Below are 72,089 nucleotides of genomic sequence, written 5' to 3'. Positions count from 1 at the left end.
TTAAGATAAAAACCTTTTGACTTTACAATCCCTTTAATAAATAAACTTTTTTATCTTTATAATAATAATTGGTGTGTATATATATATATATATATATATATATATATATATATATATATATATATATATGTTTTATCTTAACCATGGGGACTACCATTTTAAAGCTCATTTTCTACAATATTTTTTTCGTTCTAATATATATCGGGCTGGTGCCCCCTAGGTGTGGAGTGTGTGGAATAGGGATTTCCCTCGTCATTAGGCCCTCATTCTAACAAACTCCTATCATTCTACACTGCTGAGAATTTGTATTGTACACCAAAGAGAGGGAGACAGTATGCCACGTTTAACCCCCATAGACATGAATAAACACACGTTTCTTCTATTTGTTATGGATTATCAATTATCCACAGTGTTAATATGTTATGTTCATAATTTTGCTTTATTTTTATTTTTCTGCTCAGTGTATGTTTTCAAGGAGTTAATCATCCTCTTTGTTCGTTGGCATCCATGTGTAAATTGCACAAATGATGAGGATTTAAAGTACAGGCTATTCTTTGTGAATGGGCTTCTGTACTTTACTTTGTGTTACTGTAGGAGAAGCTAGTATTTCCTATGACTGAATGTCAGTGAATAGATCCGCTTTTTTTTATTTAATCAAGTGCTCTCAAATACCATGCAAACTCAGAGAGGTTTAGGTAGAAAGTATAATCTAATAATCCTTCATCTGCTTTAGAGGGCTTATTCATGCAATAGATTAATATATGCTATACATGTATGTAGGTAGGAATTTTCAGAAAATATGCCACTACAGTGTCTTTTGATTCCAGATAGTTGGTGAAAAGACACAGAACTCTGATTTTCCTTACAATTTTGTCATGTGCTGGCTCTATTGACTGGCAGCTAGGTAAATCTTAAAGGTATTTTTCATTTTTTTTTGTAAATTTTTTTTATCTAAGATGATCATAATTTAAAAAATGAATAACACTTTCTTTTTTTTCAAGTAAACATGAAATATTGGATTTTAAAGCATAACTAAGGTTCCAAAGTTCCACTGTAGGAAACAGTGAGCAAGTGGACATGTAATGCAGAAGAGACCTGCAATGTCTCAACTGCAAATAAAATGCCCCTACATTCCTGCTTGCTGTCTTCTTCGGTGTTGTAAGCTGAGCTGTGCATGCGCCACTACACATATTGTATATTTGATCACCTGCCCGTGCGGGAAACAATATGTAGGTCGCACTATCAGGGCATTCTCAATACGGGTAGGTGAGCATGTCACCAAGATTATTGGGGGTGATACAAAACATACGGTACCACGTCACTACAGACAATATCATAATTGTGACCCTATTGGTACCCAGTTTTTGATCATAGATAAATTTGTTGACCCTTGGAGGGGTGGAGCCAAGACCAGAGGGGTGTCAAGGCTCGAAACATTCTGGATATACGAATTACAAACGTATATACCACATGGACTTAACGTTGAGTGGGATATTAATTCTTTTATCAACCAGTCTTAGTATTCCACTTTTATTGGTGCTAGGTTATTTTTGGTACAACTAACATTTAGGTACACATGTTGTGATAGAATTTTTTTGTATGTTCTGACGCACAATATTCATATAATTATCAATTTTATCTAAGGGCTGACGCTCCTTTCTATTTTTATTTAGACTATCAATTCACTGCGCCTTTAATGCTTATATGCATATATGATCGTTTTTTATACCGGATCTATTGTCATACTTATTATGTGAATTAGGTTGGTATTTGGTGTAATTATGTTTTTTTACCACTAGATGTCCCCATCCTTTATTTCACAGATTTCGCTCTTCAGTGTGACATTCATGGGTTTCTATTGGTAGTTTTGGTACTGCTAATGATGACGTCACTCCCCCTTGGAGCGCAAGGTGTCCGCGCTGCGTTTCACATGGATTCACAGCGTGTGATTGGTCCTTTTAAATGCGAATCATGTCGCACTCTTTCTACGCTGTGAACCAGCGTGCACGCATTTGGTTTTCCGTCGTGGTCTGCGCGGTTTACGCAGCGTGTGCTCCATCTCACTCCAGGCCTCGTTTTCAAACCGAGGCTTGGAAAGCACGCCATCGACTCCATATTGTGCGAACCCGGAAGTGGCGATTCGTCTATGTGTGGTGCGGCGTGTCCCCAAACGGAACACCAATTAAGGTAGGGGACATCAGTGTTTATATATTTGGTATAGTGTGGCAGCAGGTCAGTGCCCCAGGACAATGTTCTATTGAACGAAACGCGTCGGGAGAAGACACTGACCTTTCTGCCAGTTTTATGTTCAAGCGCTTTTTTAACTCCAGTCACATGTGAGTGCAATCTTTCCCCTTGTTTTAATAAATTATTGATTCATATGCAGTATCACGCTATGTGTGTTTCAATTTTTCCCTGGTAACCATTCCCATCTTGAACTTCTATCAGCACTGCTTCAATCGGCTCTACATAGAAGCAAGGATCTGTACAGCATATGGTTCTTTCCTTCAACGGATGATACAGGATTCCCTGACACCCCACAAGCCTGCATGACTTGATAGGTATACACCTAATCGGGTCTCATCATCTGGTAAGCAGATCTTCATTCCATTGCCATTGTCAAGGATTTTGCATTGCTCATTGACCTTTCGTTCCTTCATAGGTTAGGATTGTATCGTGGACTTTGGTCTATTTCATCAATTGAAGCTGCCTTACTACATGGACTTTTGTTATTAGACATTTTATTTTAGCGCCACACTTTTACTTTGTTCCGTTTATTTCTTACAAGATTGATCTAATTTTGTGGTGTTGGCTGCTTAGTTTCAGTTTTTAGGCAGCGCATTGACCGTATAGACACATTGAGCCAAATCTTCAAAAGAGATAAGCAGGCGGAACTGCTGTTCAGCCTGCGTATCTCTGTGCCTAACTTTGAAAACGATCCTCAAAAGGATTTTTCCAAAGTTAGGCAGAAGATCTGACATCTGTAAGACACTTAGGCCCCGTACACACCATAGAATCCATCCGCAGATAAATCCCAGCAAATGGGTTTCAGCGGATAGATCCAATGGTGTGTACACGCCAGCGGATCTTTTTCCGCGGATATATCCCCCCTGGGATGGATTCCAGCAGATCGGATATTTGCTGAAATGCCGAACATATCCATCTGCTGGAGTCCATCCCAACAGATGGATCCGCTGGTCTGTACAGACTCACCGGATCCATCCGTGTGTGTATGGGGCCTGACACTGTCAGATCTTAGGATGCAGTACCGCATCCGCCGCTGGGGGCATTTCTCATTGAAATGCCGCTTTGCGTATGCAAATGAGGACTTAAGCAGATCCACAAAGCTTTTAAGCATTGTGGTTTCTGCGTAAGTTCCGATTTGCTTGCGCAAAATTAGGGCTGGTTTTACAATGTGGAAAGTTAGTCCACCATGTAAAACCAGACTTTTTTTTCGATCGCCGCGTTTTTTTTTTAAATTTGAATTTTTTTTCCCGGCGCGTATTTTTTTTTTTCCCAACGCAACTTTATTGTCCCGTCACGATCCACAAAGCCCGGCGTAAATTACGTTCGCGCGCTGCCCGTCGGGAAAAATGACGTCACACGCATGCGCAGTACGTCCGGCGCGGGAGCGCGCCTAATTTTAATGGGAATCGCCCATTTAAACTAGGAACGCCTTGCGACGGACGGAGTTAAGTTGCGCTGCCGCAATTTTCCGGGTAAGTGCTTTGAGAATCGGTACTTAATTTCGGAAAATTGCGGCAGTGTAACTTAACTCCCTAAAGTTAAGTTAAGCAAGATTTTTGAGAATTTGGCCCATTGTGTTTATATATTTTTACATGCGCAGTCTATTGCATTAGGGTGTGCACCCTGAAGCTCAAATACACGTGCGTGCGTGCATGTGTAATATATATACACACACACTCATTATAAATGCATGTAAACTGTGTTAGTAGAGCAGTGGACATGTCAGTAGGGCAGAGGTTGGTGTCAGTAGTTTTTTATTTTTATTATTTTATTTTTGTATTATTTTTTGCAATTTTTTTTAGAAATCCCATTGGGTGGTTTGGTGAAATATCAGCAGGGGAAATCTGCGCCGCACAGGGTGATTAGGGTGTGCCTGGACACACATGGCACACCCCCTTCGAACGCCTATGCATACCGGTCTCTTAGTGCTGGGATAATTGGCACCTGCGCATGTGCATATAACATCATCCCATGCTAGCCAATATAGAGGCCTGAAGACCAGCACTCAAAAGAAAGTGCTGGTGTTGGACTGCTGGATAGGTAAGTATTCACCCTTTAGTCCTGCTTTAATATTTAGCATTTTTGACCTGAAGGTGGAGCTCTCAGCTTCTTACATTTATCTCACAAAGCCTGTTGTTCATAATTAAAGGGGCTGCTGACTTTTAAAAAATGGACACTTACCTGTCCAGGTCGTCCGCGACGTCGGCAGCATAAGCCGATCGGTAACTAGGCTTTCGGCTTCCCCCGCCTCCATCCTCGGTGAGAGAATCAGGAAGTGAAGTGCTGCGGCTTCACTGCCTGGTTCCCTACTGCGCTGCACCGTTCCCACTGGTCCCCGGTGTGTTCTGGGAGCCGAGTGTTTCCCAGAACACAACAGGGGGGTGACGCGGAGGAGCCAGACTCCCGCTGGAATCTCTACCAGGAAGTGGTGCAAATACCTGTTTTATACAGGTATCTGCACCCCCTCCCCCCTGAAAGGTGTCAAATGTGACACCGGAGGGGGGGAGGTTTTCGAAAAGCGGAGGTTCACTTTTGGGTGAACCTCCGCTTTAAGCTAGAAACATATATCATGTACTGTATTAGATGCTTATTTGCAAAATAAAGATACTATGGGGGTTTTTTATGGAAGGCAAATCCACTTTGCACTACAAGTGCAAACTACAAGTGCAAAGTGCACTTGAAATTGCACTGAAAGTTCACTTGGAAGTGCAGTCGCTGTAAATCTGAGGGGTAGATCTGAAATGAGGAGAAGCTCTGCTGATTTTATTATCCAATCATGTGCCAGCTAAAATGCTGTTTTTTATCTCCCTTGCATGCCCCCCTCGGATCTACAGCGACTGCACTTCCAAGTGCACTTTCAGTGCCTTTAGTAAATAACCCCCTAGGCCGGGTTCACACTGTCGCCGCATGCGGCCCTTAGCAGGGGTCCGGTGCGTGATGGTTCACTGGTTCAGGTCTGATTTTAGCCTGAATTTTGGGCTGAAATCGAACCTGAAACGCACGAAAAAGGCACACGTTTTTCCGGCACACCACACCGGAACCGCTGCGGAGATATGTGAATCGGCTCCATAAAGAGCCAGTCACATTCTCCTGCTATGCGAATTGAATGTGGGGAATCCGGTCTTAAGAAACTCAAAACTTTAAAACAAACAGTTAAAATCTAATGGATCCAAAACCATTATATTTTCAGTTTAAAACTGAGTGGACAAATTTTAACTGAGCCCTGGCAAGACCCCCTGGAAAATTTTAATTTTTAAGCTAATTTCCTACAAAAAAAAACAAAACATACTTAAATAATAATAAAGGGTGGAAAACATGTTAATAAGGACTATGCTTACTAAGAATATCGCACAGATAACATCTTTAAAGCGCCAAGCCATTTGACAATGATCAACCTTTCTGGTGGCTCCTAGCTCCCAGGTGAATGCACCTGTCTTTTAACCGCTTTCCTCCCGCTGCAATGCAGATATACGTCTGCAGCTAGGCACGGGCAGACAAAAGGACGTAATCTATACGTCCCCTTTAAGATAGCGGCATTATGGACGTGCGTGTCCCGCCACAAGCTCAGTGACTCCGATCGCGGGTCATCGTGTCCGCGGGCATACCCGCGATCGTGTCACGGTGAGGAAGAAGGAGGAAATGCTGATGTAAACAAGCATTTCCCCAGGCTTCCTAGTGACAGGACAGTGATAACAGCTTCCTGTAATCAAGAGCGGTGATCACTATCGTGTTACACACAGCCCATCCCTCCTACAGTTAGAAGCACTCCCCAGGGCACACTTAACCCCTTCGGCGCCACCTCGTGGTTAACCCCTTCTATGCCAGTGTCATTTTCAAAGCAATCAGTGCATTTTTATAGCACTGATCGCTGTAAAAGTGACAATGGTCCCAAAAATGTGTGAAAAGTGTCCAATGTGTCCGCCATAATGTAGCAGTCATGATAAAAATTGCAGATCGCCGCCATTACTAGTAAAAAAAAAAATAATAATAAAAATTCTATAATTCTATCCCCTATTTTGTAGACGCTATAGCCCGGATTCACGTAGCACTTACGCCGACGTATCTCGAGATACGCCGCGTAAGTGCACATATGCGCCGTCGTATCTATGCGCCTGACTCTGAAAGCAAGATACACCTGTATGTTGGCTTCATCCGACCGACGTAAGTTTCCTACACCGTCGTATTGTGGGCGCATATTTACGCTGGCCGCAAGGCGGCGCTCCCATTGATTTACAATTTGAATAAGCAAATGAGCGAGATACGCCGATTCACGAACGTACTTGCGCCCGGCGCATTAATATACGCGGTTTACGTAAGTCGTACATCTGGCGTAAAGTTACGACTCATATAGCAGGTGTAAGTCAGCAGCCTCAATGCAAATGGTTGCACAAGGGAACACAGCCATCATCTTTTACGTCGTTTAGGGCTGGGCGTAGGTTACGTTCACGTCGTAGGCAGTGATTCGACGTATCTTAGGCATTCGTTCCGACGTAATTCTGAGCATGCACACTGGGATACGTCCATGAGCCGGCGCATGTGCCGTTCGTTATTCGTATCTTGATGGCGCTCGGCCCATCATTTACATGGGGTCACGCCTCATTAGCATGGCTCACGCCCACTGCCACTTACGATGAGTTACGCCGATGGAACCCAGCGTAGGTTTGGGAGCAAGTGCTTTGTGAATACTGTGCTCGCCGCTCTGCGCTACGTCGGCTTGGCCTATATTCGATACGCTACGCCGGCATAACTATGCGCCGCTGTATGTGAATCTGGGCCTATAACTTTTGTGCAAACCAATCAATATACGCTTATTGTGATTTTTTTTTACCAAAAATAGGTAGAAGAATACGTATTGGCCTAAACTGAGGGAATTTTTTTTTTTTATATATATATATTTTTAGGGGATATTTATTATAGCAAAAAAGTAAAAAATATTGAATTTGTTTCAAAATTGTTGCTCTATTTTTGTTCATAGCGCAAAAAAATTAAAACCGCAGCGGTGATCAAATACCACCAAAATAAAGCTCTACTTGTGAGAAAAAAAAGGACGTCAATTTTGTTTGGTAACCACGTCGCACGACCGCGCAATTGTCAGTTAAACAACGCAGTGCTAAATCGTAAAAAGTGGGCTCGTCTTTGGCCAGCAAAATGGTTTGGGGGTGAAGTGGTTAAATATGCACCACTTTTATTGCCAGGTGTCTTTATGCAGAACTCCTTCTGGGTATACATATTTTATAACTGTATTAGTCATTCCATAAATTAACTACCGATTTTACACTTGACCGTGACAATACATTTATTGAAGCAAAATTTATGTTTTACAAGATCCATGCCTCCATGGCATGGAAGCTATCAGCCTGTGGCACTGCTGAGGTGTTACGGAAGACCAGGATGCTTCAATCGCGGCCTTCAGCTCTTCTGCATTGTTCGGTCTACTGTCTATTATCTTTCTCTTGGCAATGCCTCATAGAGAATCAGGTCAGGCGAATTTGCTGGCTAATCAAGCACATTAACCCCACGGTCATTGAACCAGGTTTTGGTGCTTTGGCAATGTGGGCAGGTGCCAAGTCCTGCTGTAAAATGAAGTCAGCATCCCCATAGAGCTTGTCTGCGGAAGGAAGCATGAAGTGCTCCAAAATCTCCTGGTAGACAGCTGTGTTGATCCTGGATTTAATGAAGCGCAGTGGACCAACACCAGCAGATGACATGGCTCCCCAAATCAACACAGACTGTGGAAACTTCACACTGGACTTCAAGCATCTTGCAGTGTGTTCCTCTCCATTCTTCCTCCATACTCTGGGTCCTTGGTTTCCAAATGAGATGCAAAATTTGCTCTCATCAGAAAAGAAGAATTTTGACCACTGAGCAACAAACCAGGTCTGTTTTTCCTTAGCCCATGTAAGATGCTTCTGATATTTGTTGTTCAGGAGTGGCTTGACAAGAGGAATACGACATTTGAAGCCCATGTCCAGGATCCGTCTCTGTGTGGTGGCTCTTGATGCTCTGACTCCAGCCTTAGTCCACTCCTTGTGAAAGTCCCTAACACTTTTGAATGGCCTTTTCCTGAAAATCCTCTCAAGGCTTCGGTCATCCCTGCTGCTTGTGCGCCTTTTTCTTCCACACTTTTCCCTTCCACATAACTTTCTATTAATGTGCTTTGATACAGCACTTTGGGAACATCCAATTTCTTTTGCAAATACCCTTTGAGGCTTTCCCTCCTTATGGAGGGTGTCAATGATGGTTTTATGCACATCTGTCAGGTCATCAGTCTTCCCCATGATTGTGATTCCTACTGAACCAGACTGAGAGACCATTTAAAGGCTCAGGAACCCTTTGCAGGTGTTATGGCTTAATGAGCTGATTAGAGTGGGACACGTTGAGCCTAGAATATTGCACCTTTTCACAATATTCAAATTTTCTGAGATTGTGGATTTAGGGTTTTCATGAGCTGTAACAATTCACGGCTTGAACTTTCTTGCTTTGCATGTAATGAGTCTCTCTCATATATTAGTTTCACCTTTCAAGTTGCATTAGTGAAATAAATGAACTTTTGCACGATATTCTAATTGTTCGAGCTTCACCTGTTTATACAAAAACAGAAGTGCGCAATCCTAGTAAATTAGAAAAACATTCTTATATTAATATAGTCCACATCAAATGAACAAATTGAATTAAATAAATATTTAGTGACTGTCCACATATATTTTCAATGCAAAGCATGGATATCCATGGTGCTCAGTGATAGAGGAATATGCTTTGTTTATATTTCATGTCAGAGGCCCACAACCACTTTAAGATTTGTGAATGCCTGCTTTTTTGCCATCCATTTAAGGTCAGTTTTTTTTGCCTGTGAGTTACTTTTTTTTAACATAAAGTTTATTTAGATTTCAAGACAAACAACCAGAAGCAGTGGTCAATCTCATCAGCCATACACAAAGTATCTATAGAGGGCAGATTAAAATCAATACCTACAAATCATAGTGTCATACAAGTGAGCTGAAAGGTAATCTAGTGTCGGAATGCACTAAAGCAGGACCAGGAATACAAAGAAAATTTGAAAAAAAGGGGAAAGGGGAGATGACACATTAAACCTAGGTGGGGAGGGGTGGCTCCTCCTCCACACCACTGGAGGTGACAATCGCTTGGCATTAATGTATTCATATATATCTTATACCATCAATAGCTTTTATTTACAACATAAAAAAACGTACCATTATTATTTATAAAAATGGTACTACAGCGCTAATTAAATATTTAAAAAATTATGACATTAACAAAATTACCAAATAATAAACGCAGCAATAGGTGATGTATGTCAAATGAATAGTGCAAAAATATATATAGTATATTGCGCTGAATATTAACTAAGATAATGTGAAAACCAAATTAAGTGATTCAAAAACCAATAGGTATATACACAGATCCACAAACAATTAGTCCAATTGCATGGATGCACCAGTGCTTCTTCCGTGAACAACACCCTGTGAAATGATTGAGAGATGTGGAATCTAATCACACTATGTAGACATCTGTTTCATATATGCAGCGCTTCCTCCACACTGATACAGCTCATAGAAAACAAGAGAAGAGATCTCATAGCGCAAATAGCATGAACAAACCAATTGGGATAAATGATTTCTGACAAAGGTCTCACTCACGAATCCACCGAGTTTAAAACAGCATTTAGGACAATAAAGCACCAATCCTACAAATGAAGCCGCTCAGCGTGTCTGATGCACTCTCCTCATTCGGATCTGCGATGCGTCCCGCTTGTAACTCCTCCCCCACGCGTTACGTCACTAGACACGTGACTTAGTCATGGGTAACTGCTTGCCAGGTCTCAGCTGATGTTATTTATAGTCAGCGAGATCCTCAGGCACAAACGGGATTTGCAGTAAGGGAGTATTTCATCTTACATCATCGCAGGCTGATAAGGATTGGTAACATATTCATATGTACGATTTATAATTTTAATACAGGTACAATTTTAAAATATATTATTAAAAACAATCATTTATATTTGACAACTGGGGATAGGTATATATACATAGCAGCCTCCAGTGGTCACAAGTGGTACAACACTTTAACCTCCAACACATCATCAGTTTATAATGGACAACTGTGGGTATACATATACACATAACAGCCTCCGACGGTCATTAGTGGTACAACACTTAAAAATGTGAAAAAAGAACTCCAGCAACTTATCAATACCCATATCTGCCGGACATGATAAAAAATTAATATAAAATTAATATAAAATTGAATATGCATAAAGTTTGTATAAAAATACCTATTAAAATACCTATTAAAATTACCTCATTAAAATCCAGAGAGGAATATATCTCAACATTAAACACATAGGTAAAAATGTGAAAATGTATAAAAAATATATATAGAGAAATATAAAAATCAGTAATCAGAGATGAAACAATTGAGGTCAAATTCAATATTTAACCCATTCGGTGATAATGATCTCATTTCATGTATCCATCTTGATTCAGTCTGACTTAATTGCCGTACCATATGACTCCCCCTCCAGTGTGGATTATACTTAGCAATAGCGATTCAGGCATCAAAATGGGCATTGAATAAATTTGGGTCACTTGTGTCTAAACAAAACAGGTTTGTGTTGAGATGTCTGGCATTCGGCCTACAACACAATTATTTCTGGCATAGACAGAAATATTATCGTCAATTGAATGGCATAGGCATGGGGGCAAAATATGCACCAGGTGTTGCCAATGTGTTTATGGCTGAGTGGGAGGAAACTGCTATCTATGAAGACCCACCTGAACAATTAGTTCTCTATAAAAGGTTCATTGATGATTGCATTCTCATATGGAGTGGTGATGAAGGTTCCTTGATTCAATTTTTTCAAAAACTCAATATGAACCAGAAAAACATTATACTCACCCACATGATTAATGAGAAAACTATACAATTTCTGGACCTAGAAATCACACTTGAAGCTCAACGAATTACCACTAAAACTTATTTCAAACCGGTTGAGCGAAATAGCTACATACCGGTGGATAGCTGCCACCATGACCCCTGGTTAATAAATATCCCGAAGGGGCAACTGGTCAGGATTCGTAGAAACTGTACTGACCCACAAATATTCTTGGACCAGGCTAATATGATTGGTGAAAAGTTTGTGAACAAAGGATATGACACTGGTTTTATACAGACACAGATCCAAAAAGTGTTGGAAATACCCAGAGAGACACTAATAGAAGATAGGATTAAAAGAACAGTTTTGGATGATCAAGTACCAATTATTTTGAATTACAACGTCCAACACAAACAATTGGAGACTATCTTTAAAAGGCACTGGTCTATATTACAGGCGGATAAACAATTACAATGTATATTGCCAAGTATGCCAAGAATAATCTACAGACGGGCACCCACTTTAAGGGATTTAGTGGCAAAGAATGTACCTGATCCCCCTACTAAATCCAACAGACTAACTTTCTTCCAAGGAAAAGGTTTTTTCCCTTGTAAAAGATGTTTTGCCTGCAGAAAGACTAATTTTAATGGACAAAAATGCTCCAGTTTTGTATCTAGCGTTACTCAAAAGGAATATCAAATTAAAGATTTAATAACGTGCAGAACTGAGGGAGTAGTCTATGCCTTACAATGTCCATGCTCCCTTCAGTACATTGGCCGTACTAAAAGGCCCTTGTGGAAACGTCTGAGGGAGCATGTTCAAAATATCGAAAAGGGCTTCCCTGACCATAATGTGTCACGCCATTTTTCCATGTGTCATCAAAATAACCCCAAAGATCTCAAATTTTGGGCTATTGCTAAGTATAATCCACACTGGAGGGGGAGTCATATGGTACGGCAATTAAGTCAGACTGAATCAAGATGGATACATGAAATGAGATCATTATCACCGAATGGGTTAAATATTGAATTTGACCTCAATTGTTTCATCTCTGATTACTGATTTTTATATTTCTCTATATATATTTTTTATACATTTTCACATTTTTACCTATGTGTTTAATGTTGAGATATATTCCTCTCTGGATTTTAATGAGGTAATTTTAATAGGTATTTTAATAGGTATTTTTATACAAACTTTATGCATATTCAATTTTATATTAATTTTATATTAATTTTTTATCATGTCCGGCAGATATGGGTATTGATAAGTTGCTGGAGTTCTTTTTTCACATTTTTAAGTGTTGTACCACTAATGACCGTCGGAGGCTGTTATGTGTATATGTATACCCACAGTTGTCCATTATAAACTGATGATGTGTTGGAGGTTATAGTGTTGTACCACTTGTGACCACTGGAGGCTGCTATGTATATATACATATCCCCAGTTGTCAAATATAAATGATTGTTTTTAATAATATATTTTAAAATTGTACCTGTATTAAAATTATAAATCGTACATATGAATATGTTACCAATCCTTATCAGCCTGCGATGATGTAAGATGAAATACTCCCTTACTGCAAATCCCGTTTGTGCCTGAGGATCTCGCTGACTATAAATAACATCAGCTGAGACCTGGCAAGCAGTTACCCATGACTAAGTCACGTGTCTAGTGACGTAACGCGCGGGGGAGGAGTTACGAGCGGGACGGATCGCAGATCCGAATGAGGAGAGTACATCAGACACGCTGAGCGGCTTCATTTGTAGGATTGGTGCTTTATTGTCCTAAATGCTGTTTTAAAATCGGTGGATTCGTGAGTGAGACCTTTGTCAGAAATCATTTATCCCAATTGGTTTGTTCATGCTATTTGCGCTATGAGATCTCTTCTCTTGTTTTCTATGAGCTGTATCAGTGTGGAGGAAGCGCTGCATATATGAAACAGGCGTCTACATAGTGTGATTAGATTCCACATCTCTCAATCATTTCACAGGGTGTTGTTCACGGAAGAAGCACTGGTGCATCCATGCAATTGGACTAATTGTTTGTGGATCTGTGTATATACATATTGGTTTTTGAATCACTTAATTTGGTTTTCACATTATCTTAGTTAGTACCATTATTATTACTGAATTTCGAACCCTAATCCAGAAGCAGCCGCCGCACTCGGACCTAAGCCGCCCAGAGTTTATCAAACTTTTTCAGGCAGTTACATCCCACATATGTCAACTTGTATAGGGGCAGTGCCCTACAAGTGTTTGCCACTGATGGACCGTTGGGGGAAAGGGCTTGTTCCACTGCAGCAGAATTTCCTTCCTAGCATAGAAGGCTGCGTAAAATGCAAATCGTTTTTTAGTTTAAGGGTCCTCTAAGGTGTCACAGATGCCTAGTAGCAAAGGTATCAGGTCACATGGGGATTCTTAGCTTGCCTATGTAGTTGATAGTCTCTATTACTCCCCTCCAGAAGGTCTGTAGCTGTGGCCACATGGAAAAAGGAGCCTACCTCAGTACTACATCTGTGGCAAGTCTTCTATCAGGATATATTCTGGCCAACCGTTCTGGAGAGTAATATACTCGAAGAACTTCAATTGAGTGAATTTATCTCTAGCTGAGATCATTAGGGGGATGTACTGTTGGATACCCTCTTCCCAGTCATCATCTGCCAATGCAGGAATATCTGATTTCCATGCCAAGAACAGCTGAGAGACTTTTGAGGTGTCTAGCCCCACCAGTATAGAGTAAAGAGTTGAAAGAGGTTTACATTCTTTTGCCGCCCCCATTGGCTCCATCCCCTTCACCCTACCTATGTCACAAGAGGCAGCGCTATACAGGAAGCATTGGCTTTCATTAACGCTGGTTTCAGTTTTGCAATGCGCCTCTAATTACACCACCGGTCGGACGAAGCAGCATCTTGGGACTGAGTAAGTTACATGCTGCAGCCTGCAGAGCATGCAGATGCGGAGGGAACCCAGTGTCCGGGCACCCCTAGGCAGCAGTGTGCCCTAGGCGGCTGCCTAGTTTGCCTAGTGGTAGCACTATTTTCCTGAATGGGACCTATAGTTATTCCACAGACTGTTACCAAGGGCCGTAAAAGGATCGATGGCCAAAGCAAAAAGGGCTGGAAACATGGGGCAACCCTGTCTAGTGTCTCTATAGAGGTGGAAGTTTGCAGAGAGAGTTGACCCAGTATGCCCTCTGGCTGTCGGAGAACAGTATAGGGCCTGCACCCACGAGATGAATTTAGGTCCAAAACCAAAGCGACGCAGGACCTCCCATAGATAGTTCCATTTCACCAAATCAAATGCTTTCTCAGCATCAAGGGAGGCTACTGCTTCAAACAAGGTGAGAAAATCAATTGAGGCCAGAACCGTATAAAGGTCCTAAGGTTGATATCCGCCCCCTTCCCATGCATAAATCCCATCTTGTCCTTATGTATCAGGGTAAGAATAACGTCATTCAATCTACCAGCTAGCACTTCAGTAAGAATTTTAGCATCAACGTTGAGCATTGATATGGGCGGTAAGAGGTGTAGAGCTCTGGATCCTTATCCAGCTTAGGAATCACCACAATAATTGTGGCAGTGTACCCTCCTCCAAGGCCCTATTGAACATGTCATGTAGCTTGGGTAGCAATTGTTCCCCATACTGCTTATAGAACTCTGAAGAAAGGCCATCCACTCCCAGGGTCTTCCCCGCCTGCAGGGCACCAAGGGCTTGCTGTGCCTCCTTAAGAGTAATAGGACTATCTAGAAATACTTTGTAGGCCCGTAGGAGAAGAGAAAGGAGAGGAAAGACGCTGCCGCCTGGATGATCAGCGTGCGGGGGAACAGCTTTAATTTCAATAGCTGTGTGTGCCCCGCCGCACGCAGAGATATACAGCCCTTCCCCCTTGTCCGGGCACTTTGATAGACAGATCACTCGTCCAATCCTGGGATGGGTGATCTGTTTATCACAGTGCACAGACAGGGGAGGGGGCTGTATATGACGGCACGCGGCAGGGAACACAGCTATTGAAAAGAAAGCTGTTCCCGCGCGCTGATCAACCAGGCGGCAGCGTCTCTCCTCTCCTCCCCAACTATCGCTTCGACAAACCCAGGCTTGCCGGCGGTGCTCCTCCCCCGCCCACAGGCAGCCCAAACTCACCAGCCCTTAAAATACACTCACAAAATGCGAGCAGGCGAGTGGATTTTTTGAGGGCTGGTGTATACTGTATGTGTGCGTGTATGTATGTGTATACTGTGTAGCCCCATAATCTCCTATTGCCCCATGAGTTTTCAGTCCACCCCTGTGCGTGACCCACATTTTCTTTCAAATATGAGACAAACCTGCAGATGGCCATGAGTGTGTAGCATTATATGTGGTGTATACACATTTCTCATAAATTAGGGGGTGTGCATAATTAGTTTGCATACAGATTTTGATGATTCGAGTTCTAAATACCTGCAGGCTTGGGTAAAATGGGTTCCCTGAGCACTAGATTTCTTGAGACCTAATGACATTATAAAGTAGGGTATCTTGATAAAATGAAACAATGCTAGGGTGGATAACAGTAGCCTGGATAGGTAGACAGTGATGTTTAGGCATTTCCAGAATTACCTTTTTGCTTAGAGTGTGATGTGGCTTTACTGAGCCTTGTAGATGCTGATTTGGTTATATACTCCTGCGTGTTTAATGGCAGGTAGTTTTTTTTCTGTTCTTCTTTCCCTGCTCTGCCTTAAACATATGTGTGTTGTTTTTTTTTGTACATGTTGTCAACATAAATCCAAGTGTGATTGAAACTCTGTTTTCATGTACATGAAATCTGGTGCCATTACTTTTTTCTCAGTTTCTCATGAGAGCTCAAATGTCACATTGCTGAACTTTCCTTAAGGACAATACAGTGGCAAAATGGGGAAATCCAATAGATACAATTAACTCTAAGCCTATCTATGGCTATTATTAGCTGACACTTCCTGGATTAGTTGCCTTAGCTGTGAATGAAACAGGAAAAACAATGCACAGAAGTTTCCCCAGCACCAGACGGGTTAAGGAAGCTTTTCTGATCCTGTGACGCATATGCTTCTGCATCATCTTTTGTTTTTACCAACACTTAATCACATTAAGTTCAGTGGGTTTTTCTTCCCACCTACTTTGGCTAATGAAAGAAGAGCAACTAAGTCCAGGGTACTCTCTGAACTGATCAAGTCCTTTAGAGCAATACATAATGCTGTCACCTGCTAAGCCTTCTCTTACCTCATCTGAAACTATATTAGAGGTCACAAAAGCAAGAACTGACTTCATAAAAGACATGAAGCCATGGGTATTGTGCTTTTCTGCAGGCCGTCTAACTTTCTCCAAGTGAGCCAAGTCCTAGTTCCAGAGGAAAGGCAGAAAGGGAAACTCCATTATTTATAACAGCAAATGTGAAAAGCAAGCTTTCATCTCAGTATGCAAAATGGAATGCTTTCAAAGCCCAATTAATTCCGATTTGAGAAGCAAATGACACAAAATATGTGCTAGACAAAACTTGCTAACAAAACAGTGTGCAGAAAAAAAAAAAAAAAACATCCAAAGCTATTACTTATATTAAACATTAATAATATGTGCTCGGTCCAAAATAGTTTTACTCCTAATAAAAGATCCAAAAACAGCAATAACAGTCTGTGAAACAGTAAAGATTATGTTTCACACCAACATAATCTTGACACCACCCTTGCTATAATATTTCACCACATGCCCATAAGAAACAATCCACGCTCACCAGATTGCAGCTTGTTTCACATGGAAAAAGAAGAAAAAAAAGAAGAGGGATCCTCTTATAGTGTGAAAACTGCTTGCATATAAAGGCTTATGCCTAAAAAAATATACAGGCAATGTATGCCCAATCTATTGGGAAGCCACCAGCTAGTCTGTGCACATTCCACCTAGACTGGAAATGACGCACCATGAGTTCCACTTGATGCGTTTCATCATCACGTGACATCCTCAGATCCCTCTTCTTTTTTTACTTTTTGTTCTCTGCCATTCAAGCCATTGTGATATTGATCCATTTACCAGTGAGGAGAGGGTATCTACTCAAGGTGCCAACTCAGTGGCAAGATCCGGTCCCTCAATTGACCACAAAGCATGGCTGACTTTTCTTGTTGTATAACAAGAAAGTCATTGGAATCTGGTGAGTGCGGATTGTTTTATATGGACATGTGGTATTACAGCAAGGGGTCATCTTTGGTGTCTTTGCATCCAATTACACATGTTCCAAAATCTTTAAAATTTGGGTAATAAGCCCCCCATCATGACTGGGAGGCCAGCAAGGAGAGGCAGACATCCCCATGCCACTATGAGGGGGCCAGCAGCGTCTGTGTCCACAGGCAAAGGTGGATATGGTCTGCCCTCAGACAGGGCACCTTTGTCTCTGTTTAGTGATGTTGCATGTGCTATCCAGCCACAGCATGCAAAGGAGGTGGTGGACTGGCTTATTAATCCATCCTCCTCATCCTCTGTGACCTAAGCTGTCACTAGTGCACAGTCCACCCCAGCTCCAAGAGCAGATTATTCTGCCTCCTTGTCCACAGCTACTCCTGCCATAACCCCATCATCATGCATGGGGGAATCAGCTTAATTATTTGAACAAAGCGTCAGCTACCTGCCTCTTGAGAATTCACAGACATTTCTTGATTCTAATGTTGGATCTGAGGTAGAGAAAGGGACTAACATGAGCCTATAGAGAGGGGAGAACCCTGACTAACAACAAATTGGCAGTCATGTTCCCCCAGCCGCAGCGTATTGCCAAGTTAACTCCAGTGATGATGAAGATGGAGGGGATGCTGATAATGAGGTCACTGAGGCGATAATGTGTTTTGGTTGCCAGATAGAGCAGAGGAGGAAAGTGAATGGGAGAAACAACCCCAATGAGGCAGGATGTCCTCCAGAGGCAAGCATCATGAAAGAGTAGAGAGCAGCCACCCTATGAAATCAAATTGCGGAGCTGTTATCTTCCTGCCCACTTCCCACAGCTCAGCTGTGTGGGCTTTTTTTAGTACATATGCAGCCGATTGCACTGTTCCAATTTGCAATCTCTGTTGCAAGCAGATCAAGCGTGGCAAAAACACCAGCCATTTCTGTACCACATGCTTGACCATGCATTTAATCTCCTATCACTCAGCCTATTGACAAGAGCACCTGAAAGCCACACAAAAAGGGACACAATTCTTCTCCTCCTCACCTCTCATGTCTAACCCCGCTATATCTCATCACCTTTCAGCAGGCTCCACTGACAGGGATGATGGTATAGCAAAGGGTTTTTACATGTCCTTGCAACACGTGTGACAGCAGCACACCACCAGCCGTAGAGTATAGAAGGCAAATTTCTCTACCACAGCTGCTGCAGTGCAAAAAAAAATACACTCCCTGCCACCCACATGCCCAGTGTCTAAATTCCAGGTTGTCCAAATTGCTGGCTTTACAACTCCTGCCTTTCCGTCTGGAGGATTTTCCCCCCTTTTGTGAATTTGCAGAATGTGCTGTAACACAATGACAGGTTCCCAAACGTTATTCCTTGCATGTAAGGCCATTTCAGCTCTATATCATCACCTGCAAGGCAATGTTTTGCCATCATTAGGCAAGGCAGTTAGCCCAATGTCCACCTTACTGTTGACTCGTGGTCCAGCAAGCATGGTCAGGGACAATATATTTAATTTACAGCACACTTGGTAACTCTGCTTGCAACTAAGAAGGATGCATGATATGGCACAGTGCTGGAGCTTGTTTTACTTACACATCTCCATACAGCTGGTGGTGATGATGCAAGATCTGTCAGCTCCACCCCGTCCTCCTCCTCCTCCCTGCTTTATTTGTGACATTCCCACAAGGTGGAACTCAACTTTGGCAATGATGCAGCTGCTGCCCATGCAGCAGAGGGCCATCAATGAGTACCTGTGGGAGTATGGCAGAAGGACAGGCTTAGGGCACCTCAGCTTTTTTCCCCACGCCAGTGGCTACTGATAAACAATGCACCCACTGTACTGTAGTGTAAGGGGATAAACTGCACTCAGCTGGTGAATAGAAGGGTAGCTTGCACTACAATGGACAGGACATTGCACTGTACTGTCACCATTTGAGAAGGCCACAAGGATGATGAACAGTAACAATGCATGCATCAGTGGCACAATCCCTCTTGTGTTCCTGCTGGAGCATACGCTGTATGGCATTTTGGACATGGCACTCAAGGCAGAGCAGCGGGAGTAAGAGGAGGACTTAATTTCCTCTCAAGGCACCCTTTATGCAGACACCATTCTTGTGAGGCCACATAACACACAAGAGGAGAGGGAGGGGTAGGAGGATTCTGGCAGTTTTGGAGCCATTGAGGCAGAGGAGACATATGTAAAACCTTAAGAGATAGTTTTCTGTCCCCAGAAATCTTATGAGTAGTACGTGGTTGGGAGGAGGCAGTTCCAGACACTGTAATTCTCAGCGACCCTGAGGACTCTGACTCTCATGCCTTTGCAAACTTGCGGTACATGGGCTCCCTTATTCTTAATTTTTCAAAGCCTGCTAAAGGACCTGAGAATTTGTGGCATTAACGGTAAGGATCAATATTGGTTTGTAACCCTCCTTGACCACCATCACAAGGGGAAAGTCTCTGAACTCATCCTGTCATTGCAGAGAGAGGATGAACTACCTTGAAAACAGACAAGGAAAGCTTTCCAGTAAATGATCCACTGGGTTTCTGGGTCATGAGAATAGACCACTATCCAGAACTTACCCAGTATACAATTGAGGCTTCTGAGCTGCCCTGCAATCAGAATGCTTTCCGAATGGGCATTCAGTGCTGCCGGAGGTTTTTTGACAGATAAAAGAGTGTGTTTGTCCACAGACTCTACTGACCAGCTGACATTTATCAAAATGAATCAGTCCTGGCTTAGCAGCAGCTATCAAATCTCTAATGCCGATATTGATTAATAGACTTGTGTACAAATTAAATATTTTGTTTCAGAATTTCGTTTTCGTCCTAACAAAATTATTTATTTAGTTACTCCCGAAATTAGTTTTTATTTATTTTGTTTCGATAAAAAAAGCATTAGTCCGAAAATCCAAATTAATTAAGGCTTATGATGTCCGTTGAATGTTCTAAGAAGATTCGACGAAGCAGCTAAACTGTACGACGCCACAATCGTAAATTTCGGGTCGAACGCTCCGCCCACAAGCTATGGTAGACTTCTAATGTTGTATGACTAGTAATACTTATATTTATTAATTATTATTACTAGTCAACCAACATTAGAATTCTTCTACAGCCTATGGGCGGAGCATTTGACCATAAATGTCCACTCGTGGCGATCGTATGTTTTTAGCTGCTTCGTCGAATCTTCATGTCTCTATAATGTCGAATATTTTCCCTCTATGCCAAATCTTTTCTCTCTGTGTCGAATAATCTTGGACTAATAGAGTTAGGTTAGGCACATTCAACCGTAGGTTCGATAGACACAGATGTTATTTGGAATCTCTGCAGAAAAATTGGTCTTTGGGTGTTGTTGGTACCTTCACCCCGTGACCTTCTAGAGGTAGTCTTGATGACATTTTTTACAGCAAAGCCAATTCTTGCTTTCATCAAGACTAACCTCTAGAGCATGGGTGCTCAACCTGTGGCTCTCCAGCTGTTGCAGAACTTCAAGTCCCATCATGCCTCTGCCTTTGGGAGTCATGCTTGTAACAGTCAGTAGCTTGCAATGCCTCATGGGACTTGTAGTTCTGAAACAGCTGGAGAGCCACAGGTTGAGCACCCATGCTCTAGAGGGTTACTGAGTGAAGGCACCAACAACACCCAAAGACTAATTTTTCCGCAACATTGTGACGGGCATTATATTTCATTTTTTTACAGCAAGGACAGTTCTTGTTTCATCAAGACTACCTCTGAAAGGTTACGGGGTGAAGGCACCAACAACACCCAAAGACCAATTTTTCCGCAACTGTGTGACAGGAGTGTCAAATTTACATTTTTTACAGCAAAGCCACTTCTTGCTTTCATCAAGACTACCTCTAGAAGATTACAGAGTGAAGACACAAACAGCCAAAGACCAATTTTTGCGCAACTGTGTGACGGGGCGTCTGTTATTTCCATCCAAAGTCTACCAAAGAGACACCAGAATTTTTTCAAAAAATCTCTAATCTTGTTTCGAGTGCACTAAAATGTCGCCTCATCATACAGATTGGTTACCCAAGCCATTGTTTACTAAATAAATAAAACTTGCAGGGAAAATCCAATTAAATGTAATTTTTTTTGTCTTTACAAATGTCAGTTTTACTGCAGCAGGTTCTATACACAGTACAGATGCACCACTTTACACGTAGACTAAGGGGACCTCCAAGCACTATGTTTAAATACATTTTTCATTTTTATTGTTTCACTTTATGCATCATTAAAATTACTGCTCCTTTAAAAAAAAAAAATTAACGTTTTTTTTTAAATTGACACCCCAGGGCAGTACTTTCTGCCCTCATGTTGTAAAGGCTGCACACACCATTGGTGCTATATAAATCCTGTATAATAATAATAATAATAATAATAATAATAATAATAATATTTTCACCCTTGACCCTCTTTATCTGCCCTTGAAACCAGTCAGCAGTTTTGCATACTAGAGACAGAATGCTCTCTAACAGGATAAATACACTACAGAGATTTATTTTGTGCTGTGAAGGTTGAGCAGGTGTCTCCCTAGATGTCATTTTATGTGATATAGCAAATCTTTAAAAACGTTTGTGAGAACCAAATTTTATTATGCTTAATAAAGGTTATATGAAGGTGTCATGCGAAGCTTGTGCGCTTTCTGTTGTTCTATAGCACTCTGTAAAAGGAATATTGGATTTCATTTTTATTTATGCCAGCAATTAGTTACAGGGGTGGAGGATGTTGGTAGGAGGGGGGGTGGGGCCGAGTTTAGCTTTTAAAAAAAAAAAAAATGTTTTAACTGAGCTGAGCTGCAAACTAAAAAAAATTTAAACCGTTTATAAGGGAGTTTCAGTCATTTTTAAAGCATTCAAGACATGTGACAACAAGGAAATCTGGCAGGCGGTGGATATATTAGGCAAGAAAGTAGCTGCTGTATAAGAATTAGTTCTCTGTATTACGTAAAGCGTCATTTACAAAGAGCTGAGATTTTGCCTTTCATCCCCCTAGAATTAGCTAGCGGAAATCTGTCTGTAATGAACTCCTGACCTTACAGCAAGCAATTAAAAAACCTTATAACAGAAGATTCACAAAAACTGTCACTAAGCATTATATTTTTTAACTTGAAGTTTGTACTCAATAAAGAATTTAGCTTGATGCATGGGGATTACATTCCAATGAGCATCTGACCAGATTTTAAATAAAGTGACCCTGCATTGGCCCCAATCTTAGCCTTGTGGCAAGACAACAGGGACTGGCTGATGCTGGCAGTGCTATCAGCTTTTAAAATACAACTCCAACACCCCTTAAGATGAATTCCATTTATAGATATTTTTACATAATTGCATTGGTCAAGCTTTGGCCAATGTAACTGTGCATACCTGGTTGATGCCCCTGGAAGCTGGGTCCCACACCAAATGGCTGCCCTGCTTCATTGTGCAAACAGGAAGTTGTCCACTTGGCACATGTGCCATTTAGACAACGCTTTGCATTTTCTCAGTGCATGAAAACATTCTATGATTGGATGAGGTGAAGAGGCAAGGCAGTGGTGTTTTAATCTCCACCTTGTCCAATTAGTGAAAAACTTTGCTTTAATTGAATAAAATACAAAGTGTTCTCTGAAAGGTAGCCATGCCAAATCAGCAAGCTCATATGTTCAGCAAGCAGCAGTGCAGCTTCTCGGCATGGGACCTAGAGTTAGCAGGGTCTACTAAAGTACATTTGAACTTCTAGGGGGATTGGCCAGGTATAGTATATGCATAATTACTTGGTTCATGCAGAACTAAGTGTGTAAGTGTGTAAAAATATTAATTTATAAGGAATTGTTGTCCTTGGTCCAGGACCATGCCTCCCTTAGATGCCGTAGCAAATGGGCGGAAGATATAGAGGATATAGATGGGAACCGGTGGGATATGGCTCTTGGACCTATCCCAGCGGTATTGGTTTCAGCATCCCATAAATTGTCACAATTATTTATTTGCATGGGGCCTATAGAACACCAGTGCAGTTGTACAGGTGGGGAGGAATTGACTCCCCCCTGTGCCAAAAGTGCAAAGTACACTAGGAGGACTTTATACATCTAATCTGGAGATGTCCAAAGCGCCATCGGTACTGGAAGGAAGTCTCCCAGTGCATCACCAGACAGGCCCAGGTACCCGTTCCCTTGGACCCCCTGGTGTACTTGCTTGGGGTTAAAGATGCTGAAATGTTCCCAAAAGGAATGTACTATTTGATAACTAAATTAATGTATCTAGCTAGAAAGCTTATTGCACGATATTGGATGGCCCCTGTGGTGCCTACGGGGAAGCGATGGATTACCTATGTGAATTCCCTACTCCTTAGAGAACGGCTGGCATACAGCCGTAGGAAGATAGTAGGTAAATTTGACCTTATATGGCAACCGAGGCTGGGGGATACTAGTCTTGCACCAATACAATTGGTAATAGATAGACTTCGTATGTAGTGACCCTATGGGGCTGGAAATTACAGCTTGATTGGGTAAATGGTTATGCACTAAAACTGGGAGAAACTTATTGGTGGAAGAAGCAAATTGCGTTTTTCCAGACATAAAAAGGCACGAGGGCATTGGGTGTAGTCTTGGGGTGGGGGACATAAAAATAATATAGTTGTATGTAAATTGATATTGACACAGTAATATCATATGGACCTATGATTTAATATGTTTTGTACCAGTATTCCATATGATCAAATGCGATGAAAATCTGTATTATGTGAGCAATTGTTTAAATAAAAATGTTTTGATATAAAAAAAAAATATTCATACCTGGAATTTACTTTAAAATTTACTATGGAAAGACAACATTATTAAAAGTAACACTTAGGTATACTCTGTCACTGCATCCACCATGCAGTGCCTGAGCCAGTTAACTGAGAGGCTTGGAGACATTATCATATGGCATGTTGGGTGAGCACCATGCCTATGTTTTGACGTTCTTTGTACAGGATGTTTCCAGGCAAAGGTGCAGACTAATATTGGTGGTACGTTCCAGAATCTGTTAGGGTTTGTTGTCTCCCTGTAGTGCTTACTATATTTGTTATTTGCTTCAAACAATAAAAAGTAAAGGATCATGGGCTTGGAAATAAAATGAGTTTAAAATACCCTTATTCCAGAAAATAAATAAGATGGTAAGGTCCATAAAAGATCAATTTACAACTGATCAGTCAGTAAACATTGAATTTACTAGGGATTATTAAAAGAATCCAGTTTAGTAAAAAAATATATATATATAAAGTTGTGGGGGTTCACTCATAATTTGTATCATGCCTTTCAGGTTGGGTATACATTTTAAGGACCCCACACAAAAAAATATATATGGTCATCAAAAAACGATGAATCAATGAATGTTAAGAAACAAAAATCTGTCACACCAACCAAAAACTGATCTAACATACAGGGCGCCTGTATTCCATAGACTATACTACCTGAGGTTGTGCTTGTGCAGGGGACATTGTTCATGAAGCAGGCTGTGATTTGTTGAAGGGTATGTTGGCTGAATAAACAACCCAATTCAGTCATGCTGTGTGTCTGCACAGTGATCTGAATGGCCAGCCAAAGGATGAAAACTGACCACGCTAAAGCCTCGTACACACGGTCGGACATCCGACAAACTTTCACTTGGATTTTTGTCCGAAGTGATTTGTCCGGTCACACCCATAGCATACACACGCTCTGACTTTTCTGCAAACTTTTCTAAAAATTTCTCAATTTCTGCTCTTTTCTGCTCTTTACCGCCACCCTTTGGTTAACTTCTGCTATTGTTGGTTGATTTTAACATTGGTTCTGGGCATGCGTGTTTGTACTTCGGACAAAAGTCCGATGGCTTGCTGTGCACACGGTCGGATTAGGCACCATCGGACCTTTGTTGTCGTAAAGTTTGTCCGTTTGCAGACCGAACTTTTTGTCCAACGATACACGAAAAAGTTGGTCCGATGGAGCATACACACGATCGGACAAATGTGAAAACTTGTTGATTTTGAAGTTTGTAGGCCGAAAGTCCGACCGTGTGTACGGGCCTAAACACAGAACAACTTCTGTGCTTTGTGTGGTCAGTTTAGAACAAGGAATAAAGGTGACTGGTGGGATCAACCATGTACTTCAGATGGGAGAAGTACATGACAATGATAGAGACACACACATAGAAAAATTAGGGTAACATACACTTTGATATTTCTGTATTGCAGAATGCTCAATATTGGAATTGCACTATGTTTTTGGAACAAAACACTAGTCCAAATTAAAATTGTTACAGACAGCCTGATGTGATCCAGTGATGAAAAATGTTGTTCAATTTACCACAATTCACCATTGCCTATTTAATAAGAGGCCAATGTATTGTATTTTACAACTTTTATTGTTTTAACATGTTTAAAGGTACATTTTGTGGAATAGAACAAAAAATATATTACTAAGCATAGCTTGCTTAAACAGCTATTCCTTGTAAAAGTGATATTTCAATTATAGGTGGAAGTTGCTAAGTCACCTTCTGGCATTTGAGAACATAAGACCCATTCACGCCTGTCTATTTTCTGACAGTACAACACATGCAGTGACAGTTCCATAACACATACTAAAGGCACACATTTCATAGAAACATCAATATGTTTCAGAGTCATGGTACAGTTGGAAATACATTTTTATAAGCTGATTCCATGTTTTTTTTTCTCCTGTGGAGATGCCAAACAAAGCAATAGTAATTTGAAATAAATGCCTCACTTATGTCATTACACTTTCTCAACATTTTCCCACTCAGAACGATTGATTTCTTTTGTAAAGATTGTATTTTGGTATCTTGTGAAGTGACTGATTGAATGTTAGAGTAGCATTTGCACTTTGCCACTAATTGGATGTTGAGAAAGCTCTCATTGTGAGTCGACGTACGCAGTTTGACAAAAAGAGCTACAATCCTATGAATCCAATGAAAGCAGTCAGCTGTTTGTAGCACATGTCTCCCCACTTAACAATCCAGCATTGTTCACAGCATGTGTGATTCAATAGGAACATCGTCCAAAACCATAAGAGGCAGGCTCGGCTCTGATCCTCATGATAGGCATGTAATGGGATTTCACTGCACTCTGGGATACAGGACAAAAACAGAATGGCTTTGTTTTCAATCACCATTTCTAATCCAATTTGACATCATTTAAATATCCTAATATGGTATGTTTATATTAATCCACATGATAATTAATGAGACAGTTATTTAGTAATTTTTTTTTATGGAATGTATTTAAACCCATGGTGTGGATAAAAAAAATGTGACAGATTCATTATTTAATAAGGCAGAGAAGAATGGAATGACAGCTGCAGTAACCCATACAAAACACTTCAATATAGTTTGCCTTCAACAAGATCAGTAAAAAGTAAAACTTGTATGGTATGGAATACTACACTTGGTACTTTTTAAGACTCAATGTAAATGTTGTATGATACACCAATAAGATAGTAAAAAAATGATGGAGTTGCATTTAAATATTTTATGCATCCATATAGTTCAATGGTCAGACATGAAAGATCAAACCCTATGAGACTGGATTTAATGAACAATCAATCTAGTTGAAACATTTCAGCTATTTAGTGATATCAGTGTTGCCAACCTACCAGATTGAAATTTACTGGCACGACACCCGAAATTTAGTGGCACAGCCAAGTTTTTACTGGCATTTCACAAAAGTTACTAAATTACATTTGTAGGTGCAAATTTCAGTATTTAGGGCCAGATTCTCAAAAGAGATACGACGGCGTATCTCCAGATATGCCGTCATATCTCTGAGTTGCGCCGTCGTATCTATGCGCCTGATTCTTAGAAGTGCCCGTTTTTACAAACGGTCTGTAAAAATACGGACGGTTGGCAACACTGAGTGATATGCACATATGGTCAGTTTATGAGATTTACTGTATGTTAGGACAAATTATTTAGTCACATCACCCCCTGCCTCCATCCCCCTCTGCCACCAACACCCCCTGCCTTCACCCCCCTCTGCAGTGCCACAATCTCCCCCTGCCTCCAATCTCCCCCAGGCCCCCTGCCTCCAATCACCCCCCGCCTCCATCCTCCTCTGCGGTGCCACCAACAACCCCTGTCTCTATCCCCCACCCTCTGCGGTGCCACTATCCCCCTCTGCGGCACCACCAACACCCCCTGCCACTAACACCCCCTGCCTCCGATCTTCCCCTGCCTCCATCCCCCTCTGGGGTGCCACCGCAGCCACCATCACCCCCTGCCTCCAATCTCCATGCGCAGTTCCAAACCAAACCGATCTCGGCTATTTTTACTGGCACATTCCCGCAACCACGGACATTTACGAACGGGGGAAAAAAGTACCCGTTTTTACAAACTGTCTGTAAAAATACGGACGGTTGGCAACACTGAGTGATATGCACATACGGTCAGTTTATGAGATTTACTGTATGTTAGGACAAGCTGTACAAGCTGCTAACAAAAAGGTACAGGTGACAAAATGTATTCTACTACCGTAAACAGTACAAAAAATGTTTAGCCTTTTTAAACAATGTTATTACTGTAAGATGTGTTACTTACTTACCTGGTATGTGTGTTTAAAGTGTATATATATGGATAGTTTTACATGAGAGTGGCTGTAAATGCTCATTATAAATGCTGATTCCATTTTCGAGTTGTGCCTTGCTGGTTCTCTTATGTAACTACAGGACCCCTTGACAAGTGGGCAAATAACAGGTGTTATAGTCTTCGTATTCCTCGTACACACGACCGGTTTTCCCGACGGGAAAACTGCCATGTTTTTGTCGGGAAAACCGGCTGTGTGTATATGCTCCATAGCAGTTTTCCCAACGAGAAATCTGGCTGCAAAAAATTTGAACCAGCTTTCTTTTTTCCCGGCGGTCTTTTTCCCATCGCGAAAACTGCTCTTGTGTATGCTTTTCCGAGGGGGAAAAAAACACGCATGCTCAGAATCATGTATGAGACGGGAGTGCTTGTTCTGGTAAAACTAGCGGTCGTAATGGAAATAGCACATTCGTTGCGCTGTAACAGACTGAAAAGCACGAAGACTGAAAAGCGCGAATCGTCTCTCACCAAACTTTTACTAACACACGCATCAGCAAAAGCAGCCCAAAAGGGTGGCGCCATTTGAATGGCACTTCCCCTTTATAGTCCCGTTGTACGTGTTGTACATCACCGTGCTTTGGTCGGGCGGGATTTGGCATGATCGTCTGTATGCAAGGCAGGCTGGAGAGGAATCACGTCAGGAAAACCTTCGTTTTTTTTCCTGACAGGAAAACCGGTTGTGTGTACAAGGCATAAGACTTTATTTTTCATTTTTGACAAGATATTTCTCACTCAAAATTAAAAAAGTGATTTAGTGATGCTTGCATGTGCCTAATTTATTTATGATAAGTGTGAATTTAAATTATACATTTAGTTTAAGAACAGACAACAGCTACTGAAAATTATACTTGTAAATGACTAATCCATTTATTAAATACTTTATATTACATTAGCATTACAGACCAAAGACTTTAACAAGGAAGGCTGATTCAATGAGGTTGATTTACTAAGGCAGTTGATTTACTAAAACTGAAGAGTGCAAAATCTGGTGCAGCTCTGCATAGAAAGAAATCCGCTTCCAGGTTTTTTGACAAAGCTTAATTGAACAAGCTGAAGTTAGAAGATAATTAGCTACCATATACAGCTGAGAACTAAAAATAAAGATCCCTCAAGGTGCAAATCCCTGCTGATGCCAGCTATCAATAAATATATAAATATATAAATAAACCCCTATACCCTTGAAGCTGCAAAAAGAGGAGAGAAGCGGAGCTCACGGTATCATATCATCAAAAACACACAATAAAAACACTCTTTGGGCTCAACTGATTCCAATGACATAAAGCGGATAAGGAAGAGAGGAAAGGATAAAACGATAAACGATAAAAACGGAATCATTCACAATGTGTCAATCATACTGTGATAAAAACTCAAAGTCCATCATTCTTGCCCCTATCCAGTGAGAGTAATATAAATATAGCAAGGACAATATCTTCAATCCTGAGTAGCAATAATAATTTGAAACATAGAAATTACATGCATGTGAATAGGATGTAGAGCTAAGTTGGCTCCCAATGGGAAATGGATCCTAGATCAGACCTGGATCCTGGGAAAGATACATGCTGGCATATTGTGGTAGGTGTTGTCAGGGTCGCCATCAGGGGGGTACAGGCAGTACACCTGTAAGGGCCCAGAGGTTTCTTTTTTTTCATTTTTTATTTTTATTAAAGGGCCCAGAGGTCCCGGATGGCAACCCCCCTTTTTTTGTAATTTCTTTTTTATAAAATGTGTTTTCATTTTTTTATATATACATATATATATATATATATATATATATATATATATATATATATATATATATATATATATATATATATATATATATATATATATTATTAAAGGGACCAGAGGTCCCCAGGGTCCTGGGTGGCAACCCCCCTTTTTTTAAATAAAAATATTTTTTTTTATTTCCTTTTATTCTATTAAATTAAAGGGCCCAGAGTTTCCCAGGGCCCCGGGTGACTACCCCCCCTTTTTTTTTTTTTTCGTCTGTTTTTGTAAAGCCCCCCCCCGCTTCTCAATTTGCGGCAGCCCCCCCGCCTCTCAATTTCAGACGGCAGCACCCCCCTCCCCCCGGTTCTCTGCTCCAGGGGGCCCATGCCTGAAGCTGTGTAAGGGGGCCACATAATTCCTGATGGCGGCCCTGGGTGTTGTTAATTCCTTGATGTATCCAAAATGATGGAATTTGTGAGATATGAAAGGGGAAGGGATGGCACCCTGGGTCAACAGTGGTCTAAAAGAGGTATATGGAATTTAAATGTACAGTCACAGTATGTATGTGGCATGAAACACCAGAGATTTTAATGCAAAACATTGTCCTGTATCTTCCCTCTCACTGTTGCAAACCATAGTTTGATATCCAGAGTATGCATGAAAATTGACAGTCCTGATGCATGAAAATTGACAGTCCTGATCCATTGGACACTATACATGGATCAAAGCATATAGTCCAAAATCCATCTAGTCACAGGGGCAAGGTGAAAAGGAAAAAAAGAAAGCCTAACCGGTTTCGCCAGTCACTGCCAGCTGCATCAGAGGCAGTGTGGTCCTGTGACTGAAGCATATGAACACTTGCTAATGCTTGATGGGCCTCAGTGGAAATCGGCAATGGCACTGGCACTGAAGGTTTGTCTTTCCATCACCACCTGATAAGCATCCATTTACTCGCTTTCTACTTTGGACTATATGCTTTGATCCATGTATGGTCTTCCATGGACCAGGACTGTCAACTTGCATGCATACTCTGGATATCGAACTATGGTTTACAATAGTGAGATTGAGGTTACAGGACATTGTTTTGCATTCACATCTCTGTTGTTTTATGCCACATACATACTGTGACTGTGCCTTTTAATTCCATATACCTCCTCTAGACCACTGTTGACCCAGGGTGCTGTCCCTTTCCCTTTCATATCCCAACAATTCCCCCCTCTATCCCAGGATCCAGGTCTGATCTTCCTAGGATCCAGTTCCCGTTGGGAGCCAACTAAGCTCCACATCTTATTCGCATGCATGCAATTTCTATGTTTCAATTTAGTATTGCTGGTGAGGATTGAAGATATTGTACTTTCACATTCCTCGCTATAAATATAATATCATAGGAGTCGGTTGAACCCAAACAGTTATGTGAGTTTTTTTAACGTATACAGCTGCAAAAGATTTTGCACTCTTCAATTTTGGTAAATCTACTCCATAATGTGCGAATATCCACTTTAGTAAGCCAATCAAGTCAAAATGACTGCTTTATGTTTTTCATCTGTACATTATAGGCCAACTAAAGTGAATATTTGCTTGTGTGAACATTCTTAGCTTCTTTAGTAAATTGGTGTTTTTGCTCCAGCATTAATTAGGTATCTTTTTTCATTGATGGATAACATTCATTAATTATTAATTAATGCAATTAGTAATGTTAATTCTAGGACTGACATAGCATATTAAAAGTTAAGACCTATGTGTATGCATAATTATTATTTGCCTTAAGATGGCTTAGCAGATTATTCCAATAGAATCTTTTGCACTAGTAATTGTCTGTGGCTTTTCATCCCAGCTTAGCTTTCTTTTGATGGTGGCCTGTGAAAAAATAAATCCTGTTTTTCTGGAGAAAAGGAAACCACTACTTATTGGACTGAGGAATTTTCCTTTTTTTTTTTTTTTGCCTATGCATTTCTAGTGCTTGCAGGTGCTAGGTACTACTCATATGTTTTTCTCTGCATGAGGTTATCAGCTCAGATAAAAATCTTGAAATGTGCTTCTTGTATAGGCACACTTAGGCCCAGATTCTCGTAGATGGGCGTAAAACTGCGGCGGCTTAACGTATGTCATTTACGTTACGCCGCCGCAAGTTTTACAGGCAAGTGCTTTATTCACAAAGCACTTGCCTGTAAAGTTGCGGTGGCATAGCGTAAATCACCCGGCGCAAGCCCGCCTAATTTGTAGGGGGCGTATAGCATTTAAATTAAGCGCGTTCCCGCGCCGGACGTAATGCGCATGCGCCGTCCCTAAAATTTCCCGACGTGCATTACGCTAAATGACGTCGCAAGGACGTCATTGGTTTTGACGTGATCGTAAATGGCGTCCAGCCTCATTCACGGACGACTTACACAAACAACGTCAATTTTTAAATTTCGACGCGGGAACGACGGCCATACTTAACATCGGTTGCCCCTCATATAGCAGGGGCAACTTTACGTGTCGCAAATCTAATGTAAACGTCGTAATTTCACTGCGTCGACCGCGCGTACGTTCGGGAATTCGCGTATTTTGCTAATTTGCATACTCGACGGGGAAAACGACGGAGGCGACACCTAGCGGCAAAAAAAAAAATTGCATTTAAGATCCGACAGCGTAAGAGCCTTACGCCTGTCGGATCTAATGGATATCTATGCGTAACTGATTCTAAAAATCAGTCGCATAGATACGACGGCCCAGATTAGGACTTACAACGACGTACATTGCGTTGCACGTCGTAAGCCCTTTGAGAATCTGGGCCTAAGATTTTAATTTTGCTTGTTCAAGCACAGGCATAATATGTAATTTCTATAAAAATAGTTCTGTTATCACGGCAGAAAAAAGTACCAGTAATATGTACAATCAAATTACTTCCCTTGTTACATTAATTCATTCTGCGGAACTTCTAACACCATAATATATTGATTACAGTGCTAGGCAAGGCAAAATATCTATAAAATGTCTCTTCGCTAATACTGACAATTACATGGAATTCAAAACGATTAATGAAACTCATGCACTGCACTTTTTTTTTTAAAATGATTTAATTTGTCCATGACATGAAATATAATACTTTAACCAACTAGAATTAATTTAATGCAAATAACCCAAATATTAAAAGCGGAGCTCCACCCTCAAATATAACTGTGCATCAGTAGTTTTTTAAAAATGTCATTAGTCCATTAACACACAAAAAAAAAAGGTACATACCTTTAAACTGTTGTTGCTAGGCAGATTAGTTAATCCTTCCTCTTCCTGCACCGCGGTGCTTGTGCTTTCTAGCCTACACCATGCAGACTCCTGGGAATGTAGTGTCATAATTTCCCAGGAGTCTGTGCGCTGACAAGGACAGTACAGGCGCTGTTTACAGCGCAATGTTTAATAAGGGCACAAAGCCCTTACTTTTCATTCATCTGCAGGACGAGAGAGAGAGCAGTGTGGGGATTCTGTTATCATCATTGTCATAACAACGGGGCGGGACGTTCCTCCACCACCTGTTGTTATGACAACGGCACAAACAATAGCCGCTACGAGCGGCGCTGTAATGCGCATGCGTGGGATTTAAAGCTTACCCAGCATGCACATCTCGCCGGGAAGAGTGAAAAAAATGTACTGGGCTTCAATTGCCCACACAGGAGATGGAAACGGCCACATCGTTCTGGACAGCAGTGAAGGCAAGTTTTTTATTATTGTAGACAACGATGTGGTATGTTTGATGCTCTTTAATGGGAACTGTATCTACATAATATTTCAATGGCCAAACAAAACAAAAAAAATGTGACTGGAACCCCGCTTTAAATACCGTAACAAATACTCTGCATTAGCTAAAAGCTTGAAGGGTATATGTTGTATCTGAATTATGGAATATTTTTTTTTCATTAACTGCGGGACATTAGGTATATACGTGTATCTAGAGGTATACATTACTGTAAGTAGCAATATCCCATCAACTGTATTTATGCTCTCATGCATGTAATTAAATTTTTTAAAGCAGAGCTTATGGGAAGCTTCTTTTTAGACAGTTATCCTACAATTTGTTACAGTTACAGATGTTGTGTCTGGTGACCTCCTTTTTGTGTCTAACCCACATCTTAAACAGATGCTAAGGCACAGACTGTTCACAGACTAATCCATCGAACATCTGCAAATAAAAAGTTCTGGGTTAAATATGTTAAATATGTATTTAACCTTGATTAATAGCTCATTTCATTTACTTTGTGTGTAGTTTGGCAGATTTGGCATATATATCAAAACACATACCATATTTTATGCATGTGCAGGTTAATCACTAATGTAGTATGTGTCTTTTTTTCCTTTTTCTTTATACTTTTCTGTAATTTTTTATTTTTTTTGCTATTAGCGTGAAAAAATTAACATGCCTTTCACAAAGTCTTGTGACAACTAAGTCATGAAGATTTGCATAGAAGCAGAATTATTCTATATTTGATTACATTTTGTTCTGCACATTAAGATCGTAGTAGGTAGGTATATCTTTAGAAAGGACAAAAAATTGTCAGCAGTGATTTAAAATTTTTTTATGCCTCTTGGTTACAACTTTCCATTCACCAATAGACATAAAGGCATATAGCGCTTTCTTTATGTTTATCTCTCTGCACCCTATTTTGATGATAAAGTCCCTATGTTTGGACTGAAGAGACAGGTTATACTGCTGTATGGTGGAGAATAGGTGTGGCTGGGTGAATCTGATTGCTGTTATAGCAAATTAGATACAGAATTTATGATTAGCCATATTCAAAATATCAGAAGAGTGAGCAATATGCTCCCTACTACAGCCAGAAACATGTGATGTTTCAGTTTAGTGGCAAAATGAAACAAAAGAGCCCTCACCATAAGAACTTTTCTTAGTTGTTGTTAATGTGCACACTGAAATATTTTGTTTTGGAATTTTGTTTTCGCCCGAAAATTGGATTTATTTAGTTACTCCCAAAATTTGTTTTTATTTATTTAGTTAAAAGTAAAATATGCTTAGAGCTAATGACTTCATTTATTCCAGGAGGGAGTAGTAGCTTGGAGGTTATATCTCCACCTAGGTTCTTTTTGTATAAGGATTTGTTCCAATATCCTTGTGTATCTGGATATTAGACATGTACACACTGAAATATTTCATTTCGGAATTTCGATTTTGTCCAAAAAATGTATTATTAATTTTGTTTAGTTAAAAAAAAATTTCGTCCTAATTAATTAAGGTTGAATCTGTCAATTGAAGGGTTATGGTGTCTGTCGAATGTTCTAAGAAGATTCGACGGAGCAGCTAAACTGTACAACGCCGCAATTGTACATTTCCGGTTGAATGCTCCACCCACAAGCTATAGTAGAATTCTAATATTGAATGACTAGTAATAATTATATTTATTAATTATTATTACTAGTCAACCAACATTAGAATTCTTCTATAGCCTATGGGCGGAGCATTTGACCATAAATGTCCGCTCACGGCGATCGTATGGTTTTAACTGCTTTGTCGAATCTTCATGTCTCTATAATGTCGAATCTTTTCTCTCTATGTAGAATAATCTTGGACTAATAGAGTTAGGTTAGGCACATTCAACCGCAGGTTCGATTGACACAGATCGCTATTGTCACCGTCATGTCAAATCTTCTATCTGTATCAAACTGTTATCGCAACAAAACAAAAATAAAGCATTTTTTATGTCGGATTTTTTGTTTTTTGGATTCTGCACGTTCGTTATCGTTTGTTAAAACGAACGCGAAAATCCTCGAAATTCTGACAAAAATGCATTCGGATGGAAACTAATGCACATGTCAAGTTAATGTTTGTATAACCATGAAAGATCTAATCTGTAATGAAGTAAGAAGAATTGTAGTGTTTAGAAAACTATTCTTAGAAAACTGAATTGAAGGGCTCACAACAATAAGGAGACAGCTCCAGTTTTATTAACTTCTGCAGACTAAAAAAAATGTTTACATTATTTTTTTTAACTTGAGTTAAGAAATGTTATACCCACTCTAGTTTATGAATTTAACACATGATTCAGCACTGTAACCATACACGTTTTTTTTGTTTTTTTTATAAAGCAGGGTGAAATTTAAAATGTTGGAGCTGGCTCATTCTTCTGTCCAACATTTTAGATAGGCAGTGCCTTTTGTTGAGAAACATGGGAACCAATACAGAGCTGACTAATATTATCACCAATCAAAAGCGCAGATTTTTTGGAACAAACAGAACATAAGTATAACAGAAAAAGTGAAAAAAATTGAGATGCCTTCTTTTTTGCTAAAACACTTTAATTTAAATTTTTGACTAGATAGATTGCCTATTGGCCAAACTATGGAGCACACAATGAATGATATTAGTGAACTGAAAATTGGGTGATCCATTATTGTCCGCTAATTAAAAAAAAAAGTAGAACTGTGGGAAAATAATAGCCCTGTAGACACTTTTTCACGGATATTGGAAACATTTAGATAGAGTACATAGAAAATCTTCAGATTTTAAACATGTTTGGGAAAGTAGGTTGGCTGCTGTTTTTTTAACCTCCCTGGCAATATGATTATGTCTGGAATTTTGTACCAAAAGCGGTACAATTTGGAAATGGAAATTTGCCGTTTTATACTGTAGGCCTGCAATTCTTAGGAATAACTCACTTAAATCTGTCCAAACAAGAGTCTAGTAGACATCCCGGATATGATAAAGTTTGAAACACAAAATCATAAATTAAAAAAATAATAAATAACTATAAATAATTATAACAAATAATAATGTAATTATAATAAAAATTATTCAATAATGTAATCAAATCAAAAACACTGAAATTTGCTCAGTTACAGAATTGTTGCTGTCATTATTTTTATTGTTTGATGACGAATTTCCCCACAAATCACTATCGTTCAATTCTGCAAGTGATTCTAATTTATTATCGCTGTTTTCTAGCTGGTCTAAAAGCACTTTTGATGTAAAGGGACACTTTTTGGTTGCTATTGACAATCTCCAGTTTCCAGGCAGAAAACAGTTTTAATTATATAAAACTGCATGCAGAACACTGGGCAGACCACTAGGGACAAAGGGGTTCTGTATTTATGTCATACAGTGCTGTAATCTGTAAGATTACAGTATACTGTATGTGTATTGTGTTTTTCACTTTTTGAATTTGGCGCCAAACTCCGTCCCTGTGCGTCGCAACGTCGCAGGGAACGGAGCTCGGCGACACTGTGAATCGAGCGAGGAGACACAGCGGAGGAGCCCGTACACACAGCAGGGACACATCGCAGGATCCAGGGACAAGGTAAGTAACTTCCCCCTGTATCCTTCAATGCAATCCCGAGTCTGGCTCAGGGATACCGCTTTTGGTATAAAAAATTCACCCCGAGCCATATTACCACTAAGGAGGTTAATACATACACATTTGCAAGTAAATAAAATAGTTTGTGTTCTTAATAACATCTAAGTTAACCAAACTTCATAAACCTATCTTAAGAAATGTTACTTTACAGAAAAAGTGCTATGATGAGTGCCAAACAAAATATTAAAGACCAAATATATCCTTAAAGTGAGATTAAACCTAAACTCCAGGGAAACAGCAAAATAGGCAAACAAAATACATACAGTTCTTTACAGTATATGAAAGCTGATTTACAAATAAATCAATTTTTTTTTGTATTTCTGTTAATCCAGTTCTAAAATGTATACCGCCAGCAAAGCCTTGACTGGCAGGGCAAAAGACCTGTTTATTTTCTGCTGTATTTCAGTTAAACAAAATGGACATTAAAAGGAGAAACAGCAGAAATCTAAACTTATCTCTCTGTCACTTTTTTTTGTTCTCTCCTTCAAATAGCATTTCCCTTGCTAGCATGTGCACTGCAACGTAATGAGCTAGGTCCTTGTGCTACTTTTCTGCCTCCTGGTTTGAGCTCTGCTGTACAAGGGATAGCAAAATTATGATATCAGGTGAAATTCAGGTACTTATACTGCTTGCATGAAAACAAACAAAAAAAAAAATACATTTAACAATCTTTGAATGAATGAATATATGAATGCAATAATTTGTGTATTTTACATCAGTCTGGTGTTCAGCTATAATTAATGTTGTTCAATGATTGTTGTCTTTTTCATTACTTGTTAATATTACATGTCTAATATTTTTTTTTAATAAACCACAATATATTTTGATTAAGGCACATAGTCATTATTACATAACAATAATATATTACCCAAACACCCTTTTTATTTGTACATATTGGTTGTCTTTTAATTTAGGATACAGAAACATGACATGAAGTAAACTGTAAGTAGCTCCTCACTTGCGGTAAAGTTGCACACTACAAACTGTTTCAAGGCACAACAATCCAAACACTTTCATAACACCAGTTTTTGTCCGCTACAGTGTGAAACAGAACAGGGACTTAAATATGTGTTAATTAGCTTTATTGTCAGTTTCAGTTTTTTCTATTTTTTGTCCAGTGAGGAATTGCCAAATTCCTCCTCTGTAGTTCTCATTTCCAAGTCCATACACATAGGCATTCACAGCAGGGGACATCTTGGCCAAGAGAGCAGGCACCTGCAAAAAGATGTGACCTGGGCTTAGTTTGAGCAAAATAACGTAACAAGCTGTTTTATATACTATTCAAATGTTGACAATATTTAAAGAAAAAAATCTTACCTAGCAGTTTTAACAGATACAGTTAATAGTGCACTTGAATTTTTTTTTTTAATGTGTCCTCAATATTGGGTTTCTCTGTATACAGTAGTATATAGCATGATATGTTTTGTCCCATGGTAAACAGTCTGAAAGGAAAATCTGCTACCTCCCAAGATTTCTGCCCTTATAGGCAGGGTGACCTAAATTACTAGTGAAGTTTTGTTGACATCTCTGCTCATTTGCATTTCCAGTCTTTCCAACTTTCCTGAACATTTTGGCCTGTTTTAATCACGTTGTTTGCTTTATGGCAAGTATATATATATATATATATATATATCATAAAGCAGTTAGTTATGACGGTACATAGACAAACATGCAAAGTGACATACTTTCTGAATTTCCCATTTTAGGCAAATGCTCTTTGTATACTACCTCCATACATGTTATTCCTTGACTGGTCCCCATCCTTGACAGCCATTTGTTATGTCTACAATCTCTAAAGAACCATTACTTGTAGATGTAATACTTTTTAATATTATACAAAATGTTTCAAGCCATTTTCTTACCATCCGTAACTTTGGTGAAAGGATTGTTGCATCCTGAATAATTGCATAAAAGCACAGCAGTGAGTATGGACCCCAACATATGATCAGTGATTTTACTGGTAATCCAGAGTTTATCTGTAAAAAATGTAAATGTATTAATTTTGAGAATATCTAACTATGCAATATACTGTTACATCAAGTAACATTTTAGTTTGGATCTTAGCCTTGAATCTTGATCTTGTTAATCATTTGACATTTAGGTTCAACTGTTTTTTTTTTTTATAACTACATTTAACAAAGTATTCATCATTTACCAATGCGCTAAGCTAAGCAAACATGAATTTCAACATTTCTGAATAGCAATTACTTCTACTAGTTATTACTTTCTATTCTTCTTTCCAATCTACTTAATGTTGAATTTAAACATTTCCATGACTACAAAGTGCAGGTTTTCTTTGCCACAAACGTGGGCGCAAAAACGGTAAGTCACTCTATAAGGTTTTTTGTCTAAATCACTTTGCGGTACTGATCCATACTGTGCATAACTCCCTCCCAGTGGAACAGAATGGTTTCCAATTCAACATTGTACATGCCAGGGCCATCCACTCTTTCCCATTCTATTCACTGGAGCTCTGGAACTCCTAGCAGCAGTGATACTTTTCAGTCCATGTATTCAGGGTCTTGGAATAGCAGGGAAATACCATAAAATTCAGAGATTTGTGGATGATGTTCTACTAAATGTCCCCACATCACTTATTTTGACTTTATGAGAACCCTTCATGCCTTTGGAGAAATTTCTTGCCCGTAAGTCCAAAGCCATTGACATTGCTTTGATCCCTGAATCTCTTTAACAATCCCAATCTAACTATAGATTTTCCTGGATAACAGCCCTAGCTTATTTGGGGATCTACTTCACCCCAATTTATGAATCCTTATACATCCAACTAAATTTTCCTCTTTAAGGAGCTGTCAGGCTTGATCACCGTGTGCATAAATTAAGCAAACCTGACTTCAGTGATAAATAAAAGAAATAAGTGTATAAAATAAAGTGAAATAAAATATAAATACAAAACAATACAATGAGTGCTGGTTCACACTACAGCGACTTGGGATCCGACTTGTGTCGCCCCAAGTTGCGCGACATGAGAAATTCCATTGAAATGAGTGAGAACCGTCTTAATGTACACTACTAAGGTCAATCCGACTTCAGAAAAGGTTCCTGTACGACTTCTAGGCAACTTTTAGGCAACTTGTACCCATTGATTTCAATGGAAGTTGCCTCCAAAGTCGAATCACTGTCTTAACTGAAGCAACTTTACAGGAAAATAAAAAAGTTTACTCAGGCAAATCCCTCCCTCCCACAGAGCTGATTATTATGTGATTGGCCACAGCCAAAGTCGCCTGTCCTGAAGGCAACTGTAAGTTGCGTTGTAAGTTGCTCCAAGTCGCGCTGAAGTCGCCTTGCAAAGTCGTGCTGTACAGTAAGTGGGGTTGCCCCTGTGTGAACCAGCACTAACAGACAGCAGCATTTGCTGGCACCTGAATAAGAAATAATAAAAAAGTATAAAGTGTCATAATAATTGAATCTAAGTGCAGATAAACAACATCATATAAGTCAAAAGACTTAAGCACAAACTGTATAAAACTACAGTGTAAATACTGTATATATTGTTGTACAGTGTTGTTTAGTCAAATATTAAAAGTGGAAAGAATGGACTTTTTAGGCACACATTACATGAAAGTAAACACTAATTGTATTAGCAATTTAATACATAATTTAATTGAAAAAGAAAAAGAAAAAACAATATTAAAAAACTGCAGTATGTCTACAGTGGTGACTGGATGATCCCTGTTTCATTTTGATTGTGACGGCTTACAATTTACCCCGTTCTTCCGACTCCTGCTGTGCTTTAATTCTCAATGCGGTCTCTATAAAGTAATTTTATACGTTCAGCCCTCTCCTCTGCATAAGTGTATATGCGGCCTACCATGTTATTCACACCATCCTGGGCTTTTTGCTAGATAGCAATTTGTTATCAATAAAGAACACTCTAAGGTCATTTTTGAAGGTGATAGCCACATAATATAATTAAATCATCCCCAGTTCTCAAACACTTAACGAATCTAGATACAAGATTATACTAGCTCCAGAAGAAGCGATCTTCGCGAAACATGTAGAGCTTAAATACCACCACAATCTAGTTAAGTCATGCACGCTCGATTTGACGTGTGTTGACATCTTTGACCAACACTGGAGAGTTTTTAGTCACCACTGAAGATATACTGCAGTTTTTTAATATATTGTTTTTGCTTTTTGTTTTTTAATGAAATTATGTATTAAATTGTTAATAAAATTTGTGTTTTCTTTCATATAATTGGTGCTTAAAAATTCCATTCTTTCCACTTTCAACATTTGACTAACTAACGTTTAGGAAACAGCACTGTTCTACCACAAGCACCCACAGTCCCATCCTGTGTTGGCATTTTGACAACTTTTAGTTTCAGTATGTTGTTTAGTTTTGCTTTAAGTTTTTTTAGTGGCCTCGCCTCTCCCACCTACCACTTGCTAGTATAGAAAATTGTCCCCTCTTTATCCCAGCCCATGAAGATTTACTGGCTTTTCAATGGTTCTAAAGGAGTAAATTTGTATGTAACTTGCTTACCATTGATGTAATTAAATCACTCCAGTACTTACATGGCAAACTGCACATGCCATTAGCAGAAACTATTCTGCTCTTTCAGGCCGATCTCTTTCTCGCATAATTTTTTTGATATAATCTCAAAAGGGTTTGTTATATGGTAAAATGTGGATCAGACCCCCAATATGTATCCAGATATGGATGGCAACAGTCAAATATTCACCTAACACAAAAGCCTAGAAAAATGCCCATAAGTTAATTTTATGCTGTGCTTGACTCCAACACACATTGCTAAATATGTTTCAAATTAGGCATTAACAAATTCATTCACATTGTTTTAGAGCGTGTAATGCACCTGCCTCAATTTATATTTGGTGGGAATGTCAATACCAACGTTAATTATTGCAAGCTCCTGAGAGTTTCAGATCATCTAACTTACCTCTTTATCCTGTGGACCATAAAATCTGTCTGGCAAACCATTTTTCTATTTGTGTTATCACAATTTTTTAAAATATAATAAAGATATTGTGAAAGAGTGATTAGTCTAATAAAATTATATTGCTTTATTATTTACAAGCTTTGCCCTTTTACGTCAAGTTGATAAGTAACAAGGCCAGTATGCTGGCCTGAATTTATGGGAGGAGCCGGGGGTATTTAACCAGCCCATTCACCTGTGGTCTTTGTCGGTTTCCTGTGGGCGATACCCACCATCCCATCCCCTTTTTAGGACATTTCTCAAATTAATTTCTCTCCACAAAATATTCATCTCTAATCTTGGGTATGCCCCCTTATTTTGGCATACCGTCCATCAGATCAGGGCACACTTGAGGTCTATTTCATGTGGTAAGTCTTATGTTAAGTCTATCTATCTTGTTCATATCCGTATCGGACATAGGGCTTCAACCATAAAAAAAAATTGACACCTTTCTTCAATTAGGAGTACTAATGCTTAGTAGCCACCTAGAAGCTCTCTACTAAACTAAAACCAATACAAGATGGATATGAATTATTGCTATAAGATCAAAACTCTTTATTTAATTTACTCTGTCAATTTATTTTCTATGTCAGAAAATCTCCCTAATAGGGGTTTACATATAACTCTGTTAGAAGCAATGTGTGCAGTGTTCTTTACAAACAAAATAATTCAACCTCAAGTCTGGTCACATGTGTTGGTAAGCCTACAATAAGATTTGCTTTCTATTTGTAGACTCTCATTTGCTTATAACCCAGGGTAACATTCATTGCCATGTGCTTTAAAATATAAAAATATCTCCCTGGTCATGTTTAAAATGTCTTTTTTTTGTGCCTTTAATATGCCTTTAAGTCATATGAGATGTACTGTGGTTGAAAAATATTTTGTATTTATTTCCCAAAAATAAATAGCTTAAAATGTAATAAAAAGGCTAGCCTATGCCTATAAAATAAAGCCAAATCATTTTCTTTTCATTTTTATGTCTCTAATTTTATTGATCTATAATTATTTTTTATAATTGCTTTATATAACTCACAGTTTCTGATTTCTGAGAACCATGGCGTATGGCACTAGATTTGGTAATATTGTTAAATCTATTTGTTTGCTATATTTAGTGTTTATATTACACTTTTGCTTCTACTGCACTAACCTTTCATAAAATGGCCATTTTTTTTTTTTTTTTTACAAAACAGCTTTCTAATGTAGCAAATGAGCTGTAGATACAAATTCTCCTTTGCAGTAAAAACAGTATCCCGGTGTACTCTAGCATGATTTAAATATATTTTGACATAAATCTTATTGGACATCATTTTTTAACATTCACTAGATAAAAAAGCTATTTGAAGTTTGCTTTAATGCCCTGTCATTTTTTTATTTATTTTTTTACAACAAAATTTTAGTCTTCCTGACCATCCTTCTATCTACGTCTTTTGTTTTCGCATGAATAGACAGAGCATCTCAAGAACTGCTCAGCAAGCCAGCTGGCTGAGTGCTGGTCAGACCTCAAAGTCATTTTATTCTGAGCTGCTATTAGGATTTAAAACCGCATTCAAAGCTTTGCCTACATGAACAAGTTACATAAATGTTCCAGCTATTACATCAGCATAAATTCAGATGCTTAAAAGTTTCTCAGTAGAAACAGTTGATTGTGTTCACCTAATACAGAATCAGGGATAATCCCTTGATTTCCCAACAAGCTTATTATGAGTTGCCCCCAAAATGAGGGGCCCCAGTCTATGTGAGAACTTGGGCTAGTTGAACATTACCTTCTGGCCACTTTTCCTCAGCTTCTGATGTATGGACTGGTAAGCAGTCATAATAATAAACAGAGGGATTAGAAACTCGAAGAATGCCAGAGGAAAAAGGTAAGAGATGAAATTTCTGTAAAAAACAAATGATTGATTATTTTTTATTGATGAATTATTAATCACAGTTACATAGTTATATAGTAGGCGAGGTTGAAAAAAGACACATCAAGTCCAACCTATTTTCCACAGTAAAGCAATATAGTCACATTTTTTTTCTGCATCTCTCAAAGAACATATTCATATTCTTTAACTTATCTATATAATGACATGTTCATAGAAGTAGCATTTGGGAAACTATTTTGACAAAAACTAGTACATTTGCTTTTAGAGAAAACTGACAAGTTCCAATTAAATAGTCATGCCTTTAGTGACCTGAGCTTTCTGTATTAGATTGTACTCCTGTTGCAGGCCACCCATCCTATTTTATCCTGTCATCTTTAAAGTATATGTACACTCAACATCTCATATTCCTGATATGTGCCTGCTGTTCCATGTACTTTTATATTAAAAAAAAAAAGCATCCTGCTGTCTTTGCATTGCTTCCTTTGTGTTAAATCCTTGGTGTTTCTCATAGGCCCTATGTATTTCTTACCAAGAACTGACAACCAGTAGTGTATTTAGGTTTTGTGCTGCCCTAGGCTTGACTAAACTCGTGCACCCCCTAATTTAAATATGACCCACCCCTTCCTGTCAAGGCCACACCCCTTGCTAATAAGACCTGCCCTGAAACTTTTGAGTGGGGACACTAGTTCTGAGGCCCTGGGGCTATGGATTCCCTTAATTTGCACAGATTTCCTCTCACTTCCTGTTTGGCTATGGGGCAGGAAGTGAAGGGAAATCTCTGCAATGGGACAGGGATGGTAAAAAATAAACTGAAATGGGCTATAACCCTCCCTTACTCTATTCAAAATGAAAAAAAAAAGTGTTGTCTATAGTTCTACTTTAAGCACAAATTTCTGATAATTTTATGGAGAGGACTCTGCTGCACGATTGGCAAGGTATAATCATGCCAATGGTGCAAGAATCCACATCTCACCTCTAGGCTGGGAAGCCTGAAAAAAACGATCCTGGCTTCCCAGCCAAGGTGTAGCGCAAGCCGGCGGGCATTCTTTCTGTGCTGCCCCCCTGCAAAGTGCTGCCCTAGGCCTGGGCCTTGACGGCCTAGGCCAGGATACAGCATTGCTGACAACACTAGGCAGAAAAGCACACCGTGGTCAGTTACCTAGCTGTGCTGGAAACTCACTGTGCTCTCCTACAATGATCAGACTTCTGCTCAAATGCCCCCACACAGCCATTTACTAGGAAGATCAGTGTTCTGCTGTTTTTCCATCCTGAGCTCTTAAGCAGCTGAGAACAGAGGTTATGCGATCACTTATAAAAAAAAGGGAAACACTTAAAAAAAAACATATATACACAAAGAGAATGTTTACATATACTTTAACCACTTCCTACCGTACGGACGTTCATGGACATCCTTGAGTTTAAGCAGGGATATCTGAATGATGCTTGAAGCTACAGGCATCATTCAGATATCGTCTTTTAGAGCCAGCGATTCTGTGCACCATAAGAATGATCATAGCGACTGTTCCACTGCTTGATCATTCTTACGGGCAGTGAGAGGGGACATCCCCCCTCCCGCCGCCCTCCAGTGCTTCTACTGACTCACAGCTGCAATCAGTGGCCCAGATTCAGGTAGAATCGCGCAATATTTGCGTGGGCAAAGAGCACATTTTTTTCTCTGCGCCCACGCAAATATTGCGCTTTGCCCGCGATTCACGGAGCAGTTGCTCCGTAAATTGCGCGGGCAATATGCTAAACAGCCGGGCGCAAGGCTGCCTAATGTAAATGATCCCGCCGGGGGCGGGAATCATTTAAATTAGGCGCGCTCCCGCGCCGAGCGAACAGCGCATGCTCCGTCGGGAAACTTTCCCGACGTGCATTGCGGCAAATGACGTCGCAAGGACGTCATTTGCTTCTAAGTGAACGTGAATGGCGTCCAGCGCCATTCACGGTTCACTTACGTAAACGACGTGAAATTTAAATTTCACGGGCGGGAGGCGCAGCTATACTTTAGCATTGGCTGCGCCTGCTATTAGCAGGAGCAGCCTTATGCTAAAGGCGCCGTACGGAAACTCCGTACCTTGCGTACGCAGGGCCCGCGCAACTTTTGTGAATCGGTGGTAGTATGCAATTTGCATACTATACGCCGATCACAAAGGCCGCGCCCCCTAGCGGCCAACGCAAGAATGCAGCCTGGGATGTGAAGGCATAAGGAGGCTTATGTTTGTCACATCCTAGGCTGCAGTCGGTGTAACGAGGTTCCTGAATCAGGAGCACTCGTTACACCGGAGCAAGTAAGCACTTGCGCCGCGCAACTATGGTTGCGCGGGCGCAAGTGCTTCTTGAATCTGGGCCAGTGAGTCGGAGAACAGATCTGCCAGCCCCAGATGCCTACCATAGAGATTTCTGGCAGACCAGATGATTGCCAGAGTCTCTATGATCGTTCGGAGGTCGGGCGAAATATTATGGCGTCATGCCCGGCCTCTGCATTCAAAAAAACATCACCGCCTTGGCTGGGAAGCCAGGATCGTTTTTTTCAGGCTTCCCAGCCTAGAGGTGAGATGTGGATTCTTATTGACCCCATGTCTCACTGAAAAGAGGACTTGTCATGCTTATTCCTATTACAAGGGATGTTTACATTGTATTTATTTTTTTTAAAGTGTCAAAGTAAGAAGTTTAAAGTAAAATTAACAATAAAAAAAAATATATTTTTTAAAGTGCCCCTGTCCCCAGTAGCACACATATGAAAACGGTGTTCAGACCACACATGTAAGGTATCGCCACAAACGTTAGAGTGAGAGCAATAATTATAGCCCTATGCCTCCTCTGTAACTCAAAACATATAACCAGTAAAAACAAATTAATGTGTCGCCCATGATGATTTTTAAGTACCGAAGTTTGGCGCCATTCCACAAGCGTGTGCAATTTTGAAGGGTGACATGTTAGGTACAGTATCTATTTACTCGGTGTAACATCATCTTTCACATTATGCAAAACAATCGGGCTAACTTTAATGTTTTGTTATTTTTTGATTCATGAGGTGTTTGAAAAATTATTGCCCAAATAACATGCAAGATAAAAAGTTGCAATGACCGCCATTTTATTCCTTAGGGTGTCTGATAAAAAAACATATATATAGTGTTTAGGAGTAATTTTCTAGCAAAAATAATCATGCCTTTAGTGACCTGAGCTTTCTGCATTAGATTGTACTCCTGTTGCAGGCCACCCATCCTATTTTATCCTGTCATCTTTAAAGTATATGTAAACTCAACATTTCATATTCCTGATATGTGCCTGCTGTTCCATGTACTTGTACTCCAAACTGAACACTGCACTACCACATAAGAAGATGTAGGGGGCATCTACAAAGCTGCTGAAAGAAAGCACCCTCTATAATGTGTGCTACTAGAAGTAAGAGTAGGTAAAAGCCTTTTTCTGGCCAAGGAAAAACCTGAATCTGGGTCAAGGTTACTAGGGGCTAGGTCTGGATGACTGATCCTGGCAGTTATCTGGTGCCTCCCCCTGGTATATGGAACTTTGGAGAATGTTCTGGAACTAGTGAGCGGAGGTAAGGAGAAGCTGCCTTGAATATTTATGGGCTTTTAGCCAATCCCCAGTGGTTGGGAGCCTGGCAGGGTGTTAAATAAACCCTTAAATAATCATGGGCCATGCCAGCGGGGAGTTTGGGTGGAAGATGAAAAAGCACTGCTGAGGGGAAGCTTTCAGTGGCCCTTGATGGACTTCTGCCAGAAAGGGGTTTTACCTCAGGCTGGGAACTCAGAAAAGCTGACCTGGAAGTATCCTACCTCAGGAGGCAGTTGAAATAATTCATGCCGGAGAGGAAGCAGGAAGAAGCAAGCAGAGACAGTGAGTAGATCAGCACGGTGCAGAGACAAAACAAGGGCAGAGAATGTCAGCTGTAACAGTGCTCTCTTGAAGACTGAAATGTGCCAAGTCTTCATCTAAGTTTGCCCTGGGAAATTTCCATATGTGTGTGTGTGTGTCAGTCAGGCAGGACTGGTGCAGAAAATCAGTCAGGAGGACTGGGAAGAAAATCAGCCAAGCGGGCTAGCATTTCTGCAAGCAAGTGGAACTGGGATCAGTAGCCACAGAGAAGCAGAAGAAGAGATGGTATGCTGTTCACTCTATTTGTACTATTTTTGCAAAGGGACTGAGAGTTCCTGCCTGTAATGGGCCTTTGCTAAACTAACAATATACTGCTAGTTCCACCAGGAGTGAGCAGCAGGTGCTGTACAAGGGCACCAAGTTTGTGCAGGAGGAATGAAAAAGAGAATCTGTGTAAATAGGGGGGAAGTTGTCCCTCTGTTCTGTGTTTGGACATTTTTCAAGTTGAGCATCTCATAAATTCCCTACCCCATCCAAGTTATTATCCTCCAATGAAAACAACAAAAACAAGCCAAAGATTGATCTTTCTGTGTTTGATTAAATCAAGGAAATGGTAAGTGACTGGCTGTACAGCAGTGGGGAACCCTAACTCAGCAGCTCTTACGAGGGGTGTGCTACATTTATATTTAATGTTTGTAATATATTCAGGTAATATGTGCAATGGCAATACAGCCAATAGAGTTTAAAGTTTTGTTTTGTGTTTTAAATATTTTAAAGTTGCACTTCTGTTTGTCAAAAACAATATTTTTGTATGTTTATGAAACTTTTTTTCTTTTTTTTTTGTAAATTGCGTTATATATCACAATGCGTAAATCTGTGTTTGTAATGCATGTTCAAACCTTAATATCATAAATAATAACATGTTATTCGATTTTTACTCCAGGAGTATTTAATGAGTTTAGCAATTTCAGAGAAAATTTAATAATGCTAATCCACTTGCCGCCCGCCATATAGCAAAATTACAGTGGAAAAGTGGTTATGTTATCCTGACCGGACGTCATATGACGTGATCAGGATAACAAGCCGCCGCATGGCCCCCTCTCTGATGAAGACTCTTTACCACACGATCCGCCGTGTCAAATCACGGCTGATCACAATGTAAACAGGAAGAGCCATTTATCTGCTTTTGCTTACTCGCGTCTGACAGATTCGAGCAAAGGAGAGCGGATCGACTTCTCCTCTGACAGAGGGGTCTGTGCTGATTGTTTTTCAGCACAGCCCCACCCACACAGGACCACCAGGGATGCCTCCAGGACCACCAGGGATGGCCACCACTGATGACCACCCGGTATGACATCTCTGGTGACAATGGGTGGCATTGTGTGCCCACACATGATGCCAATGTGTGCCCACACATGATGCTAATCAGTGCCCACCAGCAATACCTGCCAGTGCCTCAATAGCAGCAATGCCAAACAGTGACATCTATCAGTGTAAATCAGTGTCACTCATCAGTGTCCATCAGTGCCACCTATCAGTGCCCATCGGTGCCCCCTATCAGTGCCCACAAGTGGAGCCTTTCAGTGACCATCGGTGCTGCCTATCAGTGCCCTTCAGTGCAGCCTTTCAGTGCCCATCTGTGCCACCTATGAGTGCCCATCAGTGCTGCCTATCTGTACCCATCAGTGTTGCATATCAATGCCCATCACCAGAAAACATACTTATTTACAAAGTTTTATAACAGAAACAAAGAAAAACTTTTTTTATTGGTTTAGCAAAAAATAAAAACCCTAGAGGTGATCGAATACCACTAAAAGAAAGCTCTATTTGTGCGAACAAAATGATAAAAATGTTGTTTGGGTACAGTGTAGCATGACTGCGCAATTGTCATTTAAACAGCGACAGAGCTGAGAGCTGAAAATTGGCTTGGGCAGGAAGAGGGGAAAGTTCCCAGTATTGAAGTGGTTAAATAATACATTACAATTCAACTAAACCCATTCGATTTTGGTCGGCTAAAATGTACTAGTGATTTTCAAATCAAATATGACTAAAGCTAACACAATTCAGATGTCTAAAATATGACTAAAACTACTGTAAAATGGCATTTTAGTCAAAAGACTATGACTAATCGGAATTTGACGTCAAAATCAACACTGCTGCTTAGACACAACTTACACTTCTAAAGTTCCCTATAAGATATTTTGGAGTTTAGGTCGTTTTACGGAGTCTTAATGTATTTATTTATTTAAAAATGTTTACTACTGCTTTAATGTTACATTGCTGTTACTTATTTCACAAAAGCATAACAGACTCAAAGGAGACTTACCTGTCAGCTTTGGAATAATCCAACGTACAACAAGTTCTTAAAGGTTCATAGTCATATTCACCCCAACCAAACAATGGCATCATAGACCAGAATGCAGAGAAGCCCCAGACAAACATCACCACTGAAATTGATGTGCTCCAGTGTAGTTTGCTACCTGAAAAATGATAACTGTATTTTAAATGTTGTTACTTTACCAAAATATACATCAATGCAATTTTTACAGGTAGTCTAATGTATAGTTATTTGAGGAATGCAGCATTGTCACAGTTACATAGTTAGTCTGGTTGAATAAAGACACACGCCCATCTAGTTCAACCAAAAAAAGGAAATAAATAAATATATATATTTTTTGCAATTCTATATACACAATTCCTTACCCACAGTTGATCCAGAGGAAGGCAAAGCATGCTTCAATTTGCTACAGCAGGGGAAAAAATCCTTCCTGATCCCCCATGAGGTAATCAGATATTCCCTGGATCAACTTTACCTATAAATGTTAGTAGGGCTGCAACTAACGATTATTTTCATAATCGATTAGTTGGCCGATTATTGTTTCGATTAATCGATTAATCGGATAATAGCCTTAAAAAATGTCCCATAGGAAAACATGTAAATGAACTGTAGTGTGTTTCTGCAAAAAGCACCAAAAAACATAGGTGTGAACCCAGGCCTGAGATGTTTAGTAACATAATGGGGTTAAAAAAACTAAAATAAGTACAAAAAGAGCAAATTATCGCAACTGTAAGGGGTTAATTGTTTTTACTGTAGGACAGTGAAAGTAATAATTACATTAGCGATTTGCTTTTTTGTACTATAAAGGACTAATTTTAGTTTTTTTTAACCCCATTATGTTACTGGCCGATTAATCGATTATGAAAATTGTAATCGATTAATTTCATAATCGATTAGTTGTCGATTAATCGATTAGTTGTTTCGGCCCTAAATGTTAGTAACCAGTTATATTTGTGAACATATATAATTGGGTACATTTAGAAAATAATCCATGCCTTTTTTAACCTCCCTGGCGGTATTCCCGAGCCTGGCTTGGGGTTAAATTTCAGTACTAATAGCGGTATCCCCGAACCAGACTCGGGATCACATCGCAGTATCCCGACGTTTCGTCACTTGGACTTATTCATGGGATTCCCATGAATAAGTCCAAGTGACGAAACGTCGTGGGCGTGGCTGCATGACAGGAATCTACACTGACGTGAGACGCCGCAGCTATGCACGAGATACGATCAGCACGGTCTGGGATCCAGGAGGGGGTAAGAGACCTTGATTGAGCGCGTATCTCGGGTCCGCTGTGACCGCAAAGCACTGCAGAGCCATCATATATACATGTTTGCTGTGATTTTTCAAGGCTGGTTTTTAAAGTTTGTCATGTGCAATGATTGAAGTGTTAGTGTGGATTTTAATAAATTTGTCGTTTTTATTTTACACTATTGTAGCACTTTTTCTTGTTTACATGTGTAGATAAACCCTGAGTTGAAACACAGTTGTGTATTGGATGGTCGTTTTGTCCTTAGTTGAAACACACAGTGGATGGTCGTTTAACCCGTTTGGAGTTCTAATTAACAACCTCTTGAGCCGAACACGAGAGTGGGAGGCAATTTTAGCTGGTGAGTGCGATTCCAGAGGGGTGGTGTCACAAGCACGGCGGTGTGGTGGAACATTTTAAGAAGATTGAATTGTTTGAATATCACTTCACTTTATGGATTATTAATTTACTTATTAATTAGTCACATGTCACGTGGGACTATTTATATATATATATATATATATATATATATATATATATATATATAATTAATTTTATCACTAGTGATTTGTTTACAGTTATTTAGTGATTGGTACTTGGGTACTGATCTCATGAGCGCTACATTTTTGTCCTATTTTCACAGTTTGATTTATAGATTGAAATTCAGTTCATCGGTCTATAGTCATTCCATTACAAATGTTTTTTATCCCACACATAGGCCAACAGCTCTCTCTGACGATTTTGGGCATACAAAAAGACACTGGCCTGGATTCAGAAAGAATTGCGTATCTTTAGGTGGGCGTAGCGCATCTCATGTGCGCTACGCCGCCGTAACTTAGTCAGGCGAGTAGTGTATTCAGAAAGAAGTTGCGCCCAAAGTTACGGCGGCGTAGCGTATATGGGCCGGCGTAAGCCCGCGTAATTCAAATGATCCAGGCAGTGGGCGTGTTGTATTGAAATGACCCGTGACCCCATGCAAATAAATAGGCGATCGAACGGCGCATGCGCGCGCATGCTCAGAGTAACGTATCAAATACTCCCCAAGATACGTCGGCTCAATGCTTTGTCGATGTGAACGTAACCTACGCCCAGCCCCATTCACGTACGACTTACGCAAATGATGTAAAACGCTGTTCGTACGTTTCCGACGTCCATACCTTAACATGACTTACCCCTGCTTTATGAGGGGTAAAATTACGCCGGACCGACACCTTACGTAAACAGCGTATATAGATGCGCCGGACGGAACTATGTTTGTGAATCGGCGTATCTAGGTCATTTGCATATTCAACGCGTAAATCAATGGAAGCGCCCCTAGCGACCAGCGTAAATATGCTCCCAAGATACGACGGCGTACTAAGACTTATGTCGGTCGGCTGAAGCCAGATTTCAGGCGTATCTAGCTTCAAGAATACCGTGCAGAGATACGACGGCGCATCTTTAAACTTACACAGCGCATCAATAGATACGCCAGCGTAAAAGCTTTCTGAATCCGGGCCACTGTGGTCATTTGTAAATGCTTTGGCACATAATAATTCACTTGCGGTCATGTTCTCTGGCGAAGTGACTGCCCAACATGCTGCTACAGTACTGTAAAGGCATGAAGGGGCTATCCTTAAACATGTATGCAGGCTTGAGCGTGAATGCATTTTGTGTACATGGGCGAGTCGGTGTATGTACGCGGGGATGAGTGTTTTTATGTACAGTATGTAAGTGGGTATGGTGCATTGTTAAAAAGCCTCTTAGGGGGTACTTCTGTTGTATAAATAAAGGGGCTGGAATGAATTTTAGGGTTTCTGTGTACAAGTATATTATACACTCCTGACCCTTATAGCAAATTAATTATTACTCTCATGCGGCTGTCAAGTAAAGACATATTGGGGGTTATTTACAAAAGGCAAATCGACTTTGCACTACAAGTGCACTTTCAAGTGCAGTCCCTGTAGATCTGAGGGGGACATGCAAGGAAAATAAAAAAAACTACATATTTGCTTGCACATGATTGGATAAAAAAAAAATCAGCTGAGCTTTCCCTAATTTCAGAGCTTTCCCTAATATCTACAGCAAGGTACAGTGACTGCACTTACAGGTGCACTTGCAGTGCAGAGTGGATTTCCCTTTAGTAAATCAACCCCATTGAGTTTAATAGAAACAAGCAAACATAATGGGCCAGATTCAGAAAGAGATACAACGGCGTATCTCCTGATACGCCGTCGTATCTCTGAGTGCGCTCGGTCGTATTTATGCGCCTGATTCAGAGAATCAGTTAGGCATAGATATCCCTAAGATCCAACAGGTGTAAGTGTCTTACACCGTCGTATCTTAGGCTGCAATTTCAGGCTGGCCGCTAGGTGGCGCTTCCGTATTTTTACGCGAGGAATATGCAAATTAGTATTTACGCTGATTCAGAAACGAACGACCGCCCGGCGCTTTTTTTTTACGTAGTTTTTTTTTTTGCTTTTTCCGGCGTATAGTTACCCCTGCTATATGAGGCGTAGCTAATGTTAAGTATGGCCGTCGCTCCCGCGCCGAGTTTTGAAATTTTACGTCATTTGCGTAAGTCGTTCGAATCCGGTTGGACGTAATTTACGTTCACGTCGAAAGCAATGACGTTTTGCGGCGGATTTTCGAGAATGTGCACTGGGATGTTTTCACGAACGGTGCATGCGCCGTTCAAAAAAAACGTAAAATACGCGGGGTCAAGCCAAATTTGAATAAAACACGCCCCCAACATCCCCATTTGAATTAGGCGGGCTTACGCCGGCCCACATACGTTACGCCGCCGTAACTTAGGGCGCAAGTTCTTTCTGAATACTGAACTTGCGCCCAAATTTACAGCGGCGTAACGTATCTAGGATACGTTACGCAGGCCGGACAGATACGCTCAGGTATCTGAATCCGGTCCAATGACTATTATATAGTACATTTCAGTAGGGGTCTTGCTAAAAAAAAAAAAAAAAGAAAGAAAGAAAAAAAGGTGTGTGCTGTTTTAAACCCAATACTTACGGGTACAATATTGGTGATAGCGGTCCCACGCTATTGCAGCACATGAGCTGATACTGGACAGAGCTGCAACAAATCCCTGGAATCCATGAATCTGACATCCTTCTGATCCATAGGGCCAATATCTGTTAAAAGGGTGTTTACAATGTAAAATAAAATAAAATTGTTATAGTAAAATACGGCAATATGTACCAAGAACAAGGCTAACTGGAAGCAGTTGCCTGCATATACTGAGCTCAGAGCCATTCTGCAAGTTTAGACAATATTTTCTGTTTAGGTACAAAGCTCTCAATGAACTACTAACTTGAGTGTATGCCAGACCTTTGACTGCAGTAACAATTGAATTCAGAAATAGATGTGCTTAAAATTGGCTATTTAGATTGTGTTATGACAACAGGCCTACAATTGTAAGACTCAGAATAATTATCTGCTGTGGAAAATTGGCAAACAGGCACAACTGTAGCGGTCTGCCTTTTATATTTGGAAACTGTAATAGTATTGTGGTATATGATTGTAGTAAAGATGGATTGGACATTGATATAAATAGTCTGGCAATGATGAACTTATTGATTGTGGTAGTTCCTTGGCTTTGTTCCCTGCCTTATTGAGGTATGCATTCACACAACATAGCCATAATTTGGCCTGATTGTTGTTCTTAGGGCTTTTTTTTCCAGCTGGAATGCAGTGGTAAGCAGCTCTGGCACCTCCAGTACTGAATCTACGTACTGGCAAGAACAGATTGGGTATGCTGGAGTGTCTATTGTTGCTGGAGGGGGGAATCTTATCTTGCTGGCGGGTATACTGTTGTGAGGGGAGTCTGTTTTTCTTTTTTTAGCTTCCGAAGGACCAATTGTTACAGGGGAAGTCTACTGTTGCTCTTGTTGTTAGAGGTCTATTGGGAGGAAAATTGTGGGAAGTAACAAGGGATGGTGTTGGGAGTGGGGACAATGGGTGACTTGTGTGAGTGGGAAAGTACCTGCACCTATTCTCTGAGAAAAAAAAAAAAACCCTAGCTGCTCTACAATTATTATTATTTTTTTTTTTAAACTGCATTTTATTATAGTTTTTAGGGAAAAAATACAATAGGAACAGGTCATTCACAGTATAAGTATATTATCTGCTCTACTATGTTCAAGTGTACAGTATCTAAAACCCCATCCTATTTTTATTGCTGTCTTAGGCCTCGTACACACGACCGAGATACTGGACGGGCGAAACACATCGTTTTGTTCATCGAGTTCCTTGTTAGGCTGTCGAGGATCTCGGCGAGACAAATTTCTCCATTCCCGTAGAGGAAAAAGAAGACATGCTCTCTTTTTGGCTCGACGAGATCCTCGACAGTTACCTCGTCGAAAAGTGTACACACGACCAGTTTCCTTGGCAAAAAAAAAATACCAGCAAGTTTCTTGCTGGTTTTTGCCGAGAAACTCGTCGTGTGTACGAGGCTTAAGTCCTCTCTGAGACTTAAGCCCTGTACACACGCTCGATTTTCAAATCCCAAAGGGGAAAATAGAAAGCAGGTTCTCTATTTTACCGACGGGATTCCCGGCTGTTTTCCTGACGGGAAAACTGCAAAGGAAGCATACACACGTCCGGTTTTCTCGGCCAAAACCTTTCCTGGCAGTTTTCCTGCCGGGAAAACTGGTCGTGTGTACAAGGCTTAACCCATTCTATTTGTTCTACTGATTATTGCCACAGAGACAGAAAATGTTGTCACCAAAACAAGCTGTGAGCAAATAAGTAAGTCAGTAAGTCCAGTAAGGGTATCCAGGGAGAGGGAACCTGATTTTTTGTTGCTTCAGTTTTCTTTCCAGGCCTCCTCCACACCACTCCATGTAACTGGACAGTGCAAAGAAAAATAGCACACCGGAGAGTTCAAGGCCCGGATTCAGATAGGAGAGCGGATCTTTATATTGGCGTAGCGTATGTCATTTACGTTACGCCGCCGCAAGTTTTTCAGGCAAGTGCTTTATTCACAAAGCACTTGCCTGTAAAGTTGAGGCGGCGTAGCATAAATCACCCAGCGGAATTCAAATTTGGCGTGTAGGGGGCGTGTATCATTTAAATCAAGCGCGTCCCCGTGCCGAACGAACTGCGCATGCGCCGGCCTTCACTGAATCCCAGTGTGCATGCTCCAAATGACGTTGGGAAATCGTCATGCTTTCGACGTGAATGTAAATTACGTCCAGCCGTATTCGCGAACGACTTACGCAAACGGCGTAAAAATTTCAAATTTCATTGCGGTAACGACGGCCATACTTAACATTAGCTACGCCTCATATAGCAGGGGTAACTATACGCCGGAAAAAGCCGAACGCAAACGACGTAAAAAAAAAGCGCCGGGCGGTCCTGAATCGACGTAAATAGTCATTTGCATATTCCTTGCGTAAACAAACGAAGCGCCACCTAGCGGCCAGCGTGAAATTGTAGCCTAAGATACGACGGTGTAAGACACTTACACCTGTCGGATCTTAGGGATATCTATGCGTAACTGATTCTATGAATCAGGCGCATAGATACGACGGCCGGACTCAAAGATACGACGGCGTATCAGGAGATACGCTGTCGTATCTTCTATCTGAATCCGGGCCCTTCTCTTTGTCTCTCTGCTCTTTCCATCTATCAGCATGCTTTGGCAATTCCGCACACCTAAGTGGCTTCTTAGATTGCTTCTCTATCCCGTTGTCTGACCTTTGGTGGACAGTAGACTTCAAATGGATGATATCAAGTCATATTCAGGTAATTAGACTGCTTGCATTTAAAAAATACATTTACTGATTAAAAAGCTGCATTCCTTTGTGCCTTTAACTGTATATTTGCCTAGTATTTAGTCTTTAATGATTATGTCTAACCATTGAACAGCTACAAAAAAAAAAAGGATATCATGCTAAAAATGCTTTAGAAATAATAACGGTACTTTAAAAAATTGCTGTCCTATTAACATTATCTGTTGGACAGGATTGTGCTGAGAGTATGAAAGAGTTTCCCATTCATGTAAATTAGATGCAACTCCAAGCAAATTAAATTTTTACATTCTGTCTTTCCTTTTTTTTTATTGTAGCCTTTTGACACCCAAAACTGTGTATGTGTTCTTTCGCTGTCTGCATGCAATCAATCAAGGTGGAGTTCCTGATGTTCACAAGAGTGGAACTTGCCTGAGCAGTGAGCTTTGGAACAGCTAATTATATTCAAGAAGTGCATGTGACAAGGTGACAATGCAGGGAAAAAAAAAGGGAGATAGGTATAATATCGTCACCCTATAAGAAGTAGCACTAAAAGTAAACTGGAATGGAACAAAAAAAACTTAAAGGGGTTGTAAAGGTAAAAAAAAAAATCCCTAAATAGCTTCCTTAACCTCAGTGCAGTCCTCCTTCACTTACCTCATCCTTCGATTTTGCATTTAAATGTCCTTATTTCTTCGGAGAAATCTTCACTTCATGTTCTTCTGTCTGTAACTCCACACAGTAATGTGAAGCTTTCTCCCTGGTGTGGAGAAAGCCTCTTGAGGGGGGAGGGGGCGAGCAGGCAAGTCAGGACACTGTCTACTTTGCAGATAGAGAAAGGAGCTGTGTGTTAGTGGGCGTCCTGACACCCACACGCCCTGCTAGCCCCCTCCCCCTCAAGAGGCTTTCTCCACACCAGGGAGAAAGCCTTGCATTACTGTGTGGAGTTCAGTGGCGGCTGGTGCTCAACATTTTTGGGGGGGCGCAAACAAGAGGCACAGCCTCACTGTGCCTATCAAAGGCAGCCACTGTGCCCATCAAAGGCAGCCACTGTGCCCATAAAATGCAGCCACTGTGCCATGCCATCAATTGTCGCCACTGTGCCATGCCATCAATTGTCGCCACTGTGCCATGCCATCAATTGTCGCCACTGTGCCATCAATTGTCGCCACTGTGCCATCAATTGTCACCACTGTGCCCATCAATTATCACCACTGTGCCCATCAATTGTCACCACTGTGCCATGCCAAACGCAGCCACTGTGCCATCAAACGCAGCCACTGTGTCATGCCATCAATTGTTACCACTGTGCCCACATCAATCGTCGCCACTGTGCCCACATCAATTGTCGCTACTGTACCCACATCAATTGTGCCCACTGTGCCCACATCAATTGTGCCCACTGTGCCCACATCAATTTTCCCCACTGTGCCCACATCAATTGTAGCCACTGTGCCCACATCAATTGTCCCCACTGTTCCCACATCAATTGTCCCCACTGTGCCCACATCAATTGTAGCCATTGTTCCCACATCAATTGTCGCCACTGTGCCCTGTAAAATGCTGCCAGCCAGATTGCCCCCTCCCCCCCGTCCGGCACTTACCTTTCTGGGGTTAGCCATCCTCCTTCCACGGTCCCTCGGTGTCTTCTGCCGCCCTCGATGACGCTTCAGCCAATCAGGTTACCAATAACTAGAATCGGTGAACCTGATTGGCTGAGACGGCCGCCAGTCTTATCCGTACGTTCCAAGGATAAGACATCCGGGAGCCGAAGGGCTTTACTCGGAAAGCCCATCAGAGCCGCTGGCTCTGATAGGCACTTCCGCACAGCCAACCAGCTGCCGTTATTCAGTTAGCCGGCGCCCTATGTCCGGCCATCTGAATAAACCAGCGGCAGCTGGCCACAATAACATACATTCATGCAATGCATGAATGTATGTTATTTGCGCGGCACTGCAGAACGACATTCCAAAGGCCTTAAAGGGCCGTTTTTTTTTTTCGTTTTTTTTATATGACTACAGAAGGGGGGGGCGGCGCCCGGGCGCCCCCTATGGACGGGCCCGCCACTGGTGGACATTTAAAAGAAAAATGGAAGGATGAGGTAAGTGAAGGAGGACTGCACTAAGGTAAAGGAAGATATTTAGGAAAAAAATGTTTACCTTTACAACCCCTTTAAGTTAAGAGCCTTGAACACAATAAAAGTGCTCTTAAAAGTGCCTAGAACACAATGGGGTTAATTTACTTAAGAGTGCAAAATCTAGTACAGCTACGCATGGTAGCCAATCAGCTTCTAATTTAAGCTTGTTCAATTAAGCTTTAATAAAAAATCTGGAAGCCGATTGGTTTCTAAGCAGAGCTGCACCAAATTTTGCACTTTTAGTAAATCAACCCTAATGTCTGTATTGGACTGTAAAGTCTTACCACATCTGTCAGATAAATGTAACCTTTTTTTGTTTTGCATTGACAAAGGTCCAGTCTCAGAACAGTAAATATAAAATGTGCTCTGTTTTTATGTTTTTTATTACAGGAAGTGCCTGAATAAGGACCTTTATTGCAGGATTACCAGGTATTATTGAAACGAAAGTCGCAAAACTATGCTAAAATGCGAACTGTTATATGAGAGTTAAGTTAATGGGTTTACATATACTTTAACCACTTGTCGACCAGTGCACACAGATGTACGTCGGCATAAGGGCTTGTACAGGCAAATGGGCGTACCTGTGCATCCCTTCGAATTTGTTGCCGTGCAGGCGCACATGCCCTCATGGCCAAACTCGATGTTAACTCGAGAGGCAGAACGGGGAGATGCCTATGTAAAAAAAGGAATTTTCCTGTTCTGCCTAGTGACATGACAGGGATCTACTGCTCCCTGTCATTGGGAACAATGATCGCTGTCATGTCAGTGGTAGCCCATCCCCCAACAGTTAGAATCACTCCCTAGGACACACTTAACATCTTGGTTGCCCCCTAATGTTTAACCCCCTTCCTGCCAGTGTCATTTATACAGTAATCAGTGGCTATGTATAGCACTGATCACTGTATAAATGACAATGGTTCCAAAATAGTGTCAAAAGTGTCCAATGTGTCATAATGTCGCAATCCCGAAAAAAAAATCGCAGATCACCGCCATTACTAGTTAAAAAAAATGTAATGAAAAAATTCCATAATTCTATCCAGGGATAGATTTATGGAATTATATAATGGCAGCTGTGGCTGAGCAGCTCCCTGGTCTCTCCAGGATGGACGGCCGTAGTGGAGGACCTGCTAGAGCAGGTGTTGTGATCATTGGGGAGCCAGTCTGCATCCCCGTATCACCATCCCCCCATACCCCCTGTCATCATCATCCCCCTGTACTCCCTGTCATCACCATCATCCCCGTACCCCCCTGTCATAAGCATCCCCCTGTCATCTTCATCATCCCCCTGTCATCATCATTCCCCCTGTCCCCCCGTCATATGCATCCCTCTGTCATCATCATCCCCTTGTACCCCACTATCAGCTTCCTACAACCCCACCCCCTGTCATCTTCATCACCCTGTACCATTCTTCCAGCTTCCTACCACCCTACCCCCTGTCATCTTCATCCCCCCTGTACCCCACTGTCAGCTTCCTACCACCCCACCAAAAAGCAAGGGAAGAGGCGCCTCTAAGTGTAGATGTTTAACATAATTTAATATAATTTAATATAATTTAATATAGAGGCGCCTCTTCCCTTGCTTTTTGTTACAGTCTCGGAACATGGTTTCTGTTCTTCAATGATAGCAGCCCTGAGGTTATATTTTTTTTTTTTTTTTTAAGTGTATTTTGTGCGTGTACTCGAGAGAGGAGCTGGACTGCAGGAGTTGGGAGTAGGCAGGCCTCCCCCAGAGGCAATCTGCCACATTTCTCCATGCCCCGGGTGGCAATGGCGGGTGTGTGAGGGGGTCCTCCCACACAGCCCGCCCTACCTGCTCCGCTTTGAAGCCCAACGGGGCAGAGGGACTCCCTATAAGGGAGTGAGAGGATTAGCCCGCTCAACCAGCCCCATTAGTCCTTCGCCTCTCTTTAGAGACCGCGTGGTCAATGTGCGTGTGTTAACCCAATTTAGAGTGCGTGTGTAGGTGTGGTGGTTTTTGTTGGAGGGGGGTGGGCGTACTAAGCACAGGCTTACCTTGCATAGCACACCCACCGGGAGCCGGGCTGAGACCACCAAACTCAATTCACATGAAGCCGAGACCGGGATCCGAACCTCTAGCTGCAGAGGTGAATGGCTTGTCAGCGCAGTGCCAATCGCGTTGAGCCACCACAGCTCCTCTGAGGTTATAGTTGTGACCCCTGCAAAGACTTTTATCCGTCCATTCCTGGACTCCCCCCCCCCCCCCCCCCCCGCCCCACCTGGAGCATTGAACTCTTTCTGTATTGTGCAAATCTCATGCACATTATTTATTTATTTATATATATTTTACATATATATTTATTTATTTATAACCACTACCACTGTTGCATATTTTTATAATATTAAGGAATCGTTGTATTCGGATCTTGCGCATTTTTCTCCTTGTATACTGTCCTACCACCCCACCCCCTGTTATCTTCACCGACATGTAACATTCTGCCAGCTTCCTACCAACCTACCCACTGTCATCATCACAGCCCTGTACACCACTATCAGCTTCTTAGCACCCCACCCACTGTCATCTTCATTCCCCCATATACCCTTCTGTCAGCTTCCTACCACCCCATTATCTACACCCTCGTCATCATAATCCCCCTGTGCCTGGCATCCTACCACCCCACCCCTGTAATCTTCCTCCCCCTTGTATCCTACTGCCAGCTTCCTACCACCCCGCCCCCCTTAAATTTACTGGTGCATGTCACATATGATGGATGCAGGGTTAATGTTTTTTCTTCCAGTAAAACCATCAATGGGCAGGGATTTTTTTCTTTCAGTGACACCAAGGATGCAGGTGCATTTCTACCTAAGTCCCACCCGTAGTGCAGTGACCTGTCTTTGGGGGGGGGGCGCATGTAGCTGGTCTTGATTAGGGTGTAAAATACTCTAGCACCAGCCTTGATTAAGACTGTGTAAGCTGAAACCTGTAAGAACTAACTCCAGAAGATGAGACCATTGTCCAGGTTTCTTTTGTCTGCATGTGCTATTGCAGTGTGCAGTCACCCCTGCCTGTACACTGGTCCTTCCAGTCCTGCATGTTTTAAAAGATAACGTGCTGCAATCTCTTTATCTGTTAAATTGTTAGTCACTTATGTAAAGTCCATCTAAATCTTCTAATCCATTCAACACTACCCTCTCCACTTATTGGCTAAATTTTTCCTCCATAGATGCAGTGATGGAGTGAACATAGCTACCCTAAGACAGGATGTACTGTATGTTACTGACCAATAACCACATGAAAATAAACAAATATAAGATGGAAAAAAGAAACCTAATGCAACCATCAAATACAAAAACTGGTAAACTACAATTTTTGTTTTTGGGTCTAGTTACAGTCTAGCATTCAAAAGGATATACTAATATATCGTATATATATATTTTGTAAATATACTCCATCTAGACCACTTCGAAACATAATGATGCAAGCATCTCTTTATAGTAATAATAATACTGCAAATCTATGATTATTGTTTATTTTACCTTAAGAAGCTGGAAAAAGCAGCAACAAAAGCATTGATGCTCAATCCCGTGTCTGCCACTGCTAGGCTTATTATGAGCAGGTTGCTAGGTGTCCTGAGCTCTCTTATTTTGTAAAATGAGGCGATTGTCAAGCCATTTAAAATAAATCCAAGTAGAGCTGTAAAACAATGTTGGTAATTAGGGGGGGAAAGAATTGTTAAAAAAATCAGCTTATATTATTAATAATTTATTTACCTGGAGTTTCATTACTAACACAAAACAATTAAGGACTTATCAGAATGCTGTATAGGCACAAATTGTCAGTCGCTATTGGCATAAAACATACTGGTTCTGTGTTATAACATTTGTGAGGTCAGGCACTGATGTTGGACAAGAAGGCCTGGATCGCAGTCTCTGCTCTAATTCATCACAAAGGTGTCCTATTGGGTTGAGGTCAGGACTTTGTGCACCAGTGACAAACAAATAGCTCCTGCCCCCACCTATAACTGGCCTTCACAGCAAGGAGCACATGTAAGGGCAAATGCATGAAAGACTTTGTGCAGGCCAGTCCAATTTCTCCACCCCAAACTCGCTCATCCATGTGCTTATGGACCTTAACCTCCCTGGCGGTATGATTCTTTCAGAAAAAACATGTTGAAAGCGGTACCATTATTTGCAAGGAAATTTGGCGTTTTATATTGTAGGTCTGTAATTTTTAGAAATAACTCACTTAAATCTGACCAAACAAGATTCTAATAGGCATCCCGGGTATGACATTTTTTTAAAAACAAAATTATAAATTATAATATAATAAATAATTATAAATAATTATAACAAATAATAATATAATTATAATAAAAATTATTCAATAATGTAATCAAATCAAAATCACTGATATTTGCTCAGTTGCAGAATTGTTGCTGTCATTATTTTTATTTTTTATGACGAATTTTCCCACAAATCGATATCGCACAATTCTGCAAGTGATTATAATTTATTATCACTGTTTTTTAGCTGATCTAAAACTATTTTTGACATAAAGGGACACTTTTGGTTGCTATGGACAATCTACAGTTTGCAGGGAGAAAGAAACGTTTTTATTTTATAAAAGTACATGCAGGGCACTGGGCAGACCACTAGGGACAAGGGGGGTGTGTTTTTTTTACATACAGTACTGTAATCTATAAGATTACAGTATACTGTATGTAAAGTGTTTGTTTACTTTTTTGAATTTGGCGCCGTTCTCCGTCCCCGTGCGTCAGCGGCACAGGAGGACGCTGTGTGAATCGAGCGAGGTCCCGCTCGCTCACACAGCTCGGTGGCATCGCTGGATCCAGGGACAAGGTAAGTAAACACTCCCTGTGCATCCAGCGAGGCAAGCGCGAGTCTGACTCGGGGTTACCGCTCGCAGCATGAAAATCTAACCCCGAGTCAGACTCGGGAATACCGCCAGGCAGGTTAATTTGTGCAATGATGCGCAGTCATGTTGGAACAGGAAGGGGCCATCTCCAAACTGTTCCCACAAAGTTGGAAGCATGAAAGTGTACAAAATGTCTTGGTGTGCTAATGCCTTAACCTCCCTGGCGGTATGATTATTTCAGATTTTTGATGCAGAAAGCGGTACCATTATTTTGCATGGAAATTTGGCGTTTTATATTGCAGGCCTGTAATTCTTAGGAATAACTCACTTAAATCTGTCCAAACAAGAGTCTAGTAGACATCCCGGGTATGATAAAGTTTGAAACACAAAATCATTAATTATAATATAATAAATAACTATAAATAATTATAACAAATAATAATAATAAAAATTATTCAATAAGGTAATTAAATCAAAAACACTGAAATTTGCTCAGTTGCAGAATTGTCGCTGTCATTACTTTCAGTGTCTGATGACGAATTTCCCCACAAATCACTATCGCTCAATTCTGCAAGTGATTCTAATTTATTATCACTGTTTTCTAGCTGGTCTAAAACCACTTTTGACATAAAGGGACACTTTTTGGTTGCTATGGACAATCTACAGTTTCCAGGCAGAAATAAATGTATTTATAATATAAAAGTGCATGCAGGACACTGGACAGACCACTAGGGACAAAGGGGATGTGTAATTATTTTATACAGTACTGTACTGTACTGTATCTGTAAGATTACAGTATGCTGTATGTGTATTGTGTTTTTACTTTTTTGAATTTGGCGCCGATCTCCGCCCCCGTGCATCGTAACGTCACAGGGAACGGAGCTCTGCGGCACACGGTCACTGTGTGTATAGAGCGAGGAGACAGCTTGATCACACAGCAGGGAGACATTGCAGGATCCAGGGACAAGGTAAGTACACTCCGCCTGGATACTGCGATGCGATCCCGGGTCTGGCTCGGGGCTACCGCTAATAGTACTGAAATTTCACCAGACTCGGGAATACCGCTCAGGAGGTCAAGAGTTCCCGTCATCGGGGGATGTCTTATTTTTATTACCGGCAAGTATGGTACAACAGTATGGTACAACAATCTACATTTATTCAACTATCCCCTGGTGTTTGTGTGGGGTGAGAGACGGTTGCTGGTCAGTGCTGGGGAGAAGCTTTACTTCTTCCCCTGAGTACAGAGCGTCCTTCTGCTCACTTCACTGAGGAGACTTTTTACTTTCACTTTCACCTGACAGGGGGAGCCGACCTTACCGTATTTATGGGGCTGCCGACACCTCTCCGGTCACTTAGAGATACCGTGGAGCAGATAAGAAGGGCTGCACGACTTCTTTACAGCTCCTGAGCTCCGCACCAGTACAGTACACCTATTACGTCTTGTTTACCGCTCCGCGCCGCTATGCATACGACACGCCATCACTACGTCTTATTTTCGGGGATTCGACATGCCATCACTACGTCTTATTTTCGGTGATATGGCTTATATTTCGATCTTGCGTCGAAATCCCGCTACGGCTTATTTTCGGACTACGTCTTATTTTCGGGGGAAACACGGTATATCTAAACTCCGATGGACTTCATCTGAATTTCTGATGAAAAAAGTCACTCGATCAGAAAATCCAATGGAAAAAGTCCATCGGACTTTTTCCATTGGAAATTCCGATCGTGTGTACGGGGGCATAAGTCTTGTGGAAAGCCTTCCCAGAATAAAGCTAAAAATATCAAACATAGCCAGTTGCTATTTCCCCCAGGATTAATTTGGCTGAGGGTGTCTGGTATTATGTGTTGGTGCCTACAAATAAGGGAAAATTGCCCAATCCAGAGGATTAAAATAGACCTATAGGCAAAAATGATAACCCCTGTCAGATTTTTTCTTCACCATTTATGTTCCATTGCAGAGATTTCTCTTTACATTCTGTCCCATAGCCAAACAGGAAGCGGAAAGGAAATTCCAGCACAGTAATGGAATTCCTTAGGGACCCACAGAACTGAAGATATCCCCTCTATTACTTTTCTGGGAACAACCCAAAATGTGGGATTTTCTAGAAAGAGAATGAATCTTATTAACGGGGACACAGACAATAAAAAAAGCATTCGAATTCCTCTGGACTTTATCCAAAACTAAAAAAAAAATGTTTTCCCTTAATTATATTTTCAAATAAACTTGTCACAAGGCTGCCATTGTTGACCTACTTCTGAAAGTGCTATTTAACCGGATGTCATCCTGACCCCCACCCCCAAAGTTTCTACTTTTTCAAGTCAGTAAATCAAAACAATTATGCAGATCAGGAATGTCTAAAAAAAGTCACAAGTTCTTATCTCCATACTTGTTCCAAGTTAGAGATTTAAAGTATTGAAGCAAGAGAGTCAGCAGAGCATCCAGTCATTTTCAGGAGAGCATAGAAATGACAACTCTTACACTAACTATTGTGTATTTTTTTTTCAATACATCAGCATTTACTATGCAAGCTATTCATCAACTGACAATTCTCCAAACTTTCTAAACAAAGGGCCAGTTTACCGTCTTTCAGTCTTTTGTGGGTCAGACTGTGGCCAGCGGGAATAAAAAAGAATTCTGCCATCAGTGGGAGTAAACAGTGCCCCATCTTTGGTATTAGGGGGAGAAATAGTGCCCCATTGTTGGTGTCAGTGGGAGAAATGGTGCCATATTGTTGTCAGTGGTCGGAATTATGCCCCATTTTTGGTGTCAGAGGGCAAAATAGTGTCTTATATCAATGGGATGACTAGTGCCCCATGGGCCTGTCAAAGGCAAGCAAAGGGCCACATCTTGCCCCCGGGGCCTCAGTTTGGTGACCTTTGGTCTATATAACATGGATATGCAATTAGCGGACCTCCAGCTGTTGCAGAACTGCAAGTCCCATAAGGCAAAGCAAGACTCTGACAGCCACAAGCATGACACCCAAAGGCAGAGGCATGATGGGACTTGTAGTTTTGCAACAGCTGGAGGTCCGCTAATTGCATATCCCTGGTCTATAAGAACAATTTTCACAGAGCAATTATCAGCAGATTAGATTTCAAACTAGTTAAAGTGGTAGTAAAGGCTTTTTTTTATTTATATTTAGACCGCTTTCACACTGGCACTGCTCCATGTCTGCGGTAAAGCCCGGCTTTTCGGCCATTTTAGTAGCGCTTTTCGGCCGCTGGTGGGGTGCTTTAACCCCCGCTAGCGGCCGAAGAAAGGGTTAAATGCACCCAAAAAGCGATGCTGCCGAAACGATTTGCAGACGCTTTGGCAGCGGTGCCCATGCATTCCAATGGGCATGCAAAAAACGCTCCAAAGATGCTGCTTGCAGGACTTTTTCTAATGTCCTGCAAGTGTATTGCTCCACTGTGAAAACACTCAGACTCTCACACTGGGGCTGCGCCGGAGGTGTTTTTCAGTCGCTCTTTTTAGCCCTTTAGCGCCTGAAAAACGCCTCCGGTGTGAAAGGGGTCTTACAGGTAAGCCTATAATAAGGCTTACTTGTAGGTACAGCAAATATCTCCTAAATGTCACACATGCACTGCATTTCAATGGGCGTGCCATCCAGGGAGAGCCGTGCTGTGGCCATGACTCCTACCCGGAGGGAAACCATGCAGACACAGGGAGAACATGCCAACTCCAGGCAGATGGTCTCATGGTTGGGATTTGAACCAGTGACCCTTTTGCTACTAGGTGAAAGTGCTAAGCACTGTGCTGCCCATGAACCCTAAAGGAAGACCATGTGAAGATGGAAGCCCTGTCAGTGGTGGTCAGTGCACCGCTGGAGGGCTAAATTTTCAGGAAAGTCTCTCATAATGTGCTAGTATGCTATGTATACTAGCACATTATGACACTCATTTGCATGGAGATTTTTTTTCTGCAGTATACTACCGCTTTATTATGCCATCTTACACCTATAATGTATGGTAACCGTTTGACAGATTGCAAAGGATTACAGCATTTACATGCAAATGTCAAAATGTGATCACATAGGATGGTTTTTACAAGCATAGCATCTCTGAAAGAAGTGTAGATATTTCTGCTCTGATTATCACCAATGATAAAACATCTGATATCATTGGTGCCAAGGGTAGCAATTAAAATCAATGACATGAATGCCCTCCTCATATATGCCAGAAAGGAATAACTGATCTTTAGCATGCTCTATACATAGCATACTGTATACACTAAATTATGTTACTGGTTACTGGTATTGACCTTTGATTATAATCTGCAAGACAAAGCTGATGTCTAATAACAGTTTTCTCTACATATTAGAAATCAGCTGTATATTTTGTTTTTCTTAACCAGCTCTTAACAGAAGCAGCATCCTAGTTCAAAGAATCATTTGTACATGCTCATTGCACTGCTCTAATGAATAATGATGGACAAAGTGTGGTAACCCAGTTCTGTCAATCAGATTTTAGTTCAAGGTAAAAGTATTTGTGAAATATCATTTCTGATCAGTTGCTATATACCAGTTGCATTGGCACACCATTTTTCACAATATTTGCAGGTGAAAAAAAAACAATGTGATCCAGGGCAGTCCTGAAACAGATAAACAGAACTTGCAAGATTTCAGTAAAGAGAGAAATGATAAAATTTCTAAAGGCAGATCAGGGCAAACTTTGAGTATAGCCTCATATAAAACACATTGATAATTTAGCAAAATTTACTAAACATGTGCATTCGTTTTCGTGCAAATGCATTTCGTCCGAATTTCAGGTATTTTCGTTATCGTTTTAACCAGAGCTTTTTTTCTCAAAAAATAGGTGCAGGAACTCAACCACGACCTCATTCAAATTTTGCAAACAGTAGAAGGGTCTTAAGGGGCATTAAATACCAGAATTGCATTACATACAGAGTGTAGAGTTCAGGGGGGTTACACACAGAGTGCAGAGCTGTCACTTTTAAACACAGACTTCTATGTTTACAAGTGATTGTGGTGAGCAGGCACCAAAGGGTCTGAGCCAGAGGTGGTGGAACTGAGTTCCCCCAAGTTCCCCCTGAAAAAAAGCCCTGGTTTTAACAAACGAAAATGAACGCGCAGAATCCGAAATCTGAAAGGTCCGACATAAAAAAGTGCTTTATTTTTCATTGCTACAACAGTTCGATATAGATAGAAGATTGATAGACATGATGGTGACAATAGCAATCTGTGTCTATCGAACCTGTGGTCGAATGTGCCTAACCTTAACTCTATTAGTCCAAGATTATTCTACATAGAGAGAAAAGATTCAACATTATAGAGACAGTGTTGGGGTAGACCATTCTACATGAACGATGAAGATTCAACGAAGCAGCGAAAAACATACAAACGTTGAATCTGTCATCGAAGGCTTATGGTGTCTGTCGAAAGTTCTAAGAAGATTCGACAAGCAGCTAAACTGTACGACGCTGCAAACGTACATTTCCGGTCAAATGCTCGGCCTATATGCTATATAACTATTTGAATGTTGGTTGACTAGTAATAATAATTTATAAATATATTTATTACTAGTGTCATACAACATTAGAATTCTTCTATAGCTTGTAGGCGGAACATTCGACCGGAAATGTACGATTGCGGCGTCGTACAGTTTAGCTGCTCCGTCGAATATTCTTAGAACATTTGACAGACACCATAAGCCTTCAATGACAGATTCGACCTTAATTAATTAAGATTTTTGGACAAATGCATTTTTTAATGAAACAAAATAAATATAAACGAATTTGGGCAGTAACTAAATACATTTATTTTTTGGACGAAAACGTACCATCATCCAGATTTTGATAAGGAATTTAATCAAGTGAACATATGATGGCAGTTGCTCATGCTGCCTAGTCAGTCTGTAATCACTTGGAGAGAGGAAGATTTGGTTGGACTATCTCAGTACTAATAACAAGGACACAATAAGTATCTTAAAAAATGCTTTATTACATATAAAAATGTATACAATTAAAAAAAAAAAACACACATACAATACCCCACCCAATATTTAACACATTGTTCCTGACGGGTGACCCTGTGAGGTTTCTGTTGGGGTGAAGTATAATATGGCAGTTCCTCTACCGGTTTTCGTACTTCACCGCTTCTTCAGGAGGAATTGATCTATATAACAAATAATATGATAAACCAAAACACAATAAACAGCATGCAAATATAATACATAGGTGCCACTCTCTATTAAAATAAGAATAATAAAATATATTATTTTACAGTAATAGAGAGTGGCACCTATATCCCCTCGTTCGCCACAGGGGGCATTGTTGAGCTGTCCTGGTCTATGGTCCTACTACTGGGTGAGCAGATCTTCATGTTCCTAAACAACGACTGTATACTAGTTTTGTATTCTACATATTATATTTGCATGCTATTTATTGTGTTTTGGTTTATCATATTATTTGTATATATAGATCAATTCCTCCTGAAGAAGCGGTGAAGTCCGCGAAACCGGTAGAGGAACTGCCATGTTATACTTCACCCCAACAGAAACCTCACTTGGGGCACCCATCAGGAACAATGGGGGTTATTTACTAAAGGCAAATCCACTTTGCACTACAAGTGCAAACTACAAGTGCAAAGAGCACTTGAAATTGCACTGAAAATGCACTTGGAAGTGCAGTCGCTGTAGATCCGAGGGGGACATGCAAGGAATATAAAAAACAGAATTTTAGCTTGCACATGATTGGATAATAAAATCAGCAGAGCTTCCCCTCATTTCAGATCTACCCCTCAGCGACTGCACTTCCAAGTGCACTTTCAGTGCAATTTCAAGTGCATGTCGCACTTGTAGTTTTCACTTGTAGTGCAAAGATGTTTTTTTATTTTCCTTGCATGTCCCCCTCGGATCTACAGCGACTGCACTCCCAAGTGCACTTGTAGTGCAAAGTGGATTTGCCTTTCGTAAATAACCCCCATTGTGTCCTTGTTATCAGTACCGAGATAGTCCAGCATTAGCAACTGCCATCGTATGTTCACTAAAGTCTCGTACAGCCTTGTTAGGCTGCCGAGGAACTCGACAAGGCAAGTTTCTCCATTCCCGTCGAGGAAATAGAGAACTTGCTCTCTTTTTGGCTCGTCGAGTTTCTCGACAGTTTCCTCGACGAAAATGTACACACGACCGCTTTCCTCGGCACAAAAATATCTTCCAGCAAGTTTCTTGCTGGTTTTTGCAGAGAAACTCGGTCGTGTGTACGAGGCTTTAGAGGCAGATCAGGGAAATTGACTTCAGAAGGTAATGCACTTAACATTTTACATAAATCTGCAAGCTTTAAAATGGAGCAGAATATTGCATTTACTATGGAAACCAATTGTGTGTTATATGTTCTAGTGCAAACAGGGTAACAGTTACTGTACATAATAAAATTATATATATATATATACATATGAAACAATAGATAGATAAGATAGATAGAAAAGATAGATAGATAGATAGATAGATAGATAGATAGATAGATAGATAGATAGATAGATACAAGGTATGTGTGATAATCTGGAGAGAAAGAAAATGAGAAAGAGAGAGTGAGAGTTCGGAAGGTCTTAGCAGGTGTCTGTTGTGCGTATGTCTCATTTGACAGGCACTTTTTAGCTGCCATCATTTCTAAGAAAAAAATTTGCACACCAAAATCTCTGTACAGTTTATAAATATAAACTGAATTAAGTCATGTGTCTTGTCCTGAAGGGTGTGACAGGGACACCGTCATGTACAAAAACCGTCTTACCTTGGACTAGAAGTGTCGTGCCAATGCCAAAGACTTCAATCTCAGTAAAACCTTCAGGAAGGGGGTAAGATGTAACCATGTTTGCAAATCTGGTGTAGAGACCCTGCTGAACTGTCTGCTGCTTGTCCTTCACACGCACACACAGTGTAAATGCCTCCTTTTAAAGGGTCTCTTTCACATTTAGCATCGTGCAAGTGATTATGTAAAACCTTTTTTTTTTCTCAGTAGTTATGTCTGAAACATAGCAATCCCCTGAAGAATTCTCTAATGATGTGAATGAAAGCAGCCTGCACTATGCAAGCACCCCCACCTTATCCTATTCCACCTTTCCTAAATCGTATTTGCATACCATGCTATAAAGACTGCATTCATGGCATTGACAACAAGGGTTTTGTGAATACAAGATTATGAAAACTGTCTCCTCTGTTTGGGAACTACAACATAATTATCAGAC

At 40.7% G+C, this 72,089-nt stretch overlaps 1 protein-coding gene across 1 annotated transcript; it reads right to left on the bottom strand.

Annotated features, from left to right (window-relative positions):
- Positions 1-37,731: 37,731 nt before the first annotated feature.
- RGR (retinal G protein coupled receptor) lies at positions 37,732-71,865 on the bottom strand. The gene is made up of 7 exons (XM_040320730.1): positions 71,636-71,865; positions 62,547-62,703; positions 54,195-54,316; positions 49,928-50,081; positions 43,654-43,768; positions 38,798-38,911; positions 37,732-38,150 (listed from the first exon to the last, which is right to left on the bottom strand). Exons 1-7 carry the CDS (start codon positions 71,712-71,714, stop codon positions 38,007-38,009), a joined length of 885 nt encoding a protein of 294 aa, XP_040176664.1. The 5' UTR covers positions 71,715-71,865; the 3' UTR covers positions 37,732-38,006.
- Positions 71,866-72,089: the final 224 nt, after the last annotated feature.

This window comes from Rana temporaria, chromosome 8 (genome assembly GCF_905171775.1).
Source record: "Rana temporaria chromosome 8, aRanTem1.1, whole genome shotgun sequence".
In the NCBI taxonomy this organism is placed as follows: Eukaryota; Metazoa; Chordata; class Amphibia; order Anura; family Ranidae; genus Rana; species Rana temporaria.
Note: the sequence above shows the minus strand (reverse complement) of the source record. Positions and strands in the feature narration are given on the sequence as shown.

Excerpts from the sequence above, each read along its gene's own strand:
- RGR (XM_040320730.1), bottom strand. The coding sequence starts at position 71,714 with ATGGTTACATCTTACCCCCTTCCTGAAGGTTTTACTGAGATTGAAGTC. Across the intron at positions 54,317-62,546 it reads GCTTTTTCCAGCTTCTTAAG|ATATTGGCCCTATGGATCAG; the intron begins GTAAAATAAACA and ends CCCTTTTAACAG. Across the intron at positions 50,082-54,194 it reads CTATCACCAATATTGTACCC|GTAGCAAACTACACTGGAGC; the intron begins GTAAGTATTGGG and ends ATCATTTTTCAG.